This window comes from Grammomys surdaster, unplaced genomic scaffold, assembly GCF_004785775.1.
Source record: "Grammomys surdaster isolate TR1022 unplaced genomic scaffold, NIH_TR_1.0 126127, whole genome shotgun sequence".
NCBI classification, from domain to species: domain Eukaryota; kingdom Metazoa; phylum Chordata; class Mammalia; order Rodentia; family Muridae; genus Grammomys; species Grammomys surdaster.
The window spans coordinates 11142-83230 of NW_021620935.1; the positions used below are offsets into that span (position 1 = coordinate 11142).

A 72089-nucleotide genomic window follows, 5' to 3' on the forward strand; every position below is an offset into this window, starting at 1 on the left:
TTTAGCTTCGTTCTCCTCAATTCTTTGTTCCAGCTCTTAACGATCACCACCAGCTCCTCCACTTTCCAGGTTCTGGGTACGGGCCTCTCTAGCCTGGCCTGGCAGTCCAGTGCCTGCCACCTCCTTGCAGTGTAGACTCACTAATGAGGCCTTGGTGACCTCAGCCTTGGTTTCTCCTTTCTCCCAGGGTTGTCCTCACAGTCCCCTGCGTTCTGCCTTTGCATGAAACTTGCATTGCCAAACCTAGAGAATTTCCTTTCCTTTTTCAGTAGCACAGGGCTTTTGAAGCTGGACAATACCACCTTTTCCCACGAAGCTGGTCATCACTTCCCCTCTCTTGTCCCTTCTGTTCCTGGGTCCTTCCCTTTATCCTCAGGGCCATGCTAGTCTCTGTTGCACCTGAGATCTGACATCTCCTGCTCAGCCCCTGATCCTCACAGTCCCTTCGTTCTGTAGATTGACCCTGTGTCCCCTGTATTGCTGGGATAGATTTGATCTCCTGGTTTGTGTTTCCACAATCTCCCAGGATCACAGTTAGAGCTGCTGACTAAAAACCTGCAGCCTGTGTATTTCCTTTGGCTATGTCCACCCTAGGATTTCCCCCTGTCCTTCTTGCTGCTCAGCCAAAGGCCCTTCCTGAAGCCTGGGATCCCTGAGACTGTTTTTCTCTTAGCCCTCAGCTGTTTTTGGTCCCTGCGTCGGCTCAGCGTTTTCCAGTGTCCAAGGGGCCTTTTGCTCTGCCTCTCTGTCCTGAGTAGAGTACTTCAGTTGGCCACTGCTAGACCTGACCTCCACAGGGCACCTACTCTTTTCCAAGGCAGTCCCCTGTAGTGTTCCTACTTCCTCCCATGACTTCCTGGATTATCAGTCTTGTCCTCTTCTCCTGATCCCAGCTCCAGCAGTGTCCTTGCTCTCCTAAGCCCCCTTTGTTTTGTTGCCCTGGCTTCTCCAGCCAAAAGAATCTCAGGCCTATGCCTGCCATCAGAGCAGACAGCTGGATCAGCTCCAGCCTAGACCTCCTGGCTCTCTTTCCTTCCTGCACTCCAGCATGAGTTAAGCATAACTTCTCCTTCCCCTCTGCCATCGGCTCCCTATCATGCTACTGTTTCACCTCAGCCTGGTTCCTCAAACCCCTGGCCCTGTTCTTAGAGTCATTTCTAAGGCCAGCTAATATAGCTCAGGGCAGCGAACTGGCTCTGCATCATGTCTCAGTGAGCCGTCCCTCCATATTGCCACCTGCCTGGTTCCCCTTCAACTCCTCAGCCAGAGCTTCTTCTACTCTAACCTGCCCTGCTCCCCAGTGGCTACAAAGCTCATCCCCTACCACCTCGCCTGCCTTAGTTCTGTTGTAGGTACTCACCCCGGTTTCCTCCTTCCTATCTGCATTTCTGCTGAGAATTCTCTAAAGTTTCAGAATGCTCACCTACTCTGGCTCTCCTGGAGCTGCTCACTCTTACCTGCCTCAGCTGTCATGCAGTTGCTCATTCTAAAACCCTACACGCCCACTTGCCTCAGTTTTTCCACAGATGCTCAGCTTGGTCTCCTACGCCTCCAGAAGGCACACTGCCCTTGTAGCGGCTCAGCACGAGTCCCCACATTCCCATCTACCCCAGACACTCTACAGCTGCTCGGCCTGGGTCTTTTATACCCATCAGCTCCAGCTCCATGGTACTGTTCAGCTAGGACCCCCACACTCCCACCGGTCTCAGTTTCCCTGTGACAGCTAAGCCTAGAATCCTCCATTACTACCTACCGTTGCCCTCCTGTATGTGCTCAGCCTGGATGCCCACTCATGTGCAGACTGGAACCTGCTCCGTTGTGTCTGTTTAGGCAGGTTCTCCAGCCCCGTTTATCCCAGCTACCCTGGAGCTGCTCTGCCTCGACTTCCACATACCTAACAGTTGTGGCTCTCCTGTAGCTGCCCAGCCTGACTCCTTACAGGTTCACCTGCCTCTGCTCCTCTCTGGCGGCTCAGCCTTTTACCTTTTGCACCTATGAGCTCCAGCTTCCTGGTGTTTTTTCACCTAGGATGCCCACACTCCCACGGGCCTCAGTTTCCCTGTGACTTCTAAGCCTAGAATCCTCTAGTACTACCTTACCCAGCTCCCCCTGCGTCTCTTCTGCCTGAATCCCCACAATCAGACTAGATCCTGCTCCCTTGTGTCTGCTTATCCTGGTCTCCCCCAAACCTATCCCAGCTGCCCTGTAACTGCCCTGCCTTGGTTCCTGCACTCCCGAATGCCCCGTCGATCCCAGCTCTTCTCTAGCTGCTCAGCCTGGAACCTTGTACACACCAGTTTCAGATCCCTGATATCTGCTCAGGCAGGATTCCACACTCCCACTTGGTTTAGTTCTCCTGTGACTGCTATGTCTAGAATCCAGCATTCCTTCGTACCTCAGCACCCCTGTGTCTACTCAGCCTCGATCTCTACCTACCCAGTAGATCCTGCTCCTTGTGTGTTCTTAGCCTTGTTATCCCCCCAGCGCTCCACCTATCCCAGCTGGGCTGGAGCTGCTCAGCCTGGTTCCCCACACACTTAGCTGCCTCAGCTCCCATGTAGCTCCTCAGCCTGCACCTCCACCTCCACCAACCCCAGCTATCCCAGTTGCTCACCCTGGATACCTAACCCTCCCCTTGCCTCAGTTTCCCTGCAGATGCTCAGTCTGGACTTCCACTTTCATACTGGCTCCATCTCTCCTGCAGCTGCCCAGCCTGACTCCTTACAGGTTCACCTATCCCCGATCCTCTCCTAGTTGCTCAGCCTGGTCTCCCACACCCCCATTAACTCCTGATTACCTGCAGATGCTCAGCTGGTTCCCTTATGTAGCCACCAGCTCCAGCTCTGTAGTGTTTGCTCAGCTGTGTCCCCCAGGCTCTCACCTGACTCAGTTTCCCTGAGAATGCTTCAAATCCCCCACTACTGCTTATCCCAGCTTCCCTAGGAGTACTGAGCATGCACCCCACCCCATGCCCCTTAGCTCCTGCTACTCTGTGTTTCATGACCTGGTGTCTATACTCTTACCTGCCTCAGCTTCCCTGTAGCCATTTAGTCTGGTCTCTGCCCTTCCACTTGCCTCAGCTCTCCTGTATCTGCTCCCCCAGGATGCCCTCATTCTACCGTGGCCCTGTTCCTCTGTAACCACTTAAGTCCAGCTGTGCTGGCTTCCTTGGCTCTCCTGTTCCCGGATCCCCACATTTCCACCTACCCTGGTTCCCCCTGAGCTGCCCAGTCTATTTCCCCTCACTCTTACCTGCCTCAGCTGCCATGCAGTTGCTCATTCTAAAACCCTACACTCCCACTTGCCTAAGTTTTTCCACAGATGCTCAGCTTGGTCTCCTACGCCTCCAGAAGGCACACTGCTCTTGTAGCGGCTCAGCACGAGTCCCCACATTCCCATCTACCCCAGACACTCTATAGCTGCTCAGTCTGGGTCTTTTATACCCATCAGCTCCAGCTCCATGGTACTGTTCAGCTAGGACCCCCACACTCCCACCGGTCTCAGTTTCTCTGTGACAGCTAAGTCTATAATCCTCCATTACTACCTACCGTTGCCCTCCTGTATGTGCTCAGCCTGGATGCCCACTCATGTGCAGACTGGAACCTGCTCTGTTGTGTCTGTTTAAGCAGGTTCTCCAGCCCCGTTTATCCCAGCTACCCTGGAGCTGCTCTGCCTCGACTTCCACATACCTAACAGCTGTGGCTCTCCTGTAGCTGCCCAGCCTGACTCCTTACAGGTTCACCTACCTCTGCTTCTCTCTGGTGGCTCAGCCTTTTACCTTTTGCACCTATGAGCTCCAGCTTCCTGGTGTTTTTTCACCTAGGATGACCACACTCCCACGGGCCTCAGTTTCCCTGTGACTTCTAAGCCTAGAGTCCTGTAGTACTATCTTACCCAGCTCCCCCTGCGTCTCTTCTGCCTGAATCCCCACAATCAGACTAGATCCTGCTCCCTTGTGTCTGCTTATCCTGGTCTCCCCCAAACCTACCCCAGCTGCCCTGTAACTGCCCTGCCTTGAGTCCTGCACTCCCGAATGCCCCGTCGATCCCAGCTCTTCTCTAGCCGCTCAGCCTGGAACCTTGTACACACTTACCAGTTTCAGATCCCCGATATCTGCTCAGGCAGGATTCCACACTCCCACTTGGTTTAGTTTCCCTGTGACTGCTATGTCTAGAATCCAGCATTCCTTCGTACCTCAGCACCCCTGTGTCTACTCAGCCTCGATCTCTACCTACCCAGTAGATCCTGCTCCTTGTGTATTCTTAGCCTTGTTATCCCCCCAGCGCTCCACCTATCCCAGCTGGGCTGGAGCTGCTCAGCCTGGTTCCCCACACACTTAGCTGCCTCAGCTCCCATGTAGCTCCTCAGCCTGCACCTCCAACCTCCACCAACCCCAGCTACCCCAGTTGCTCAGCCTGGATGCCTAAACCTCCCCTTGCCTCAGTTTCCCTGCAGATGCTCAGTCTGGACTTCCACTTTCATACTGGCTCCAGCTCTCATGTAGCTGCCCAGCCTGACTCCTTACAGGTTCACCTATCCCCGATCCTTTCCTAGTTGCTCAGCCTGGTCTCCCACACTCCCATTAGCTCCTGATTACCTGAAGATGCTCAGCTGGGTACCTTATGTAGCCACCAGCTCCAGCTCCGTAGTGTTTGCTCAGCTGTGTCCCCCAGGCTCTCACCTGACTCAGTTTCCCCGAGAATGCTTCGAATCCCCCACTACTGCTTATCCCAGCTTCCCTAGGAGTACTGCGCATTCACCCCACCCCATGCCCCTTAGCTCCTGCTATTCTGTGGCCCCCAGGCTCTCACTTGACTCAGTTTCCCTGTGAATGCTTCGAATCCCCTACTATTGCTTATCCCAGCTTCCCTAGGAGTACTGAGCGTGCACTCCACCCCGTGCCCCTTAGCTCCTGCTACTCTGTGTTTCATGACCTGGTGTCTATACTCTTACCTGCCTCAGCTTCCCTGTAGCCATTTAGTCTGGTCCCTGCCCTTCCACTTGCCTCAGCTCTCCTGTATCTGCTCCCCCAGGATGCCCTCATTCTACCGTGGCCCTGTTCCTCTGTAACTACTTCCAGCTGTGCTGGGTTCCCTGGAGCTGCACTGCCTGGATCCCCACAGTTGTACCTACTCTGGCTACGAATTTGCTGCTTGGCCTGGATTCCCCTTACTTGCACCTGTCTTGGCTTCCCTGGATCTGATCTGCCTGGATCCCCACACTTTCACCTGTATTTGCTCCTCTAAAGCTGTGGTGCCTGGATCCTCACAGTTCCACTTGTCCTAGCTCCCCAATAGCTGCTATGCCTGGATCTCCACTCTTCCATCTGTCCTGGCTCCCCTGGAGCTGCTGTGCCTGGATCCACAGATTTGCACCTATCCTGGTTCCCTATTTGCTGCTGTGCCTGTATCAGCATAGTTCCACCTGTCCTGGTTTTCCTATAGCTCCTCCGCCCAGATCTCCATACGTCCACCAGTCCTGGCACCCCTGGAGCTGCTGTGCCTAGATGCACACCTCCACCTTGTCCTGGCTCCCCTGGAGCTTCTGTGCCTGGATCCTCCACTTCCAGCTGTCCTGGTTCCCCTGGAGCTGCTGTGCCTGAATCCTCCACTTCCAGCTGTCCTGGCTACTCTATAGCTGTTCTGCCTGGATCTCCACTCTTCTACCTGTTTTGGCTACCCTGGATCTGATCTGGCTGGATCCCTATACTTCCACCTGTGTTGGCTCCCCTGAAGCTATGGTGCCTGGATTCTCACAGTTCCACTTGTCATAGCTCCCCAATAACTGCTGTGCCTGGATCTCCACACTTCCACCTGTCCTGGCACCCCTGGAGCTGCTGACCTTAGTACCCACACTCTTACATCCCTTAGCTATTTTGTAGCTGCTCAGTCTTGTGTACTGAGCTCTTGAGTTCCCCTGACTCTCTGGAACCCCCTCATACCCTCATTCTCTTCAGAGCAGCCTGGGCTTCCCTCTACTTTTCCTTCCCTCCTTCAGTTCAGGTTTGCTTCTATCCCTTAGTTACTCTCATCCCAGTCCCGGGATCCCCACACTTCGACCTGTATTGGCTCTCCTAAAGCTATGGTGCCTGGATCCTCACAGTTGTCCTAGCTCCCCAATGGCTGCTATGCCTGGATCTCCACTCTTCCATCTGTTTTGTCTTCCATATAGCTGCTCCTCCTGGATCCCCACAGTTGCACCTACCCTGGCTCCCAATTTGCTGCTCTGCCTGGATCCCCACAGTTCCACCTGTCCTGGTTTTCCTATAGCTTCTCCGCCCAGATCTCTATACATCCACCAGTCCTGGCTCCCCTGGAGCTGCTGTGCCTTGATCTGCCCACTTCAAGCTGTCCTGATTTACCTATAGCCATCCTGGCTGAATCCCCATACTTCTACCTATCCTGGCTCTTCTATAGGTGTCACTCATGGATCCTCCACTTCCAGCTGTCCTGGCTTACCTATAGCTGTTCTGCCTGGATCTCTTCTCTTCTACCTCTTCTGGCACCCCTGGAGCTGCTATGCCTGGATCTCCACTCTTCCACCTGTCCTGGCACCCCTGGAGCTAGCGACCTTGGTACCCACACTCTTACATCCCTTAGCTATTTTGTAGCCGCTCAGTCTTGTGTACTGAGCTCTTGAGTTCCCCTGACTCTCTGGAACCCCTCATACCCTCATTTCACTTGTCCTAGCTCTGAAATAGCTGCAGTGGGATTGATCCTGAACCCCAGAGTTCCTACTTTCTCTTTCCCTGTAGGCTTGAAGACATTTGCAGGCATGCTCCTGGATGCTCCTTCCATCCCTACTCCCCTGGTCACTTACCTATGGGTTCAGATGCCTTGGTTCTACCAACCTGTAGTCCAGGCCAGACTCATTACTCAGGCTTCTTGATATGTTCCATGATCTCCTTGGGGCTCAGCCTTGTTGTCTGTGGGGGTTATGAAGCTCTAGATACCTTTGTTTATCTCTGAGGTGCTCCCCCCCAGAGTCTACCTAGTTGACACCAGGCTTCCGGCAAGCACCTTTACTGTTCAACACAGAGGCTTCCTCTGCCTGGGCAGTTGGGTCAACTCCTTCCCAATCTCCTAGGATAGGATGACTCAAAGATCTGGAAGGGCCACAGATGTCTGCCGTCTATGCGGTCTTCTCTTTGTGCAGCTCCCTTCCCTGCTGACCCCACTCACATGTGAAAGCTACGAAAGCAGCTGTCCCTCTTCCTGTTTTGGTCCTGCCCTTCTCTTGTCTTTCCCAGAATCACAGCCTTTGTCCCAGAGAGGTGAATGCCACCCTATTTCCACCCTGTGTTTGACTAAGAACAGGATTGACAGTGGGTGCCATAAGGCATTTCCTGAGGTTCCCCTTTATTCTGGGGTTTTCTGTGTCTGGGGGTGAGGGGGAGTCCGAATCTGACTGAGAATACTTCATGTGGGTGTGTGGAGGTGGATGAGGCGGTGCCCTTCAGACTCAGGGGACAAGGTAGGAAGCCTGGCTGTGCTCCTATTTCTCTGAACACCTGGGCCTTCTGGGGTCCCTGTCCTGGCTGAGGCTGAGCAGTTATGCCCACTCCTTCCTGACTACCTCATTGGAGTGGTTTCTTAGTAACTGGGCCTCTCGTTCAGGTCTGATCTAAGTCCAGCTTTGGTGGCTTTATCTTCCTGTCCCTGTCTTTAGCTAGTGCTATCTCAAGAAAACCCAGCTTAGCCTGAGGCACAGGGAAGAGCCTCCTGAGGTTACTGAGGGCTGTGACAGAGTATGGAGTCCAAACTGAATGGGTTATGGAAGAGCTCGAGGCTCTGTCTGAGTTTCCACACAGAGGAAGTCCTGTCTACAGACAGAAGCATTGCTGAGACTCAGGAGAAAGCCTTGGATAAATTATGAGGGGACCTGGTCTAGAAAGTCCCTAATGGGGCACTGCCGTGGAAACATGATGGTTTACAGTTGTGGAATCAGGGATTTCAGTTCTGATCCCTGGGGCTTTTGAGGATATGGAAGAAGAGGATCAAACCTTCTGTAGCAGTGCAATACACAGGGCAGTGGATCCACACAGTAGAGGAAGGAATTCATTTAAGGTCTTTGTATGAGGAGTTCAGGTACAGGTAGTGGGAGAGGGACACCAGCAGTACCCTAGGACCAGAGGGAAAGGAATAGAGTCAGAAGAGCCAGGGGACTGGCCAGCTTCTGCAACACTGAGGGCCCACCTATCCTGAATGTCTGGGACTGCTGGGAAAAGCAAGATGTTTCTCTGGGCTTAGTGACACTGACAATATGCATGAGAAGAGAAGGGATAATGTGTCGTGAAGGGTAAGAGAAATAGGTGGGAGCCACCTCTGTCTCAGTGCCAACTAGAAAAGATACAGCTTTCAGAGCAAAGGTAGGGACTAGGTCTGTGTGACTGTTGAGAGCTCAGAAGATCTGAGAACAAGAGCTGCTAGTCACATAAGGGACCAATAAGCCAGAGTGAGACAATGTACCTACAGAAGAGCGAAAACCAAGGGTAGGTAGATCTGAGGAAGTGGTTGGAGGCTGATCTGATCTGGCTGTGGTTGGCCATTGAATATTGACATAGATCTTCTCTGTAACCATGAAGCTCAGGAGGAAAAGGCATCAGAGTGCTATGTAGAGAGCCTCCCTGGGCAGTTGGTCCAGCAGCATTCTGGATGTGGAGTAGGGATGGAGATGGGTTGAGAGTGCCACAGTTCTATCATAGCCTGATAATCCATAGATTAAATGTATTATGATTAGGTAGCTGGACCTAATCAGTCAGGTTTGCATGTAATGTTCATGGACCCAGTTCTGGACCCTGCTTCATATTTGTAGAAGGCTAGGACTCTGGGAGGTTGAGGACTATGTCTACAAGTTCCTGTATCTGGCAGCATGATCACAACATTCTCTCTCTTGCAGAAAGTGTCAGGGCACCATACATCTTATATGTGGCAAATGTATGGGGACACACCTGGCTCTACATTGACTCTTGGTTGCCTGATCAGTGACCATGCCCTGGAACTCTGGAGCCATGTCCAGTTACTGTTTCATTCATCCTAAATTCTGGGCTCTACACATTTAACAGGTCAGTCTATATTCCCCCCAGCACCTTGCCTGTGGGGGTCTCTTCAAACACAACTGACAGCAGTATCAACCTGTGTAAAGCAAGATAGAAGTTCAGTTTAATGTGAGTTGGTAGCCTGCTTAGTTAATCTTCTAGAGTTTGACACTGGGCAGTTTATTTTGGGTATATTTAAGTACGAAACAATTTGGAAAAAATCTTTTCTGGTGATAGTTAACTCAATCCCACATGTACACTAAAGCTTAAGCACGAATTCGTGGATGCATTTGAAAACTTTATAAAGTACAAGTGACATCTTCCATAAAGATGGACTCTATTGATTGACCACACGTGACGTCTTAAGGGACTCTGCTGAGGTCTCAGTCATGCACATAGTGCAAAGGTCATCAGGTTATTTACCACCTCCATTCACAGCCTTCTTGGAGGAAAACAAGCTATACAATCTCTCCCTTGTAAGAGACGATCTGCATGCTTAACATCCCTAGTTTCCTCAGTGCTTGACTGTGAGCACCTGAACCTCTCTGTTCTCTACACTGGCCCAGCCAGACTGTCACCAGCAATGGAGTCCCCCCAGCTAGCAGATCAAAGTGGACAAGAAAATTCGGGAGAGTATAGTGAGAAAAAACAAGAGTTCCTTGAAAGTGATGCCTGGGTCATCCAACCAGTCAGGGAAGAATCCTAAGCTAAGGGAAGTAAGGCCTCCCTTCTGTCTCTTCTGAATACCTCTGCTCATGCTCCTCCTGCTGAAGGAGTGATCCTCTGGGACAAGTGGTCATGTTTTGTGCCTTGGACACAAGAGGTATACTGTAGACCTTGACTTATAACCAAGGATAATATTCAGGAGGGGTCTAATCTGAGCCCATGCCAGGGCCAAACTCTTCCTTCCTCAGTGTGATGGATTGTTTTCACTAGTAACATGGAGCTTTGCTCTGCCAAGCTGGAATCTCTGGGCCCAGTACATAAACAAGTATCCTAAGTGTTCAGATGAGCTACTATGCCTTGTTCTCCAGCCCCAGGGGAATGATGAGGATTCCTTGCATCCCTACATTGGAGGATGTCTCAATTATCAACTCATGTCTCCTCACCAGCTGCTAAAAATCCTAGGAGCACTCCTGTAGGAGGAAGGGCATGGCTGCCTCTGCATAAATGTTGAGGGCCCCACAGCTGCAAAGGCATCTCCTGCAGGAGGATCTAATTGAGGACTGCCTGAGAGACCAAGGATCACTGACACAGACAATGCCAGCCAATTGGAAACTGCTCTTTAGAAGACATGCTTTCTTGGGACCAATGGGGCATAGGTGGAGGGTATTAAACGAGCTTGCAGAAGTATTCAGACTAGCTTGCTGCAATATTTCTCATCTTCACCAGGAGTGAGTGTTGTTGATTCCCCACTACCTCACCTCTAACCCCCAAGGGCAGGTAGAGTCAGGCAGTGAGTAGTCTAGGCACAGGCAACATACTACCTGTCTTCATCTTCCCCAAACAAAGTCCAAGGATGTGCTTATGATCTTACTGACACCCAAGAACACATTCATGGTGGGTTTTAGTCAGGGTGACCTAGGAGTCCAGTTTTTCTTATACAGAGATGACACACAAATGCCCATGATATAGCTAAAGCCTTGGGAAGAGCAGTGCACCAGTACTGATATTCCCATGGATGCTCAAGATGGATCCATGTGAACCAATCTTCTGAGAATAAGCCAGTATATGCAGCACGTGCATACACATTCTGCATGTACACATATACATCTAGCACCCTAGGTTTTTACAGTGGACACCTTGTAGAACATCAGGTCCACTCACAGAACCCTCCTCAATATCCACATGTTGGACATCTGAGACAAATACAACTGTCATCTTCTAAGCATTTCTATACCTTGCCCCCAACATATACAAATGGACCTAGAGGGGCTCAGTTTATGACTGGACCCTCAGATCTGTCCTTCCACTCCTTACAATCACTGATCCTTCATACCTGAGCAGTCTGTCTCACTTCCTATTGCAGACCTCTTTTGGAGTCCAGGTATCACCATCACCATTGATGGCAGTATCTGCTATCAGTCTTACTCTCTGGGCTTGGTTACCAGGGGACAGACAGAAGGTAAGGCAGGCTGTACAGCTGCTAACTTCAAGGGTCACAGACTCTATCTCAGTCTAGTCAGCTTTAGCACTGACAAGGCAGACATGCAAGGAGGGATCTTCATAGCCCAGACTCATCAGTTTCTGTAGATCTGGCTGAACCCTTGGACAGAGATGGAACAATTTTGGGAACTGAGGCTGCTGGCCCAGGGGGAGTAGAAAGTAGATCTGGAGAGGAGGCTGGACTTCCAGGAGTTCTAACATGCCCGGGAGTGTAGGTGAGTAAGTCACAACCCCCCACCCCAACAGGGAGTAATTTGGGACCCATTGGGACCCAGGATCTCCCTGAAGTCCAGTGGCACAGGAACATTCTGGTCTGTGCCTGGAGCAGCCCTAAGCCTTCAGCTCTGTACCCTGTAGGACCCTGAAGGACTGCCATGCCCTGGCTGAGACTTTCCGTGTGCCCCTGTCTGCCAAGTAACATTCTACTGTCATTCTAAGATCAAAACATCTTGATGTAGGCATGGTGCCCCAGGCAGGGATTTACACTTGACAGCCCATTGCCTCCCAGTTGAGTTCCTGTTTGTGTTTTTCCTTCCCTGGCTTGGTGTATATATTGAACCTGCTCAGTAAAAGCTTTGGCATTCTCTCATAATGAATGACCCGAGTCTGTGTCTTCCTTTAATCCCCCAGGCCTATGCCTGAGCTCAGTACCGTGGGAGTGCTGGCGCTGTTAGTACCCAACCCCTCAAAACCCAGAGGAGGCTAGACTCCCAGGAGCTCTAACACATAGGAATATGAGATAACAGCATCACAGGATCTCAGGAGCTTGTGGACACCAGGATTTCAGGAGCCCAGAAGCAGCCTGACTCCCAGGAGCTATCACAACGAGGGTCTAAGGATCACAGAATCACAGAGAGAGTTGGATTTTGCAGAGTTCCATCACAACCAAGATAACAGGACAGGCTCCATTCAGAGGTAGTGAGTGAAGGTAGCACTAGAAATAACCAGATGGTGAAAGGCAAGCGCAAGAACATAAGCAACAGAAACCAAGGTTACTTGGCATCATCAGAACCTAGTTCTCCCACCATAGCAAGTCCTGAATACCCAATGACACCAGAAAAGCAATATTTAGATTTAAAATCATTTCTAACAATGATGATAGAAGATTTTAAGAAGGATATAAATAACTCCTTTAAAGAAACACAGAACACATTTAAGGTAGAAGCCCTTAAAGAGGAAACAGAAAAATCCCTTAAAGAATTACAAGAGAATACAACCAAACAGGTAAAGGAATTGAACAAAATGATTCAAGACATAAAAATGGAAGTAAAAACAATAGACAAATCGTAAAGGGAGACTACCCAGGAGATAGAAAACCTAGGAAAGAGATCAGGAGTCATGGGTGCAAGCATCACCAACATAATGCAAGAGATAGAAGAGAGAATTTCAGGTGCAGAAGATACCATAGGAAACATTGACACAATGGTCAAAGAAAATACAAAATGCAAAAAACTCCTAACCCAAAACATCCAGGAAATCCTGGACACAATGAGAAGACCAAACCTAAGGGTAATAGGTATAGAAGAAAGCGAAGATTCCCAACTTAAAGGGCCAGTAAATATCTTTAACAAAATTATAGAAGAAAACTTCCCTAACCTAAAGAAAGAGATGCCTATGAACATACAAGAAGCCTACAGAACTCCAAATAGACTAGATCAGAAAACAGATACCTCCTGTCACATAATAATCAAGACACCAAATGCACAAAATAAAGAGAGAATATTAAAAGCAGTAAGGGAAAAAGGTCAAGCAACTTATAAAGGCAGACCTATCAGAATTACATCAGATTTCTCACCAGAGACTATAAAAGCCAGAAGATCCTGGACAGATGTCATACAGACCCTAAGAGAACACAAATGCCAGCCCAGGCTACTAGACCCAGCAAAACTCTCAATTACCATAGATGGAGAAACCAAGATATTCCATGACAAAAAGCAAATCTACACAATATCTTTCCACAAATTCAGCCCTACAAAGGATAATAGAAGGAAACCACCAACACAAGGAGGGAAATTATACCCTAGAAAAAGCAAGAAAGTAGTCTTCTTCCAACAAACCTAAAAGAAGATAGCCACACAAACATAACTTCACCTCCAAAAACAAAAATAACAGGAAGCAACAATCACTTCTCCTTATGTCTATTAACATCCATGGACTCAATTCCTCAATAAAAAGACATAGACTAATGGACTGTATACTTACACAAAACCCAACATTTTGCTGCATACAGGAAACCCACCTCAGTGACAATGACAGACACTACCTCAGAATAAAAGGCTGGTAAACAGTTTTCCAAGCAAAGGGTCCCAAGAAACAAGCTGGAGTATCCATTCTAATATCGAATAAAATTGACTTTCAACCAGAAGTTATCAAGAAAGGTAAGAATGGACACTTCATACTCATCAAAGGAAGAATCAACCAAGATGAAATCTCAATTCTTTACATCTATGCATTAAATGCAAGGGCACCCACGTTCATAAAAGAAACTTTACTAAAGCTTAAAGCACACATTGTACCTCATACAATAATAGTGGGAGACTTCAACGCCTCACTATCATCAATGGACAGATCATGGAAACAGAAACTAAACAGAGACATCGTAAAACTAAGAGAAGTTATAAACCAAATGGCTTTAGCAGATATTTATATAACATTTCATCCAAAACCAAAAGTATATAACTTCTTCTCAGCACCTCATGGTACTTTCTCCAAAATTGACCATATAGTTGGTCACAAAACAGGCCTCAACAGATACAAGAAAATTGAAATAATCCCAATGCATCCTATCAGATCACCATGGGCTGAGTCTGGTCTTCAATAATGTTAAAATCAATGGAAAGCCTACATATATATGGAAACTGAACAACGCTCTACTCAATGATAACTTGATCAGGGAAGAAATAAAGAAAGAAATTAAAGACTTTTTAGAATTTAATGAAAAAGAGGACACATCATACAAAAACTTGTGGGACACAATGAAAGCAGTGCTAAGAGGAAAATTCATAGCTATAAGGGCCTACAAAAAAAAAAAACTGGAGAGAGCACACACTAGCAGGTTGACAGTACACCTGAAAGTTCTAGAACAAAAAGAAGCAAGTGCACCCAAGAGGAATAGACAGCTGGAAATAATCAAGCGCAGGGCTGAAATCAACCAAGTAGAAACAAAGAGAACTATACAAACAATCAACAAAACCAGGAGCTGGTTCTTTGAGAAAAATCAATAAGATAGATAAACCCTTAGTCATACTAACCAGAGGGCACAGAGACAATATCCAAATTAATAATATCAGAACAGAAAAGAGAGACATAACAACAGAAATTGAGGAAATTAAAAAAATCACCAGATCCTACTACAAAAGCTTATACTCAATAAAACTGGAAAATCTGGATGAAATGGACAATTTTCTAGACAGATACCAGGTACCAAAGTTAAATCAGGATCAGATAAACCATCTAAATAGTCCTATAACCCCTAAAGAAATAGCACCAGTCATTAAAAGTCTCCCCATTAAAAAAAGCCCAGGACCAGATGGTTTTAGTGCAGAATTCTATCAGACCTTCCAAAAAGACCTAATATCAATTTTCTATAAGCTATTGCACAAAATAGAAACAGAAGGAACACTACCCTATTCATTTAATGAAGCCACAATGATGCTCATACCTAAACCACACAAAGACACAACAAAGAAAGAAAACTTTAGACCAATCCCTCTTATGAATATTGATGTAAAAATACTCAATAAAATTCTCGCAAACCAAACCCAAGAACACATCAAAACAATCATTCATCATGACCAAGTAGGCTTTATCCCAGGAATGTAGGAATGGTTGAATATTTGGAAATCCATCAATAAAATCCACTATATAAACAAACTCAGAGGGGAAAAAACACATGATCATCTCACTAGATATTGAGAAAGTATTTGACAAATTTCAACATCCCTTCATGGTAAAAGTCTTGGAAAGATCAGGAATTCAAAGCTCATACCTAATCATAGTAAAAGCAATATACAGCAAACCAGTAGCCAACATCAAACTAAATGGAGAGAAACTTGAAGCAATTCCACTAAAATCAGGAACTAGAAAAGGCTGCCCACTCCCTCCCTACCTATTCAATATAGTATTGGAAGTTCTAGCCAGAGCAATTAGACAACAAAAGGAGATCAAAGTGATACAAATAGGAAAGGAAGAAGTCAAAATTTTACTATTTGCAGATGATATGATAGTATACTTAAGTGACCCCCAAACTTCCACCAGAGAACTCCTAAACCTGATAAACAACTTCAACAAAGTGGTTGGATATAAAATCAACTCAAACAAATCTGTAGCCTTCATCTACATGAAAGATAAACAGACTGAAAAAGAAATTAGGGAAATGACACCCTTCACAATAGTCACAAATAATATAAAATACCTTGGTGTGAGTCTAACCAAGCAAGTGAAAGACCTGTATGACAAGAACTACAAGTCTCTGAAGAAAGAAATCAAAGATCTCAGAAGATGGAAAGATCTCCCATGCTCATGGATTGGCAGGAATAATATAATAAAAATGGTCATCTTGCCAAGAGCAATCTACAGATTCAATGCAACCTCTATCAAAATTTCAAATCAATTCTTCATAGAGATAGAAAGAACAATTCTCAAATTCATTTGGAATAACAAAAAACCCAGGATAGTGAGAGCTAGTCTCAAAAATAAAAGAACTGGGGAATCCCCATCCCTGACCTCAAGCTGTACTACAGAGCAATAGTGATAAAAAACTGCATGGTATTGTTACAGAGACAGGCAGGAAAATCAATGGAATAAAATTAAAGACCCTGAAATGAACCCACACACCTATGGTCACTTGATCTTTGACAAAGGAGCTAAAATCATCCAGTGGGAAAAAGCATTTTCAACAAATGGTGCTGGTTCAACTGGAGGTCAGCATGTAGAAGAATGCAAATGGATCCATTCTTATTTCCTTGTACAAAACTCAAGTCCAAGTGGATACAGGACCTCTATATAAAACAGGACACACTGAAACTAATAGAAGAGAAAGTGGGGGAAGAGCTTCGAACACATGGGCACAGGGGAAAAGTTCCTGAACAGGACATCAATGGCTTATGCTCAAAGATCAAGAATTGAAAAATGAGACCTCATAAAATTTGAAAGTTTATGTAAGGCAAGGGACAGTAGGAGGAAATGGTCACCAACAGATTGGGAAAAGATCTTTCCCAATCCTACATCTGATGGAGGGCAAATATCTAAAATTTACAAAGAACTCAAGAAATTAGACAGTCAAATAACCCTATTAAAAATGGGGTAGAGATAGCTCAACAAAGAATTCTCAACTGAGGAATATCGAATGGCCATGAAGCACCTAAAAAAATGTTCAACATTTTTAGTCATCAGGGAAATGCAAATCAAAACAACCTTGAGATTCTACCTTACACCAACCAGAATGGCTAAGATTAAATACTCAGATGATGAAGGTGCTGACAAGGAGAAAGAGGTACACTCTTCCATTGTTGGTGGGATTGCAAGCTGGTACAATCACTCTGGAAATCAGTCTGATGGTTCCTCAGAAAATTGGACATAGCATTACCTGTTGATCCAGGGATACCACTCCTGGGCATATACCCAGAAGATGCTCCAACATATAACAAGGACACATGTTCCACTATGTTCACAGAAGCCTTATTTATAATAGTCAGAAGCTGGAAAGAACCCAGATGTCCTTCAACTGAGGAATGGATACAGAAAATGTGGTACATTTACAGAATGGAGAATTACTCAGCTATTAAAATCAATGAATTCATGAAATTCTTAAGCAAATGGATGGTACTAGAAAATATCATCCTGAGTGAGGTAAGCCAATCACAAAAGAACAAACATGGTATGCACTCATAGATAAGTGGATATTAGCCCAAAATCTCACAATAAACCAAGACATAACTCACATACCACATGAAGCCCAAGAAAAAGAAACACCAAAGTGTGGGTGTTTTTGTCGGTCTTAGAAGGAGTAACAAAATACTCACAGGAGCAAATATGAAACAGTGTCTGAGGCAGAAACTGGAGGAGAGACCACACAAAGACTTCCCCACCTGGAGATCCCTCCCAGATGCAATCACCATATGCAAACACTGTTGTGGATATCTGGAAGTGCATGCTGACAGGAGCCTGATATACCTGTCTCCTTAGAGGCATTGCAAGAGCCTGACATATACAGAGGAAGATGCTCACAGCTAACCATCAAAGGGATTACAGGGTTCCCAGTAGAGGAGTTAGAGAGAAGACTGAAGGAGTGAAGGGGCTTGTGGCCCCATGGGGAGAGAGACAATATCAACCAACCAGTGCTCCCTGGGTCTAAACCGCTAGTCTTGGAATACAGATGGAGGGACCCATGACTCTAGCTGTGTTTGTAGAGGAGGATGGACTTGTTGGGGATCAGTAGGAGAGGAGGGCCTTGGTCCCTTGAAGGCTAGAGATGTGCCAGTGAGGGGGAACTTGAGTGCAGGAAGGTGGGAGTGGGTGGATGGGTGGGAGCACACCCTCATAGAAGTAGGAGGAAGGAGGGTGGGTTAAGGGGTTTCTGGGGGTGGAGAAAGGAGAAAGGGGATAACATCTGAAATGTAGATAAATAAAGTACCCAATAATAAAAACAAAGAAACCAACCAACCAACCAACCAACCAACCAACCAACCAACCACATAATGGAACTGGCTATGGCAGTCGAACATTTGAGACCTTTTAACAGCAATTTAACATTATCTATATTACAGGGATTCCTTATAGTTGTCAAGGACAAGAGATTGTGGAACTGACCGAGGAAACTTTAAAACAACATCTTCATAAAATAAAAAAGGGAAAGATATATCCCTGTACACCACAAATTTATTTAAGTCATGTTCTTTTTATTCTTTAATCTTAATTTTTTTAAATTGATGCCAAGGAACTTTCTGCTGAGTATCTATGGTGCTCTACATCTAGGCATACTTATTCATAGGTGAAAGGGAAGGATCCACTTACTGGCATAAGGCATGACCTCGATCAGGTATTAAATATGGGGAAGAGGGTGCTTGCTTCGGCAGCACATATACTAAAATTGGAACGATACAGAGAAGATTAGCATGGCCCCTGCGCAAGGATGACACGCAAATTCGTGAAGCGTTCCATATTTTTAGCTGCTCCCATTAATTGTCAACCTGATTTGTCCACATAGACCGTGGCCAGACAGACAATGGGGATTGTGTATCTTCGATGATATCATAGAACACTGCAGTCCGGCTTCATTTAAGTATGCAGAATATTTCTTAAGGCCAATGCTCCAGTATGTGTGTGACAACAGCCCAGAAGTCAGGCAAGCTGTGGCGTATGGCCTCGGCGTCATGGCGCAGTATGGTGGAGACAACTACCGCCCTTTCTGTACAGAAGCACTCCCGCTGCTTGTAAGAGTCATTCAGTCTGCAGATTCTAAGACCAAAGAAAATGTCAACGCCACAGAGAACTGCATCTCAGCAGTGGGAAAGATCATGAAGTTCAAGCCCGACTGTGTGAATGTCGAGGAGGTCCTGCCACACTGGCTCTCATGGCTCCCCCTACATGAAGATAAAGAAGAAGCTGTCCAGACCTTCAGTTACCTGTGCGACCTGATTGAAAGTAATCACCCAATTGTTCTTGGCCCAAACAATACCAATCTACCGAAAATATTCAGTATAATTGCAGAAGGAGAAATGCATGAGGCCATTAAACATGAAGACCCCTGTGCCAAACGCCTGGCCAATGTAGTTCGCCAAGTACAGACTTCTGGAGGACTGTGGACTGAGTGCATAGCACAGCTCAGCCCGGAGCAGCAGGCAGCCATACAGGAGCTCCTGAACTCTGCCTGAAGGGCCTTACTACCACCCGCCAGAAGACTAACTCCAAATAAACGTTTACCCTTTTGTTTAGGTTTCTTTGTTTTGTTTTTGAGCAAGGAGAGAGTAGTGTTGTGTGTAGGCCATTCTTCTGGAACCGTGCACAGGAACAGCAGCCCTGTGTGCAGAGTGGACTGCCGTGGATCCTCAGACCTTACAGGAGGTCCCTGTAAGCCCTATAGTAGCACTGCAGAGTATTTTTCTATTGCTGTGTCCGACCCGTGTGAAGGGAAAGGGGAAACGATAGGAAAGCAGCTTTCAGATCTGTTCATCCACATAGATATGTGTCACACAGACTGGGGGAACATTCTGTAAATGGAGTGAGAGTCTGGTGGGTAGAAAGAAGCCTTTACCAGCCAACCAGCTGCAAACAACTGTTGACAAACCAGAAGCATGGGGTTGTCACTTGATGTCACTCTGGTTCTTTCCCAGACAGCTTATGCAGTGACAGTGTGGAGGCTGTCCCACTCCCGGCCCTTGAATGTGAAGTGTCGTTGGCATGTCTGGCAGTAGTCTCATTCACTCCTCAATAAACAGCATTGAAATACAAAGAGGCCTGTGTAGAACTTAAAAAAAAAAATATGGGGAAGAGGGCATGTTTGTGGTTTTTTTTTTTTTTTCTGCAGGATGCTGAACGAGCATGGCGACTGCCAGAACGATGGGTGAGACATGCTGATGACAGGACAAACAATGATGCTGACCTGTGAGCTTGCTGAGTGCCCTGACAATGGTGACTGGGAAACTGTATTGGACATAAGTTCCTGACCCACCATTGCTTACCTATACCCCTGATGAGACAAGCTGCCTTGCCTCAAGTTCTTAGACCTTGTGGAACAGAAAATCAAAAAGAGAAGTTATAATGTCTCTTGTATTGTTATTAAATGTGACCAGTTATTCAGACTCAATTATGGATTGGTCTAGAAATCAATCCAATATTGGAAATAACAGTCTTCATTTGGAAGTCTGGATCTGGACATTTTCAGAGACATATGGAAATTAGCTGCAGTTTTCTATGATGTTATGTTAGCAAGGGATAAAGTTGGGGCAGGATCTGGATTTCAAACAGTTGTTAGCACATGTGTTAAGGCTCTTTTCATTGTCAAGTTAAAAATACTTTTGTTTCTTCTACAGTATTTAATGTAAGTTGCATTGATTGTACACCTTCTAATTGTGTTTGTGTTTTGAAATATGGCATGTCAGCTATGCAGGTCTATCAGTCAGCTTTTGTTTTAGTGCCCTGAGTATCATAGAACTTTGGTATTCTAAAAGTAGCTTGCAAGTTTTGGAAGAAATGAGGCAGGTTTTAAGCAGAAACAAGAGGGTAGTGGGCTTGATTATTGCTGGTATAAAAGCTTTAATTACATTAATTTCTAGCACCACTGCTTCTGCAATTGCTGTGACACAAGAGGTTAACTACGCTTGTTAATCATTTAGCAAAACATGTTACTAATGTGTTGAATATACAAGAGGATGTAGATAGGCATTTGGAAGAACAGATTGATGCTCTGTATCCTATTCAAATTACTGGAAGGAGGTTCAGAATTTAAGGGTAAGGAGCCATCTTGAGTGTCATGCCAAATACCATTGGATTCATGTTAGTTCTAAAATTTACAGTTTTAGGCATAATTAGGAAGAAGTTTAATGACACTTGTAGTGTATTTAGCATAATTCTATTACCTCTCTGGACATTTTAACGATACATAGGGAGCTTATAAATTTCAAGAATGCTTCTCTGATGAGCATTGATGAAGTAGATACTGCAGATAAAATTACCCATGGCCTGAGGTCAGTATTTCTATTTTGGCCAAGCTTCAAAAATGGCATATATAGCTTGATCATGCTAGCCCTTTTTGTCCTGGGAATATTTTTATTCCTGCCTATTGTGATAAAGCTTTTCTTTAACATCATCAACATGTTGGCAGCCAAAGTACATGGCTTGAACCTGAAAATGGACCCCTAGACAGAGTTATTAAATTAACAGTCTGGCAAGCCAAGGACAGGTAATATTCTTTACAGAGCCTTACCAACCTAAGACACAAATGCATTGCTTTTGATAATGCATATTCCATAATGGGTAAGGAAGGCATTCTTGTCAGAATGACCTAAGGCAGGCTCGATCTTGTTAGTGAAATAAAAAAAGAAGAGAGGCAGAGAGCTTTTGGGGCTGCTTGGCAAGAATCTGACATAAGCTGAAAACAAGGAAATGGGTTGCTTGGCAGGAATATGACATTGGCCAAGTACAAGAAAGCAGGCTTCAGGCAGGAATTTGACATTAGGCTAGAACAAAGAAGTGATTTCATATAGAAATCTAAATCTTTGGCTAGAACAAAGAAGTAATTGTAGACAGGAATCTAAATTTTAGGCTAGAACAACAAAGTAGGCTTCAGACATGAAAATGACCTTGGGCTAGGACAGAGAAGGAGGCTCAGATACTTTGGTCATCCTAATAAGCACTTAGAAACAGTGATCATGGGAATGTTCACAGAATTTTGTTTATTACCTTGCTTTTTCTTTGACTATTTGTGTTTATTGTCTTGCTTATTCCTTGACGATTTGCATCTATTGTATTGCTAGACCCTTAACCTATAACTGACCTTAATACATGCATGTAATTAAAATGGTATAAAATCATAAAGTAGGAGTGGAGATGGGATAGGGGGTTCTAGGGAGGGGAAATGGGTAAAGGTGCTGACATCTGTGTTGTAAATAAATAAAGTATCCAATAAAAAAATTAAAAAACTGCAGTGATATATTTTAGGACTTTTTAACTGTAACTCGGCCACAATCACTAAGATTTGTTTTTTTGTGATAACAATTAAAGCAGTATGTTAGTTAAAAAAAGAAAATGAAAGCAGATCTGGCCCTAAAGAGAGGTCTGCTAGTCCAGTCCAGAGATTCGTAAATCTCTTGCCTCCTCAAAGACCCAGTCTGCCACACAGATTATCTTAGTCCTACCTCCTTTGTGCAATCACTGACTTCCCTTCTTGCAGAGCTCTGTAAGTTTTGTCCAGTTCTTCCTTCCAGCCCCATGGTTCCAGAAATATGGCTCAGACTCAACATATATTTACAAATACCTTGGCCACATAGCTAGGCTTTTCTCTTATTAGATCATAGCTTAAAGTATCCCATTCATTCTAATCTACATTCTGCAATGTGGCCCACTGCCTGTGCTCGGGTACTATGTGCCCATCTCGTCACATTTCCCAGATAACACTTCCTTGCCTGGTTCTATCCTTGAATTCCTTTAGCCTACATGATGCCCCACCTTCTATTCTACCCATTCCTATAGGCCACATGTCTTGTTATTGACAGGTGGATGCATCCATATGATACACAAGACATTCTGTCTACAGAGCTGGAACTGTATAAGACCTGTGCTGACACCCAGGATGGGGAGCTGGACGAGCTCTGGACAACCATCACCATCTTCATCAGCCTCTTCTTGCTCAGTATGTGCTACAGTGCTACATCACACTCTTCAAGTTTGGTAATACCATCACCTCAGTGTTCTTCTACTGTCCTGCAATGTTCTTACTGTCCCCAAGTCTTCACACTGTCCCCACAGGGCCTTCAAGCTGTTGTCATTGTCTCTATAATGTTACTAGTCTGTTTCCACAATGTTTCCAAGTTTTCCCACACTGTCCTTATGAGTTCCTAATAGTGTCCTAGGCTATCCATAAGAGTGTCCTGAAGTGGAAACTTAAGAGTTCTTTGGAAAGTCAGTTGTGTTGGATGGTGTTTTGTTGGGGCAAACATGTGAAGGAGTATTTTTCTGAAGTAGACACAGGTGAAAGAAGGCAGACTCATGAAGGAATATTTAGCTGAAGTATACACAGGAGACAGAATATTCTGCTAAAGCAAGCACATGAAAGGACATGTGATGAACGATTCTTTGTTAACCACTGAATGTATTTGTCCGCCTTACTTTGTGTAGTTGAGCTGCATTTGTTTAGACTCCATAGAGTCTATAAGTCTATAAGTCTATAAGATCCATAAGTGGATCCTTCACTTTCACCTATGAATAAGTATGCCTAGTTGTAGAGCCCATAGACACTCAGCAGGAAGTTTCTTGGCATCCAATTTTTTTAAAATTTAAAATAAAAAATAAAAAGTTCATGATTTAAATAAATTTGTGATGTACAGGATACATCTCCCCCTTTTTTATTTTATGAAGGTATTGTTTTACAGTTTCCTGGGCCTGTTCCACAGTCTCTTTCCCTTGACAGTTATAAGGAATCCCTGTAATATGGGTAATTTTCAATTGCTGCTAAAAAGTCTCAAATGTTCAACTGCCATAGACAGTTCCATTATCTGTTTTTTTGTTTGTTTGTTTTTCTTTTTTCTTTTTTATTATTATTGGGTACTTTATTTATCTACATTTCAGATGTTATCCCCTTTCTCCTTTCTCCACCCCCAGAAACCCCTTAACCCATCCTCCCTCCTCCTACTTCTATGAGGGTGTGCTCCCACCCATCTACCCACTCCCACCTCCCCTCAATCAAATTCCCCCTCGCTGGCACACCTAGCCTTCAAGGGATCAAGGCTCTCCTCTCCTATTGATCCCCAACAAGTCCATCCTCTAAAAACACAGCTAGAGACATGGGTCCCTCCATGTGTGTCCCCAGACTAGCTGTTTAGACCCAGGGACCCCTAGTTGTTTGGTTTTGTCACTCTCCCCATTGGGCCGCAAGCCCCTTGAACTCCTTCCGTCTTCTCTCTCACTCTTCCATTAGCAACCCTGTGATAGTATTTAATGTAAGTAGAACAAAGAAGTAATTTCAGGCAGGAATCTAAATTTTAGGCTAGGACAACAAAGTAGGCTTTAAGGTATGAAAATGACCTTGGGCTAGGACAGGAAAGGACGCTCAGATACTTTGGTCATCCTGATAAGCACTTAGAAACAGTGATCACTGGAGTGTTCACTTAATTGGGTTTAATGCCTTGCTTTTTCTTTGACTATTTGTGTTTATTGTTTTGCTTGTTCCTTGACTATTTGTATCTATTGTATTACTAGACCCTCAACCTAGAACTGACCTTAACACATGCATGTAATCAAAATGGTATAAGAGCATAAAGGAGGAGTGGGGGATGGGATAGGAGGTTCTAGGGAGGGGAAATGGGGAAAGGGGATGTCATCTGTATTATAAATAAATAAAATATCCAATAAAAATTAAAAAAAAAAACAGGAAAAAAAGAGTTGCCTTGGTCATGGTGTTTGTTCATGGCAATGGAATCCCTAAGACAGAAGTTGGTAGCAGGAGTAGGGCATTGCTGTGATGTGAATGACCATGGTTTTGTTTGGAAGAATGTGGATTTGGGGACTTTGGATTTGGAAAGCAATGGAATGATTTAAATGGGACTTATTGGACCATCCTAGTAGGAATACGGAAGACGTTGGTGTCAAGGGTGATTTAAACTGTAGGGGGCTGGTTCAAAAGTTCTCAAAGGAGAAAACGTTAGTTTGTGGCTGAGAGACTACCCTTGTAATATTTTGGTGAAGAATGTGTCTGCTTTCTGCCCCTGTCTGAAGAATCTAGCTGAGGCTAAGATAATGAGATTAACAAAGGAAGTCTCAAAAATGCCCAACAAAGACTTTGTTTTCTGGTTAAGTTTCATGGAGAGTGTTTTGAACAAGTGTAGTAAGTTTAGAAGGAAAAATATAAAACATATGGTTGAAGTAATTAAAGGACACCAGGAAGTGAAATGGAGCTGAATCCCAAGTTCAAGGAGATAAAGAGATTAAGGGTGTGGTGATCTCAGGACAAGATCCCACCAAGCGAAGCATGCTGTTTATATTTGTAGTTGAATAAGGAATAGTTTGGATTTTCAATCTGGAATGACCTACAATCCAGAAATGGAGGGCATACTTTTGTCCCTTGTATCCAGATTTTGATCTAGATTTTGAGACCGGAAGACACAGGCTTTTGATCTGGATCTTGAAGGACAGTGGCCATAAAAAGCTTAGGCCCACACATGGTGGTACACACTTTTCATCCAAGGAGACAAAGCTAAGCAGATCTCTGAGCTTAAGACAAGCCTGGGACAGAGCAAGTTCTAGGTGAAGAAAAGCTTAAGTCCAGGCATGGTGGTACACACCTTTAATCCCAGTACTCAGGAAACAGAGCCACGCAGATCTCTGAGTTCAAGATCAATATACAGAGCAAGTTCTAGGACAGCCAAGCTTAGGCAGTGTAGGAGTTGGAAAACAGAAAACTGGTAATAAGAAGGAGACTAATGGGACAATTGATACTGGTTATTTGGAGCTAGGACAGTGATGATTAAGAAGGGACCAGCATCACTGAGGTGAAATCTTCTGGGAGGTGTTTTCTGAAGCACAAAGAAGCTGTGTTCCAGAGATTGTCAAGGTTGTACCTCATGGTGTACCTGGACCTTGTAATGTGTAAGAATCACCCAGGTGGTACTGGTTTTAAAGGTATGATGGGATTATGGAGAACAGCTGGGGCTTGGCACTGTGAGAGGCCAGGGAAGGCCACTGGTGAAGGCCTCAGTTGCAGTTGATAGCCCAGGACTGAAGGGGTCATGCAAAGAAGTTGGGATTTGGCACCATGGTGAGAGCCTATGAGAGGCTATTGGTGAAGCCTAGCTGTAGGAAAAAACCCATCATACTGGAGATGCCAGTACCATGGGATGATCACCAAGCACAGCAGCAGCAGTGGAGTGGTCAACCAGAGCTTAGAGTGCTACAGAGGGCAGAGCTTAAGAAGTGAGACAAGGCCTTTGGAGGAGCCCAGATCATGTCTGGATCCCGGACATTGGAATAAAAAGCTGTGAGGTTTAAGTTGACTTGGAGACCCCAAGATGCCAGAGCCATGGGATATCTGCTGAGGAAAGCTGCTAACAGGGAGTGGAACTATCCCAGGAGAAAGAAGTTTGTGGCAGTCAACAAAGATGAAAAAGGAGTTGAAGATCTGATGGAGATGTTGAGTTTAGAGTTTGTCCAGATGATTTCCTGTCTTGCTTTGAGGATTACAGTTATGTGATTGGATGAATCTCAGAAGAGACTTTGAACTTTGGATTTTTAACATTCTTGAGACTCCTATAGATTATGAAAACTTTGGAATTTGGACAAAATGTAGTTTTTTATTAAGCTATGGCTAGGTATGGCCTCCATAGATTCATATGTTTGAATAAGCCTATGGGGGCCAGGGAATGGAATGTGGTGGTTTGGATATGCTTGGCACTGGGAGTGACACTATTAGGGGGTGTGACCCTTTTGGAGTAGGTGCAGCTTTATTGGAGTAGGTGTGTCACTGTGGGTGTAGGCTTTAAGACTTTTATCCTAGCTGTCTGGAAGCCAGTCTTCTGTTTGCCTTCAGAACAAGATGATGAACTCTCAGCTCCTCCTGCACCATGCCTGCCTAGGTGCTGTTATGATCCCACCTTCATGACAATGGACTCAACCTTTGAACCTGTAAGCCAGCCCCAATTAAATGTTGTTCTTATAAGGGTTGCCTTGGTCATGGTGTCTGCGCACAGCAGTAAAACCCTAAATAAGACAAAAGCATGAGTTGCCAAAACTAAAACAAAGACTGAATCCATATAGTTAAAGTCCATATAGTTCTAGGAAAGTTTGTAAATGTACTAACCTTGTTTTTTGGCTCCTGTAGTTCTGCTTCTGGCTAAGTGTTCTTGTTAACTGAAGTATGTCAACCAGAACATAGTTTTTGTACTTACAATCTCACCCTGAGAAAGGCTCAGATCTACACTGGGTTTCTGAACACTCAGCTGGCTAATAAAGACTTTCTATTGCCTTAAATCCATGACCAAACAGTCTTCTCTTTGGCTATCCCACAAAATGTCATCAAAGCATCGGTCTTGAATGTGTCTTGGTTGATACAGTACATGCCTAGCAGTAGAAAGCTCCAGGTTTGATCCCTGTTATCATATAAACCAGGTGTGGTGAATGCCAGCCTGTAATTCCGGTACTGCATATGTGAAGGCAGATGGGTCAAAAGTTCAGAGTGATCTTTGACTATAAAAAGTCAGAGACCAGCCCGGGATACACAAGAATTTACCCTAAAAAACAAATAAGCTAGCATTCTGCTTGAAGCCAGTGTGTCCATTATGGCTGAAACCACACCAAGATTAGGCTTTTTCAGGGTGTCAGAGATGAGTGCCCAAGGTTTTTCCGAGAAGCAGAACAAGTGTGAGATGATAGATAAAGGATAGATATTAACATTAGATGATACATGTAGAAGATATCCAAGATGGAGATGACAGATGGGCAGACAGCAGAGGGACCACAGATTTTAGGCATAAATGACTGATGGATGATACATAGAAATCTTATAGCTTCTGCTCCAGTTGCAGGAGGATGGTTATTGTGATAGTTTATATATTCTTGGCCCAGGGAGTGGCACTATTAGAACATGTGGCCTTGTTGGAGTAGGTATGTCACTGTGGGTGTGGGCTTAAAGACCCTCATCCTAGCTGCCTGGAAGCCAGTATTCTGCTAGCAGCCTTCAGATGAAGATGTAGAACTCTCAGCTCCTCCTGTATCATACCTGCCTGGATGCTGCCATGCTCCTGACCTAATGATGATGGACTGAATCTCTGAACCTGTAATCCAGCCCCAATTAAATGTTGTCCTTATAAGGGTTGCCTTGTCCATGGTGTCTGTTCATAGAAGTAAAACCCTAAGACAGCTACACAGACAGATGTAGATCCAGATCCAGATAGAATGGGGGAGGGACTGAAGGCTTTTAAGGGACTGGCTACACAGCTGGATGGTGTACTGGCTGGTTTCTATGTGTCAACTTGACACAAGCTGGAATCATCAGAGAGAAAGGAGACTTACTTGAGGAAATGCCTCCATGCAATAAGATGTAAGGCATTTTCAATCAGTGATCAATAGGGGAGGACCAAGCCTGAGATGGGAGGTAGTCCCTGGGATGATAGTCCTGGGTTCTACAAGAAAGCAGGCTGAGTAAGCCATGTGAAGCAAGCAAGTAACCAAGACCCCTCCATTGCCTCTGCATCATCTCCTGCCCCCAGAATCCTGCCCTGTTTGAGTTCCTGTCCTGAATTCCTTCAATTAGCAATGTGGAAATGTAAGCCAAATACTCCCCAACTTGCTTTTTTGGTCATGGTGTTTTATCAAAAATAGAAACCTAATTAAGATAGGTGGGAAATGTGGGTGGTGAGTTTGATATACCTGGGACAAGGCATCAGGATGGAAATTAAGGTAGGGCTGATGTTGTGACCCTGTGCCAAGATTCTTCCTCCTCTGATGTAATGGTTCATTTGCTTGTAACCTTGATTGGATTAAGTGGTGGCATTTTTAGGGGGTGTTTGTCTATGAAAGACTTCTCAGGTGACTATATTTGAGAGCTCTGAACTAATCAGTGGGTCAACCCCGTTGGAGGAGGTGATGGTAGAGAAAGGACCTAGTGGAGGAAATAAGTCACTTAAGATATAAATTTAGAACTACATCTGTCCTGGACAGTTTCTAAATTCTACTTGTATATTATGAGCCAAGATATAGCCTTGTCATGAGAAAGAATGTTGGGAGCCAGGATCCAGGCTTGCCCCTGGAACAGGGCTCAATATCCAGGAGCCAGGCCTACCCTGAAAGCAGGTGCCAGTGTTCATGGAAGTGGCTATTGATGGCTGAAGGGCAAGATCTACTTGCTACAGTAGATACTCCTTGCCTGTGTGTCCTGGCAGATATACGGCCATGTGGTCAGGGATAGTGTCATTGCTTAGCCCTGGTTAAAGCCTCATCTCAGCTTACTGGGTATAGAAAGTAACAAGAAACTGGTGTAAGCTCCAACCTCCACAGAACTTCTGATCTCTGCATCATCTTCACCATGATAGACTGACATCTCTCAAAAATGTCAGCCAAGGTAAGTCATTCTTTTTTTTTTTTTTGTTTCCTGACATGTATTTGATCACAGCAGTAAGTGTTTAAAGTCCCAAGCTCAGGACATTAATATATGTCTACATTTGGATTCTGAATTTGATACCGGATCAGTGTAGGGTATCAAACGCAGTAGGACTAGGTCCCTGGAGAGGGACTGTTTGTACACAGATGGGATAGTGTATTGCTTCTACAAGACAAGGGATGGCTGAAAGCCATTACTGTACAGCTAGGTGGGGCACAGAACTGATTCTTCCTGCAGCATGGAGAACTCTAACCTCGGATGCCATTGCTCAAATTCTTGGCTTCCAGAGCTGGCAGAGAATGGAGACCTGACGTTCAAGCCATGATCTGTCCTAGCAGCCTATGGAAACTGGTATTGGGAGTTGAATGGCTTAAAACTACACAGAAACCTTGCCCAGGTGCCCTGGAGAGCTGAGTTGTAAAGAGTCTCTTCCACCTCAGCTTTCTTAGCCATGGAGTGAACAGTTATTAGCCTGACTGTACTTTCCTCAGCCTGCCAGAGAGGTCCAAATGTCCCCAAGAGGCAGAAGGGAGGTGCATGCTTTTACTGTAGGGTCCCAGGGAAGTTGCCTGCCTTGCCAGTGTCTCGAAGCTTAACTGTTAGGAACTCAAACAGCTTAATCATGTATCTTGCTTACTTTAGAGTGAGGCTCAGTTAGTTGGTTATATTCTGGTCCTGAGACATATAGAAAAGCCTGGTTGGCTCCTGAAGGCCCAGGATAGAGACATTCCTCTGTCCCTTAGGTCCCACTGCTCTGTAATTGTTACTATGGTACTGTGTTCCAAGCATCTGGCTTTCACCCAGCTGCTCAGCATGTCTGGCCCTAAGCCCTGATCCCCTGCAGCTCACTGTGCCCTAAGCCCTGATTCCCTGCAGCTCACTGTGCAGCAGGCACTGGTTATGAATCAAATGGCACACTTTACTGCCTGTCATCGTGTGGCTCCCAAAGGAGAGATGCCACTTGCAGGAATCAGATGCTTCCCAGTCCCAGTTAGAATGCTTCTCTCACCAGAGCAGAAACTGCAGCTGCATTGCTAGCCAGGTCTACACTGCTGTTGCAGCTGCACTGGTCTTCTGTGTAGTCCAGCCCCTGAGTCTCCATCAGAATCCTCTGCCAGGAACTTTGTAGATCTAAACAGTTCCTAACAGTTGAACTTATGTCTTAGGATGTTCCAGCTGCAAAACTCCACCTTGGGAATGCAGTGAGAACAGATCGCCCTGATATTACTGAGCTTTCTTTCCCCAGTCTCATGATCTGCCTGAGAAAGGCTGTCTGCCACCCTGTACCAGTGCAAGTGGAGGCCACTTTCCCAAGACTGTCTTCTCTACTGCAGGTTGTCAGGTTATAATCCACTCTCAAGCTATGACATTGGTTCCTGCCGGAATGGTGTTACCTATCTTCTGCTTCCTGTTCCTCTCACATGGGTGTTACCTGACTGCCCCTCCCTCATGGCCACTATGGCCTGCAAATCCAGAATGATTTCCCATTCACAGATCATCCCTGTCTGGTTATGGGATAGTTGGAGGAGACTTGAGACTGAGAGCAGAGTGCTGGGTGAGTGGTGCTTTGAGGATGTTAACATGGTGTGTGTATGTGTGCATGTGCATGTATACACATCTGTGTGAATATGAGTGTGTATATGTGTGTGTGTGTGACTTTTGTACAAGGAGAGTGGGGGCTGGTCCATACAGAAAGAACACAGTGAGTTGTACAGTGTTGAAGGATGTTTTATTATTATTATTATAAAAAAAGATGAAGAGGGACCTTAATGATATGACCGGGCTCCAGAAAATTTAAAGAAAAAGCTGGAAAAGCTAAGCTTCATGTCAGTGAACATCTGTTGGAGTTCCCTAAGAGCCAGGCACCCCCACTTTCCTTCCTGAGTTTCTCCTTTGTTGGGGACTCTGGCCTGGCATTTGCCTTGATATGAAATGGAGAAACAGTCACGGTGCCTCTCCAGTGCCAGCGGTCAGTCAGCCTCAGTGGCTGGCCTGGGCTGTCTCCATGGATGTCTACTATAACTGGTGTTCTCTGCTCTCAGTGGTCCAGTCTAGATGCCAGGCTGCAGGAAAGACCCATTCCTGCCTGGCTTTTTAAGCATCCTCTCTTTCTCCTCATGTTGCTCCTGGACCACCTTTGGGACTGACTGGTGTCTGTTCATCATGCCCTTCTCTTACAGGTTTTTCTGGGTTGCTCAGCCACTGGTCAGTGGCTCCTGCACCTGCTAGATCCTGACAGAGGCTGTGAAGCCCAGGCCCTCTGAGTGTCTCTCTAAGTCATCCAGTGAGGCAACAGTGCCCTGGTCCTCAAGCTGTGGGGTCAGCAGTGTCTCTGATGGGATCTTGCATCTGAGATTCCATCATGTTGCGTAGATGGCAGGAAGAAGGGTCTTCACAAGGAGCCCCATCTTATATTCCAAGAACTGAGAGTTTGCTTAAGTGTCAGGAAAAAAAAACATGCCAGGACACTGATCGGGTGAAGGCTATTAGGGTCACCTTTGGCAGTCATCCCACAGAGGTCCCTTTGGGGCCTTCTCAGCCTCAGAGGCATATGGAAACTTCTCTCAGAGAAACACACTTTTTCAGAGGACTGTGTAGACAGGGCTGGCTCTATGGCTTATTTGCATCTAAGTGGATGCAGGCCATCCTGGAGGAGTGCCTGGCTGAGGGCTAGACACCTTGTAGAAGAAACAGCAGTTTTGACCCTATCCATTGTTCTGGCTGTGATAGTGGTGCTTGGGTCCTGTTGTCTATGGTCTGGGGCAAAGCCTGCTCTCCACATGCTCCTCTAAATGTGGAAGGGACATTAGCAGCAGAGTCAGAGCCATAAGATCAAAGGATGCTGAGATGAGAAGGCAGCGTCATCTGTGTGTCTGGCTGCTCAGCAAAGTGGACTTGGTCCTAGAGGGCTAGCAAGCTCTGGCATCTTCTGAAGAGACAAGCTAGGCGCCTTGCCCAATCATGTTTCTGTAGTCAGGGACCACCGTGTGTTTCACCTGTACCACCGAGGAGAAGATCCACTTCACCTGTGAGATGCAAAAGTGAGATGTTATGTGCCTGACCTTAGTCTTCTCCATCTTGTACACTAAGGAAGGGGCAGCTCCAAGTCTAGGGATTGCGCACATCTAGCGTGAGGGTAAACCAGTGACATCACGGGGCATGGTGTGAGTAGAGTTTTGAGATGGTACACAGCTATAGCAAGGGGCATCATATGGACAGCATAGGGACCTGATGAGGACCAGGTGTGAATAGAATGGGGACCAACAATAGGAACGGTGTGCAGATTGTATTAGAGAAAGCGTATGGATAGGGTGGGTGACAACCTGCGGGAGCATCAAGACAAATTAGGGACAGCATGGACAATGTGGGCACAGTATAGAATAGAGGGACAGGGAGAGGGTGGTGTGAGGACAGCGTATGACTATGTGGAAGATGACATATGATGACACGGGAGAGAGCTTGAGACAGTATGGAACAGGTAGGGACAGCATGGATAACTATGGAGACAACCTGAGTATAGTGTATATATTGTGGGGATGGTGGAGGAAATGGGGCTGACCTTGAAGAATGTGACAGAAGCACTGTAGCACACGCTGAGCAGGAAGAGACTGATGAAGACGGTGATGGTCGTCCAGAGCCCGTCCAGCTCCCCGTCCTGGGCCTCAGCACAGGTCTCATTCAGTTCCAGCCCTGGACAGAAAGGGCAGTCGTCCTGGGCCTCAGCACAGGTCTCATTCAGTTCCAGCCCTGGACAGAAAGGGCAGTCAATTCCAACAAGGTGGGGCTAGGACCATTCCCTGTGTGTCAGGAGGCTGCATGGAGGCCCAAGGGAAAGCTGCAGTCTGTCTTAGCCAGCAGACCCTCCCTGGGGCCATCTCTCCTTTCTGTTCTCTCTGGACCAGAAACCTCAGCTTCCCAAAGTGCTACAGTTTTGTCCCTGGCTTAGCCAAACACTGTGGACCTGATACTGGCCTGGCCTGTGCAGGAGCCCTTTTTGTCTACCCCATCCCTCAGTACTGGGGCTGGTTGGGCTTATTCAAGGCTCGAGACCCTGTAAGTAGTAGCTCTGCAGCCTGCCTGATCTACTGCCTGATCCCTGGTGATTGAGTGCAGAGGGCCAGAGTGAGGGTAGGGCCTGTGTTTGGTGATGCCTGGGCTTCCTAGAAGGTCCACATTGGGAAGTAGGAGACTGTTAACTCTATGAAATGAAAATAGGGGTTTAGGGATACAGGGTCAGAGTGGGTCTGGGGGTACTTATGTGTGTTAGGGGAAACCATTCAGGTGCCCATGAGAGCTCTTTCATCTACATTTGTCCAAATGTGGACATTTAGGTAGTGTTTAGGGATGTCCTGACATTCAGGTGGGCTTGGTTGGCATGCAGGTTCCCTAGGTGAGGTATCACTGGGTGTATGTTTGCTTGGAGGCACTATGTGGGTTGAATGATGCTCAGCTGGCTGGTTCTCATAGTCTTGGTCTCAGCATCTATGTGGGTATCTGAGTAGTCACTTCCTTGGGGGCAGCTAAGGTCATTGGTCTCAGTGTCTTGGAACTTAGGTGTGAGTGAATGTCATATGGGAAGTGGTGTTCTCAGGAGTGGTCATCCCTATCCTGATCTCTGGAGGTCTGTCAGAGATGAATGGGATTCATGTATGAATAATAAGAATCTTTCTGTCTATCAATGTCCAGCTGGCCCATGTAATGCATACAGAGACCTCCTCGGTCAAGGTAGGGGAGTCATGGTAGAGGGAAGGACAGGCAGATGAAGGCGGGGCTTGTGTTGGGGTGAGATGCACTTTCTGTGTTCCTTTCTTTGGATATTTTCTAGGGCTAGCTATTTCTATCTCCAGTCCCATCACAGAAAAGTTGCTGGTTGTGGGGAAGAGTATGGAGAGGGCCCCTTGGGCCAAACTTGTTATCCAGAGTGGGGTGATCTCTGGCAAGGTCAGGTATACTTGCATTCTCTGGGTCTGGCAGTATAAGACCTTGTTATTTCTTGGATGTTAACTTACACTTTGAACCCTGGCCAGAGCCCACAGCCTGTGGCTGAGGCACATCATGAACTATGTGCCATGTAAAGAACCAGGCTAATCTCACAGGGTCCCATCTCCAGGTGCTTTATTTATAGGGTCATGGGTTAAGGCTAGTATCAGTGTCTTGTAAGAGCTGAGGTCTGGCTAGGTGCTGTGCTCATTTACCACGGGAGAGGGACAGGGTCTTCTGTGTGTGGTGGTTATGAAGAGCCTCATGTACCACAGAGCAGGTAAAACTGTCTCCTTCCAACCAACTGTTCGTATCCACAGTGAGCTTGCTGTAGAGGAAGTAGGTCCCATCTGAGTCCAGGATGGGTGGGGTGTTCTTGTAGTTCTCCTCCAGCTCCCCATTCCTTTCCCATTCCACGTCAATGTCTTCAGAGAAGAAGTTGGTGACCAAGCAGGTCAGACTAACCTTCTTCTTGGACATTTGTTCACGATGTGGAGGCATGGCATATACTTGAGGTGTCTGGGCTCTTCCTATAAGGTTAGAAGCAGACACAGAGGTCATGGTTAAAGTGGAGGGCTCTCCACACAGGCATTTAATCTTATGCCCATCCCAGCCCCCATGCAGTCAGGCTACAGCTCCTACCTCTGGGTTTTGAGATGGTTCTCTGGATGGGGCCTGGGAGGGCTTTGTTCGTGACCTTGCATGTGTATTTCTTGCCGTTCATCCAGTCCTGATGCTGGATGGGGAGGGCACTGACCACCCGGAAGGTACTATTATACTGCTCCTCACGGGGCTGTGTCTGAGCTGTGTATACTTCTTTGTTGTCCACAAACCAATTGAACTTAACATCTGGCTCATCCTCGCTCACATCCACCACCACACACGTGACCTTGGGGACCCTGGAGATCATGAGTGCATCCTTGGGCTTTGGGGGGAAGATGAAGACGGATGGTCCACCATCTGGTGGGGAGAGATAGGATGGGTTAGCAGTTGTGCCATCCTCCAATGTGTGGCTGTTTGGGATAATCATGTCCTGGGACTAAAGGAGACTTAAATGACTTACGTAGGCATGAGGTATCTGTCGGGGGTTTGGGCGTGGGTATTCTGGGCTCTGCAGAGAAAAGACTGGGAATTAATGGGGTCTGGAAGAGAGAAGGCATCAATCCAGGGAGGCGAAAGATGGCCCTAGTTTTGGTTCAGGTCATGGTATTCCTGGATCTGATCACTGACAGGTTGAAACCCATGTCCACTTCTGTTTGTCCATGATGTGAAATACTGGTAGCCATTTCAGAGGTATACTTTCTGAGTATGAGGAACATGAAAAAAGGCTTCTAGGAGGTAGACACAAAGGAACCCCACTGCCCTGGTTGGTGTTGCCTCTCTGCCAAGATCTGTTCAGTTTGACTGTTCTATACAAGAGATTGACCCCCTAGCCTGACCTCCTGGTTAAATTTTATCTCCCCTGGTTATCCTCTCACCAAGTCTCGTGACCAACTCGGTTTTGCTGGCCGGGTGGACGACGTTGCAGGTGATGGTCTGACTGGGCCAGGTTCTGGAGGATACAGTCACTGAGCTGCTGAGGGAGTAGAGTCCAGACTGCAGGACAGCTGGGAAGGTACGTACACCGCTGGGCAGTGATCCAGAGTTCCATTTTACGGTTACCGGCTCAGGGAAATAGCCTTTGACAAGGCATCCTAATGTCACCGGAGATCCAGACATGTCACCGCAGCCAGACACCAAGGGATAGACAGATGGAGCTGTTTTGCTGACTGCAAGACAGGGAGATGTGTGAGATTATCAGACAGGACTGGATCCAGGCAATGGAGGAATTCTGTCCTTGGTCTTACAAGGATGTCAGGCTTCTGCAAAGAGCATGTAAGATATATCTATCACCTAGGCTGAGGACATCATATAACCACTGCCTCACCTTAGACCCTCTCCACCCCAGGATCACCAGCTAGGCTTGACCAGTAGAAGTTCTGAGCCCAGTTCTATCCTTAACGTATTTTCAAAAAGCTGGTGGATGAGCTCTCCATGTGGTTTCTATGTCCTGTTGTATAGTCTCTTGTACTTGTGTCTTGAAGTTGTAGACATCATTCATGTCTCCCCTAAGTGGAGCCTTGATTTCCTTCCCTAGCTCTGCCTGTCCTGCCATGTTGGCTCCTGCTGTCCTGTTGGTTCTTTGTTCCCTCTGTGTACATGTATGTGTGTGTGTGTGTGTGTGTTTGTTTGTGTGACCTGTTTTTATTTTTTTATTTTTTTGTTTTATTTACATTTCACATGTTGTCCCCTTACTCCATCCCCCACTCACCCAGGAATCCCCTATCCCCTCACCCCTCCTCCTTCTTTTCTGCAGATGTAACCCCTACCTATCCCCCCACTCCCACCTCCCCACCCTCAAATTCCCACCCCCTGGATCGTCCAGCCTTCATGAGGTCAAGGATCTCTTCTTCCACCTATGCCCGGCAGGGTCCTCCGCTCTTACGTATACAGCTGAAGCCATGGATACCCCCCTAAGTGCTCCCAGGCTGGTGGTTTAGACCCTGGGAGCTATGGTTGGTTGGTATTGTTGCTCTCCTCATGGTGCCACAAACCCTTTCAGCTCCAATGGTCTTCACTCTAACTCCTCCATTGGGAACCCCATGATCAGTTCAATGGCTAGCTGTGAGCATCTGCCTCTGAATATGGTGTGACCTGTTTTTAACTGGCCCTGTTTTTAATTGGGCCTGGCCCTAGCCTCAGGTTCCATAATTTTACAAACTCAGGCCCATGACCTTGGTCATTCAGGCTAAGCCATCTGAGTTGGCTTTGAGATAAAGAGGGTGGACAAATCCCACTCCTAGACTCTTGACTCTGATTGTGCACTGACACAATGGCCACAGGACACTTCCTCAGTCTGCCTGATACTTTGATTTCTAAATCTGTGTTCTGGGTTCCAGCTTGTCCTCGGCCCTCCTTGAATCTTCCTCCTTGACTCTTGAGGTTCATACTCAGCAAGCCTGTCATGAACTTTCCCAGCATGGGCTTTCCTGGCCTGGCCTGACTTCCCTGGCTGTCTCTGGGCTTCTTCTCCTCTGCAGGATATTTTTCTAATGGGAACCTGCTGATCTCAGCTCTTACTGCCTCTTCTCTTACCCTGAACCCCACGCTCACCCCTGTCTTCTCCTATGTCACTGGTACCAGTGTCTCCAGATCCCAACGAATCCCCCCTTTCTCTCTAGAAGCCTTGAGCCCTCGAGTTTAGGATATGCTGCCATTCATGAGAAAACTGGTTGTCAGGCTATGTTCTCTCCAACCCTCTCTTAGCTTCAGGGTCAACCTTTGAACCACAGCTGCTGGCTCCCACTTCTCAGACCCTGATATGCCTCCTTGCTCCCTCCCCTCTGTGCATCCAACTCTGTATACCTGGTTTGATCTTCCTACCGTATGTTCCCCTTCATCTCCAGGAACCAAGAGGGCTCCTGACTGAGAACTGCTGACTATATGCTCCTTTTGTGAGTGTCAGCCCCAGGAGTTTCCCTGCCCTGCTCAGCCAAGGCCCTTCTTATCCCTCATTACTGATTCTCTCTTGCTTGTGAGCTAGACAGGCCCTGAGCATCTTTCTTTTCTCTTTCTCCATCATTTCACCCCCTCATGTAGTCTTTACACACAGTCCCACGTCTGAACCCAGCTCTTACTATCTTCTTGCTAACAGGCATGTACAGATATGAGGTGTAGAGCAGCTACAGGACAGCTGCCGCAGCAGTTTTCCTGGAGCTGTCTCCAGTCCTCTCATCTCACCAGATTCCCAAGCCCCCAGCCGTCACTACTGCCTGAGCCATCTCAGCTCTTCAAAGGCCTCAGGCTGGCTCATGTGTACTCTTTTGCCAAAGCATTCCTAGTTGCCCTGGCTAGACCTACTCAGTTCCTGTGCTTGATCAGGTACCCTAGCACTACAGCCTGCCTCAGTACACTGCGGTCACTCACACTGGCTTCCGACACAACCATCTGTCTTGGTTCCCTTGTAATGACTCAGTCCACTTTCCCACACACCCATCTGCCCCAGCACCTTAGCCTGATTTGGTCCCCCTCCCCGTGCTCCCATCTTTTCCAGTCACTTTGTCAATACTCAGCCTGGTCCTTCCAACTTCTACCAATCCATTCCCATGGAGCTGCTCAATCTGTCCTACCGGCTTGTTTCCTCTGCTCAGGAATTACCTCATACCCTGATCTAGGAGCCACATTACATGGGGCCCTGTGAGCTGATAGCCCCAGCTCCGCCGTGGCTTTTCAGACAGGATATTCACATTTCCATCTACTCAAACTCCCCTGTAGCTGCTCAGCTTAACATCATACCCATCCACCAACCCCAGCTCCCCAGAGCTGCCCAGCCTGGTCCCCACAACTACACCTACCACAGCTCCCCAGAGCTGCCCAGCCTGGTCCCCACAACTACACCTACCACAGCTCCCCAGAGCTGCCCAGCCTGGTCCCCACAACTACACCTACCACAGCTCCCCAGAGCTACACAGCCTGGTCCCTACACTCCTACGTACATTAGCTCCCCTAGAGCTGTCCGTGCTGGTCCCTACAGCCCCACCCATCCTAGCTTCCCAGAGCTGCCCAGTCTGGTCCCTATACTCCTACAAACCCCAGCTCTCCCAGAGCTGCCCAGCCTGGTCCCAATACCCCCACCTACCCCAGCTCCCCAGAGCTCCCCAGCCTGGTCCCCACACCCCTAGCTATCTTAGCTCCCAAAAGCTGCCCAGCCTGATCCCCACACACCCCAGATATCCTAGCTCCCCAGAGCTGCCCAGCCTGGTCCCCCCACCCCCAGCTATCCTAGCTCCCCAGAGTTGCCCAGCCTGGTCCCCAGACCCCCACCTACCCTAGCTCCCCCAGAGCTTCCACTTGGTCCTTATACTCCTACCTACCCTAGCTCCTCTAGAGCTGTCCAGGCTGGTCCCTATAGCCACACCCATCCTAGCTTCCCAGAGCTGCCCAGCCTGATCCCCACACTTCCACCGACCCCAGCTCTTCTAGAGCTGCCCAGCCTGGTTCCCTCACCCCAAGATATCCTAGCTCCCCAGAGCTGCCCAGCATAGTCCCCACACTCCCGTGTACCCCACTCCCCAGAGCTGCCCAGTGTGGTCCCCACACCCCCACCTACCCCAGTTACCCAGAGCTGCCCAGCCTGGTCCCCACACTTCCACCAACCCCAGCTCTTCCAGAGCTGCCCTGCCTGGTTTAGACACCCCACCCATCCCAGCTCCCCTAGAGCTGCCCAGCCTGGTCTCCACACCCTCACCTACCCTAGCTCCCTAGAGCTGCCTAGCTTGGTCCCCACGTCCCCTCCCACCCTAGCTCCCCAGAGCTGCCTCAGCTGTGTTGTGGCTGCTCATTCTAGTTTCCTGAGCTCCTAAGTTTTCCATGACTCCTCCAGAACACCTCTGGGATCTCTGGAGGTGTTCAGTCTGGTTCTCCCTGTTAGCACTTGCTTCAGCTTCCCTGTATCGTCTCAGCCTGTTTTCCTAAGCTCCTAGGGCTATCCTGAAGCTGTGGAACTTCCACTTGGCTCCCTGTAGATCCTCAGCTTGGTCTTCCATATTCCCCTGTAGCTCACATCCTGGTACCCCACACCCTCACCTCTCCCTGTTCTCCTTTAGCCTCTCACCTTGGCTGTCCACACTCCCAGCTTCCCCAGCCCCACTACGGCTGCTCAGTCAGATTCCTTATACTCATTCTCCTCTAGTTCTCCCGTAGCTGGTCAGTCTATTTTCCCATATCCCCAGCTATGCCAGCTCTCACATAACGGTTTAGCCAGGTCCCCTATGCTCTCCTGTGTCTGCTCAACCTGGTACCCTCAAATCTTAGGAGCCTCAATTCCTCTCTGCTGTTTCATAATTCCCTGAGCTCCTGGGCCTGTGTTCATCCTCCCAAATGTCCAGCCTCCACACCTCACCTGTATCTGTCCTACCTGATCCTAGGAGTTTCTTAGACTTCTCCCTGCCAGTCTTGGCTTCTTTCACCTCAAGCTAGGCTCCTTGTCTCATCTCTTCAATACTGAGCTTGATTCCTAAACTGTAGAGAAAACACACACTTGGCTTCCCCAGCAGGCTTAGAGTCCCTCTTGGGCAAGCTTTGGATTCCTCCATGCCTACATTCCCCTATCAGCTCACCTTTGTTAGCCCTGCAGATTCCTGCTGCAGAGTTCTTCCTCCTCTGGGTTTCCTCTCTGCTGACTCAGCTAATTTGATCCTACCAGCTTCTAGACAGACCAAGTTCATCTTCTAGGCCTCCTGATGTAGCCCATCATCTTGAGATTGACTCTGGTGTTGGCGACGGCGGCAGCAGCAGCAGCAGCAGCAGCAGCAGCAACAGCAGCAACAGCAACAGTAACAGCAGCTGCTGCAGCAGTAATTGTGTGTGTTTAGATCCACTGGCCCATGCTCCACCCTGTGATATCCTTGGAATGTCTGGCCAACATTCTTCAGGCTGTCATCTTACCTGTGTAGCAGATGGACCCTCTCCACAGTCTGGTATCTCAACTTCTTCCCAGTCTTACATGGGTTGTTGGTGGTTCCATTCTGCTGATATCCACTGCTGAGCCAGGTCTCATGGCCTTCTCCCACTGCACTCTCCTTTCCTGGCTGATGCAACTCATGTGTGGGAAATATGAAAGTCACAGCCTCTTTTCTCGCTTTGGCCCATGACTGCCAGGAGCTTAGCTCTGGGATCTTTCCTCTCAGGAGTTGCAGCCTAATTGTCACAAAGGTCTGAATACCACCCCACACCCATCTCTGCACAGGCTAAGAACAGGATTGAAACTGGGTGACAGAAGGTACTATCTAAAGTTCCCCTTTCTTTAGGGGTTTCTGTGTCAGGGGATAAGGGGAGTCTAGATCAGGTTGAAGCTGCATCACGTGGATGGGTGGGGGTGGATGAGGTAGCACCCTTGAGACCCAGGGGAGAAATCAGGAAGCCTAGCCCTTACCTGCTTCTCTGTGTTCATTGCCTCCTTAGGTTCCTGGGCTGGCTGAGACTGTATCTGTACCAACTCCCTGGAGAGGGAGGCTTCTTATTCAGGTTAAAGCCCAAACATGGTGGCAATGTCTCCCTGTCCTCTCCCAATGGTTCTTCTTTAGGGGAATCCCAACCAATCTGTGGTTTAGAGAAGACAATGGGGAGGCTTATATCCCAGGGGTAGAACACAGAATATGAGCCAGTTGGTGAACAGAAGGGGTTAAAGACTTGAGCTCACATCCAGATATGGTGTAGCCATAGAAGGAACCAGTGCTGGTGGACAGGAGGGGCTTTTGGCTATACTTTGAGAGGACCTAGGCAGGGAAGGTCCCTGGGGCTGGAGATGGCAAAGGAAAAATATGGATGAGGATGAGAACCCCACTGAGACAGGATTAGGAAGGGGTAAAATTTGTACAGCAGTGTGGGGTTCACAGAGCAGTGGACTACATGGGGAGAAGGAAGGAATGACCACATAGGACCAGAGAGGCATGTGTCAGAGGGTGAGGTACAGGTTAGGAAGAAGAGGGAAGACTAGGTCTGTAAGGTTCTGGGGGTAAAGGGAGGTGGACACCAGGATCACAGGGGATATGAATATGGCCATCTTCTTCAAGAGTGTTGGTACACTCTAAATTTGAAGGCTGAGGGTTCCTGGAAAGAGAATTCCTTGGGTGTAGAGACACTGGAACCATGTAGAAGGAAGGGGTGAGTGTGGGGTTCAGGGTAAAAGAAGAGGCAGTAAGAGCTGAAATCAGCGGGTTCCCATTAGAAAAATACCCTGCAGAGGACAAGAAGCCCAGAGACAGCCAGGGAAGTCAGGCCAGGCCAGGGAAGCCCATGCTGGGAAAGTTCATGACAGGCTTGCTGAGTGTGAACCTCAGGAGTCAAGGAGGAAGATTCAAGGAGGACTGAGGTCAAGCTGGAGCCCAGAGCACAGATTTAGAAATCAAAGTATCAGGCAGACTGAGGAAGTGTCCTGTGGGCGTTGTGTCAGTGCAGAATCAGAGTCAAGAGTCTAGGAGTGGGATTTGTTCACCCTCTTTATCTCAAAGCCAACTCAGATGGCTTAGCCTGAATGACCAGGGTCATGGGCCTGAGTTTGTGAAGAGATTACGGGACCTGAGACCAGGGTCCACTAATCAAGCCAGATACTGTCTTAGTTACATTTTTTATTGTTGTGATAAGACATTATGACCAACTTATAAAAGAAAACATTTATTTGGGGTTGATAGTTCCAGAGGGTGAGAGTCCATGACCATTATGGCAGGGTGAATGACAGCAGGTAGGGAGGCAGGAAACTGAAGAAGTAGCTGAGAACTTATATCTTGATCCACAGGCCTGAGGTAGAGAGAGAGAGAGAGAGAACTTGGAATGGCATGGGCTTTTGAAACCTAAAAACTTGTTCCCAGTATCATAGCCCCTCCAACAAGACCACACCTCCTAATCTTTTCAAGGCAGTTCCATCAATTGTGGACAATGTATCCGAGCATATGAGTCTATACGAGCTGTTCTCATTCAAACCACCAGATTTGAATCTGGCCCTCATGTGTTGCTGGCCATATCATAGTGCGAAATGCATTTATCCCTATGTTAGAAATCCCTGTAGATTTGTAAAGTCTCAGCACAATTTAGAAGTCCAAAAATCTAAACTCTCTCCTGAGACTCAAGGGAATTTCTTTATTGTACCCCCTTCATAAAGTCCTAAAGATAATTACATACTGTCAGCCTACAATGATACTGAAAATATATTATCATCCCAAAAGGGAGGAATTGGGGCATATCAAGGAAATACTCAACCAAAGGAAGACTGAGACCCAGCAGAGCAAACTCCAAATCCTGTAGTTCCACGTCTAATGTCAAAGGGTTTAAATGGCTTTAACTTTCCAGGTTGCTGTCCACATACACTTCTCTCTTGGGATGGTTCCATTCTCTGTATGTACATTTCCCTGGCAGCCATCCCATGGCTCTGACATCTCTGGCATTATGGGGTCTTCAATACAATTCAGATTTCACTTTTATAACTTTATGCAATGACCTATCAGTGACTCCATGCAGGGATCCCCGTCACACACTTCACCTCATGAACTCTTTAGCACAGAGGAAGATTCTACAGCCCCTTTACTTACACATCCTTCATGACTCTAAAGCCATAACCACATAGTTGACAATGCCAAGTTTCTCTGCCCACTTGTAATGGAGCATGATTCCCTCCTGGAAATTATAACCAAAATAAAAAAAAAATTGCATGGTCAGGCTTCTCACAGCAATAACACACTCCTTGGTACCAATTTCTTTCTTCGTTACTTTTCTATTTCTATGATTAGACACTATGATCAAGGTAACTTACAAAAGGAGACATTTATTTGGGGCTTACAATTTCAGAGGGTTAGAGGACGTGGTTGCCATGATTGGGACCATGGTGGTAGGCAGGTAGGCATGAAGTTGGAGCAGTAGCTGAAAGCTTACATCTAGATCTGTAAACATGAGGCTGAGAGACTTAAATGGGATTGGCATGGGCTTTTGAAACCTCAAAACCTGCTCTCAGTGACATAGCCCCTCCAACAAGGCCACACCTCCTAATCCTTCCTAGAAAGTTCTACCGATTAGGAACCAAGGATTCAAACGTATGAGTTTACAGGGGCCATTCTCATTCCAATCACTACAGACAGTAACAAGCCAGGGAAGGAACAAGCAAGATACAGAATTGTAGGAGCCAAAATGACAGGGAAGGCAAAGCTGAGGAAGAGGATGGAGGGCCAACTGAGGGGACTTCACAAAGATGACCTAGTCAGGAAATCCTGTAGTGGAGTGAGGTTAAGACAATGCAGATGATGAATTCAAGTGAGCATCTGATGCTAACAAGCCCAGTTGCTGGGCTTTGACTGATCTTTGCAAAGGACCAGGATTCTGGGAAGGATTAGGAAGATGTCTTCCAAGGTCTTAGGCCCAGCTGTGTCTGAGAGGATACTCACATATTCCCTCATCTTGTAGCCAGAACCACAGACCCCCTTTTTTTCCCCTGGATTCTGGCTGTGGGGACATTTCTGGCTCCATGGTGATCTGGGGATGCCTGGTCAAAGGCTAGATTTTTGAAGTGATGAGCATGTCCTGGAGCCCTGGAGCCCTGTCCAGTGGTTTACCTGGACAACAAATGACTATGTCCTGGAACCCCTGTTCCCTGTTCAGTGGTGTATGCTTCGTCCTATGTGTTCTGCAGTCTGGGGTCTACTCGCTCAGTGGCTCAATGACTAATCTTGCCAGCACCTGGGCTAACAAGACTTTCAACGACAGTGTAGTCTACCTGGCCAGCAGGACCAAGTGGACAAGAAAACTGGTGAGAGAATGGCTTTGGAATTGAGGGGTCCATTGGATGTCAAGCTGGACTAACCTCCTGTCCAGAAAAATCAGGTTGGGCAGCCCTTACCAGGAAAGGTAACTTAGCTTAAGTTGATAGGAGTCCCTGTTTGTCTGCCTTCTGGAGTCCACCTATGCTCCTTTCATTCAGGGAGTGATCCTTCATGGTGGAGGCTCACATGCCATCTCCTGGTCACCCTACTTGTCAAAGATTATATTCAGAAGCAGCCTGACTTTGAACTCACACCAGAGTCAAGCTCTTCCCTTCTCTTGCTTGGTTCCTTATGTCTCTCAAACCTTATTATCACCCACTCATCCTTATAGAATATCTGGGGGGTTCTGAGGCCAGGCTCATCAAGTGTCCATGTGTCCAGTTAAATAACTTAGCCTTGCTTCCCAGCCTCAGGATAAAGAAGAGTACTCAGGCTGGAGGGTGGCTCAGGTCTTGAACCATCTCCATTTCTCCTCACCAGCTCCCGAATTCCTAGTGGGAGACCGTCTATCTTCAACTTTCATCCAAAGTCCAAGGATGCACTTCTGATCTCCCTGACCCACAAGATCACATTTATGGCCCTGAGCTAGGAGGTTCAATTCAACTGGTTCATGAATGATAATCAGGTGCACATGGCTCAGATGCAGGACTGCAAGGAGCGATATAACAATGCCTTCCAGGTGATCAGCATTTTCAGCCAAGACTGGTTGAAGGGCAAGGGATTCAAAAGGTGGGGTCTGGGGCGGGAGGTAGACGGTATTGGGACTATGATGGGCAGGGTACTGAGCTTGGCAAAACTCTTTACTTTGGTAGCAACTGCTGTTATGGCTCCTCTCCCCAACAGGGCATGCCCAGGTGCCTTGGGAATCCACCATGCCTCCATCTAAGTAGCAGATCAACAAGAACAAAGTCAGTCTTATCTGCATGGTCATGCTCTTCTATCCTGAAGACATTGATGTGGAGTGTTATATCAGTGGAAAACCTGAGAGGAACTACAAGAACATAGTTACGGACTCTGGTGGGTCCTTCTTCTGCAGAAATATTACTATGGACAAGATCATGATGCAGGAGGGAAATGTTTTGCTTGCTCTGTGGTACATGGGTCTCTGCACAATGACCACACATAGAGGACCCTCACCTGGTCTGTGGATAAATGAGTGCAGCACTCAGCAAGCTCTCTAATTCTTAGAGAAACTGATTCCTTTGTGTTCCTTTCTCCACATAAATAAACTGCCCAGCACTTCCCTGGGACCCAGTGAAAATGTTTTGGTCTTTTTAAAGGTTATACCAATGTGCCTAAGTCAATCACTGTGGAGTTTAGATAATGTCCAAGCCCATAGCATCAGACTCAGAGCCTTTGTATATATTTGGCAAGTCCTGAGGTCATCCGTCAACAGGGGAGGAGATTTAGTTTAAAGGCACCCTCTCTCATCTCTGCCTACAGTCAGCTGAAGAGTCATGCTGAACTGGGACACCCCTAAGTAATCTCCTAAGGAAAGGAACACAAAGAACTTATAAATCCTGACACTTTCCATCTGTCCCTGTTCTTCTTCCTGACCAAGGGTGTCTCTGTGACACTGCAGAGCCATATCTAGGCTATGTGTACAACAAGTTATTAAGGCCAACACACTCAATGCAGCCTGCTTTGTCTGGCCTTGCCTCTACAAGAAATAGGGATACCTATGTGTGTGGATACTGCCTATTTATGGGACACTAATTGTGCCCCAAAGGGACTGAGGCAAGTGCTCTGGCTACCACAGAGGAAGGATGACCAGATATACACCTGATCCACTAGACCAGTGTACTTAGTATCATTCAGCCTATATGCCATCTGTACATAGATGCATACACACATGTACTTGCCTAACATACTAGGTCTTCACAGATGCATCTTGCATAACACCTACTCCCTGTTGGATGTCAGAATATCCCTAACCACTACTTCAATGTTCATATTTGGGTCATCAAAGTTAAACATAGCACTCACCTTCTGAAGGCACCTGCACCCATTTCCCTACATACACAGTCTTTGAGGACCAATATGCCTCTAAAAGACTGTCCTTCTAATCTATACAGCTGACACTTCCTATAGTTTGTGGCCTGGCCTGCTTCCTGATGTGAACCTTCAGTGACATCAAGGCAACTCTAGGCACAAGCTGTGGCCCTCTGGGCTAGGTGACCAAAGGACATGCAGAGGGTCAGGCAGACTGCAGAGCCACTGCCTACAGGTATAGGCCTTTACTTAGTTCAGATCGATCCAGAATGGAGAGGTAGAGAAGGCAGGGAGGACTGTGGATAATCTAGGTCACACCATTAGGTTCAATGTGTCTATTGAACCCAGGGACTAAGCCAGAACAGTTAGGGGAGAGGGCTGTTGCCTAGAGAGGGTAGAAAGCTGGGCCCAGGATGGGTCTGCTAGACTAGATCAGCTGGTCCTTTCTTCTGCATCCCCTGATGTCCCACCTTGCCACAAAAGAAATTACCCCTTAGTGTCCCCTTGTTTGAAAAAATACTGACTACTTCTCTCTGTCCAGGGCTAGAACTGGACAAGACCTGTGCTGAGGCCCACAATAGGGAGCTGGACAGGCTCTGGACAACCATCACCATCTTTATTAGCCTCTTTCTGCTCATGGTGTAGTACAGTGCCTATCACACAAAAGGTAAGCACTGTTTTCTCACTGTCCCTGTGATGTTCTGTTATCCTTATGATGACTCTAAACTGTCACCATATTGTCCCCACAGTCTTCATATAAATTCCTTATGTTCCCTACACTGTCTCAATGGCTTCCCCAAACTGTGACCATGTTATTCCTTCTGTATCATACTATCCTCGCTCTGCCTCTGTGTATTTGCTGTCCTACCTGGTCTCTCATGCTGCCACCACACCATGACTCTGCTTGCCCATGCTGTCTCCATCTTGTCTCAGCCTTGCACACAAGGTATTGTTTATCTTCTCCACTCTGTCTTCACACTTTCCCTACTACATCCTCACTCCATTTTCACTGTTGCCAAAATAAATCCACGCTGTCCCCACACTGGTCCCCACCACAGCCTCACCCTCTGTGTCATGTCGTAAAGACTACCCCCATCTGCTCCACTTTCTCAACCCTGTTCATTGATGCTCTATTTATAATATCCAGGAAACAGCCTAGATGTCTGTCAACAGATGAGTGGTTAAGGAAAATGTGGTATGCCTACTCAATGGAATATTATCCGGCTGTTAAAAATGAAACCACGAAAATTTTAGGCAAATGAAGGGAACTAGAGAAAAAAAATCATCCTCATTGAGGTAACTGAGACTGAAAAGACAAATACTTGATTATACATGGATGTGTAGTCGCTTATACATGGACGTTAGCTGTTAAGTGTCCATCAGCAGTTTACAATTCATATAACTACAAAGGCAAGGGACTAGGAAAGTGGGAAGGTTCTTCCTAGGAAAGGGAAATAGAACATATAGTTATCGATGGGATGGGCTTGGAACAGGAGGATCAAATAGGAAAGAGAAGGAAAAAAAGGGAGTAAGGGAGAGAATATAGGCTAAAACTAAGGGCCATTTGAGGAGCTATATGTAATTCTAATTCAATCAAAACATCTTAAATATGAGCTCTCCAGCCAGGGAAGCAGATAGGCCAGCTTCAGATCTTTGCCTTATTATAGGAAAACCACCAGAGATGACTACACAGACACAGTTTATAGCTTATTGGAAGTCTTTACTCCAGACTGATGGGACTACACTCAGAATAGCACTGAGGATTTAGAACAAGAGGCTTCCCATCTGGATCCACTCTCATTCCTTCTCTCATCAGAAAAGAGCAGGCTTCTAAGAGACAACAACAAAACACAACAAATAAAATATGATAAGCTAAAACAAAAACCCTCACATCCGAAGCTGGGCAAGGCATCCCAACAGAAGGGAAAGAGCTCAGGAGAAGGCACAAGATTCAGAGACTCATTTACATACTCAGAAGTTCCATAAACTACTAAACTGAAAGCTATAATATATATGCAGTGGACCTAGGAAGAAAGAATCCCCAAATCAGGCAACAGTCAGAAACAGCCCCTGCTTCCACTGTCAGGAGTCTATGGGGTCCACATCTATGGTCTTGGCAACAGCCTGGGTTGTTTGGGGATTCCTTTGGCCAACGACTCAGCTAGGTGTAACCTAGTCCTGCTAATGGAAGCTTCATTTGATGAGATAACCAGGTTGGGACTCTCACTCCCCATTATCTGGCAATTTCATTTAGATTGCCTTCATTAACGTATATATCTTAGGAAGCTTCTAATATATTACATTTCCATGCTACCCCTCAAATGGCTATTAATTTTAGCTGTCTCTCCTTATATTCCTTCACTTGACCCTTCTCCACACCCCATACTTACTTGATCCTCCTGTTCAAGCCCCCTCTGTCCATCAATATCTGTTCTACTTCCCTTTTGTAGGGAGGTGTATCTATCCCCTCTGCACTCAGCCTTTTACTCTATACCTGATCTCTGTGGTTCTACAGATTGTAGATTGGTTATTGTGGACTTAACAGCTACTATTCACATGTAAACAAATACGTACAGTATGTTTGGGTCTGTATTATCCCATTCAGGATGACATTTTTCTAATTTTATCCATTTATCTGAAAATGTCACAATTACGTTTTTTTAATGGCTGAATACGGCTTCATTTTGTAAATGTAGCAGATTTTCTTTATCCATTCTTTTATTGAGGGACATATAGGTTTCCCTCCAATTTCTGGCTATTATAAATAGAAGACCAGTGATCACAGTTGAGCAAGAGTCTCTGTGGTAGACTGAGGTGTCCTTTGAGTATATGCCCATGAGTAGTATAGTTGGATTTTTTAAGGTAGATTGACTCTCCCCGTTCTGAGGAACTGCTATACTGATTTCCATAGTTGCTGTACAAGTTTGCATTGCCACCAGCAATGAATGCGTGTTCCCCTACTCCACAGCCTCATTTGTATGAGCTGTCATTTGGTTTGGTTTTTTTTTTTTTAATATTAGATATTCTGACAAGTGTAAAAATGAAACCTCAGAGTACTTTTTGACTTGCATTTTCTTGATTACTAAAAATGTTGAACATTTCTTTAAATGTTTCTCAGCCTCTTGAGTTCCTTCTTTGGAGCACACTGTTTAAATAAGTACCCCACTTTTAAATTGGATTACCTTTTTTCTTCATGTCCATTTTTTCAGTTCTTTATATATTTTTTTGGATATTAGTCATCTATCAGATGCGTAGCTGGTAAAACTCTTTCCCCATTCTGTAGGCGTTTGCTTTGTCTGAATGATGGTGCCCTTTGCCATACAGAAGCTTCTCAGTTTCATGAGGTTGTATTTATTGTTTATCTGACTGCTTGTGCTAGTGGTGTTCTGCTCAGAAAGTCTTTTCCTATGCCAGTTAATTCAATGCTGTTTCTCACTCTTTCTTCTATCAGATTTGGTGTTTCTGGTTTTATGTTCAGGACCTTGATTCATTTAGAGTTGAGTTTTGTGAGGAGAGATAAGTATAGTTCTATTTGGATTCTCTTACAGGCAGCCATCCAGTTTGACCAGCACCATTTGTTGAAGATGCTGTCTTTTTTTCCAGTGTGTATTTCTGGCCTATTTATAAAAAAAAATCAGGTGTCTATAAGTATGTGGATTTGTCTGGGTCTTCAGTTCAATCCATAGATCAATGTATCTATTCTTAAGGTGAATACTGTGTTGTTTCCATTACTCCAGCTCTGTAGCACAAGTTGAGGTTGGAAATTATTGCATCTCAAGTAGTTCTTTTATTTTTTATTTTCTTTTTTGTGTGTTTTTTAAGTTATCATTTTACTTATTCATTTTACATCCTGCTCACTGCCCCTTCCTACTTACTCCCTCCCACAATTCTTCCCCCCTTTTCCCTCTTCTCTTCTGAGTGGATGGGGGCCCCCGGGCATTCCCCTACCATGGTACATCATGTCCCTGTGTGACTAGGTACATTCTCTCCCACTGAGGCTAGACAAGGCAACCCAGCTAGAAGAACATATCTCATGTATAGGCCACAGCTTTTGGGATAGACTCTGCTACAGTTGATCAGGACTCACATGAAGACCAAACTACACTTCTGCTATATATGTGCAGGGAGCCCTAGGTCCAGCCCATGTATGTTCTTTTTTAATTGGATATTTTATTTATTTACATTTCAGATGTTATCTCCTTTCCTCATTTCTGCCCCAGAATCCCCCATCCTATCTGCCTTCCTTCTGCTTCTGAGGATGTGACCTCCACACCCACCCACTTCTGCTTGCCAGCCCTTGCATTCCCCCACACTGAGTCATTCAGCCTTCACAGAACCAAGGGCATCCTTTCCCACTGATGGCTGACAAGTCCATCCTCTGCTACATATATGACTGGAGCCATGGGTCTCTCCATTTGTGTTCCCAGGCCGGCTGTTTAGACCCTGGGAGCTCTGGTTGGTTGGTTGGTTGGTATTTTTGCTCTCCCCATGAGGCCACAAACCCCTTCAGCTCCTTCAGTTCTTTCTCTAACACCTCCATTGGAAGGAGTTCAATGGTTGGCTGCAAGCATCCGCCTCTGTCTATGTCAGACTCTGTCAGAGCCTCTCAGGAGACAGCTATATCAGGGTCCTGTCAGCGTGCATTTCCTGGCATTCACAACAGTGTCTGTGTTTGGTGACTGCACATGGGATGGATCCCTGGGTGGGGCAGTCTCCGGATGGCCCCTCCTTCTAAGAAGGATTGAAGCACCCCAACTTTGGTCTTCCTTCTTCTTGAGCTTCATGTGATCTGAGAGTTGTATCTTGGGTATTTTGAGTTTTTGGGCTAATATCCACTTATTAGTGAGTGCATACCATGTGTGTTCTTTTGTGATTGGGTTACCTCACTTAGGATGATATTTTCTAGTTCGATCCATTTGCCTAAGATTTCATGAATTCATTATTTTTAATAGTGGAGTAATACTTCATTGTGTAAAATTTTCACATTTTCTGTATCCATTCCTCTGTTGTAGGATATCTGTTTTTTTCCAGCTTCTGGATATTATAAATAAGGTTTCTATGAACATAGTAGAGCATATGTCTTTCTTATATGTTGGAGCATCTTTTGGGTATACGCCCAGGAGTGGTATAGCAGGGCCCTCAGGTAATGCTATACCCAATTTTCTGAGGAACCACCAGACTGATTAATACAGTGGTTCTGCCAGCTTACAATCCCACCAACAATGGAAGAGTGTTCCTCTTTCTCCACATCCTTGCCATCCAGCATCTGCTATCACCTGAGTTTTTGATCTTAGCCATTCTGACTGGTGTGAAGTGGAATCTCAGGGTTGCATTGATTTGCATTTCCCTGATGACTAAGGATGTTGAACATTTCTTTAGGTGCTTTTCAATCATCCGTGTTTCCTCAGAATTCTTTGTTTAGCTCTGTACCCCATTTTTAATAGGGTTATTTGATTGTCTGGAGTCTAATTTCTTGAGTTCTTTGTATATGTTGGATATTAGCCCTCTATTGGATGTAGGATTGGTAAAGATCATTTTCCAATCTGCTGGTTGCCATTTTGTCCTATTGACAGTGTCCTTTGCCTTTCAGAAGCTTTGCCATTTTATGAGGTCCCATTTGTCAATTCTTGATCTTAGAGCATAAGCCATTGGTGTTCTGTTCAGGAACTTTTCCCCTGTGCCCATGTGTTCGAGGCTTTTCTCCACTCTCTCTTCTATTAGTTTCAGTGTATCTGGTTTTATGTGGAGTTCCTTGATCCACTTGGACCTGAGCTTTGTACAAGGAGATAAGAATGGATCAATTTGCATTCTTCTACATGCTGACCTCCAGTTGAACCAGCACCATTTGTTGAAAATGCTTTTTCCCACTGGAAGATTTTAGCTCCTTTGTCAAAGATCAAGTGACCATAGGTGTGTGGGTTCATTTCTGGGTCTTCAATTCTATTCCATTGATCTTTCTGCCTGTTTCTGTACCAATACCATGCAGTTTTTTTTTTTTTTTAAAAAAAAACCACTATTGCTCTGTAGTACAGCTTGAGGTCAGGGATAGTGATTTCTCCAGAAGTTCTTTTATTGTTGAGAATAGTTTTCTCTATCCCAGGTTTTTTTGTTATTCCAAATGAATTTGCAATGTGCTCTTTCTAACTCTATGAAGAATTGAATTAGAATTTTGGGTGATTGCATTGAATTTGTAAATTGCTTTCAGCAAGACGGCCATTCTTACTATATTAATCCTGCCAACCCATGAGCATGGGAGGTCTTTCCATTTTCTGAGATCTTCTTTGATTTCTTTCTTCAGAGACTTGAAGTTCTTGTCATACAGATCTTTCACTTGCTTGGTTAGAGAAACAGCAAGGTATTTTATGTTATTTTTGACTATTGTGAAGGGTGTTAATTCCCTAATTTCTTTCTCAGCCTGTTTATTCTTTGAGTAGAGGAAGGCTACTGATTTGTTAATTTTATATCCAGCCACTTTGCTGAAGTTGTTTATCAGGTTTAGGAGTTTTCTGGTGGGAGTTTTGGGGTCACTTAAGTATACTATCGTATCATCTGCAAATAGTGATATTTTGACTTCTTTTCCAATTTGTATCCCTTTGACCTCCATTTGTTGTCTAATTGCTCTGGCTAGGACTTCCAGTACTATATTGAATAGGTAGGGGGAGAGTGGGCAACCTTGTCTAGTCCCTGATCTTAGTAGGATTGCTTCAAGTTTCTCTCCATTTAGTTTGATCTTGGCTACTGGTTTGCTGTATATTGCTTTTACTATGTTTAGGTATGGGCTTTGAATTCCTGATCTTTCCAAGACTTTTACCATGAAGGGATGTTGAATTTTGTCAAATGCTTTCTCAGCATCTACTGAGATGATCATGTGGTTTTTTTCTTTGTTTGTTTATATAGTGAATTACGTTGATGGATTTCCATACATTGAACTATCCTTGCATTCCTGGGGTAAAGCCTACTTGATCATAATGGATGATTGTTTTGATGTGTTCTTGGATTTGGTTTGTGAGACTTTTATTGAGTATTTTTTCATTGATATTCATAAGGGAGATTGGTCTGAAGTTCTCTTTCATTGTTTTGTCTTTGTGTGGTTTATGTATGAGCATAATTGTGGCTTCATAGAACAAATAGGTTAGTGTTCCTTCTGTTTCTATTTTGTGGAATAGTTTAAAGAGAATTGGTATTAGGTCTTCTTTGAAGGACTATAGAATTCTGCACTAAAACCATGTGGTCATGGGCTTTTTTAGTAGGGAGACCTTTAATGTTTTGTGTTTGTTCTGTAGATTTTGTGTTTTGATTATTATATGGCAAGAGAATTTTCTTTTCTGGTCTAGTCTGTTGGTGTTCTATAAGCTTCTTGTATGTTTAGAGGCATCTCTTTCTTTAGGTTGGGAATATTTTTTTTCTAAGTTTTTGTTGAGAATATTTTCTGGTCCTTGTAGCTGTGACCTTCACCTTCTTCTATTCGTATTATTCTTAGTTTAGGACTTTTTCATGGTATCCAAGATTTCCTAGATGTTTGTGTTGGCATCAGAAGTGAGCTTCTGAAGCCAGCAATGACATTACCCATAGGTTACAGAGACCTGTGCATCTGTTGCCATGGCAATCGCCATACATTCCCAGAGCCCACCTGGTCTGCCTCCCACCTTTACCTGTGAGTGGCTATGTTACAGCCTAAATAAAAGGCAAAACCTCTTCACCTTCACTCTCTCTTCTCTTTTCCCTTTTGTCTCTGTTGCACCTTTTCCTCTACAATAAACCTCTTTCACGTGGAACTGTACTGGACTGGTGTGGTCTGTCTGGACACGAGCTGTGTTTCTAACACAACAGTTTGTGTCAGGAATTTTTTAGATTTAACATTTTCTTTCACTTATGTATCAATTTCTTCTAATGTATCTTCTATGCTTGAGATTCTCTCTTCCATCTCCTGCATTCTGTGGTGATGCTTGCACCTGTTGTTCCTGTTCTCTTCCCTAGGTTTTCCATCTCCAGGATCTCCTCAGTTCATGTTTTCTCTATTGCTTTAGGTTTTGCAGTTTTATTTCCTTCACCTGTTTCATTGTATTTTCCTGTATATATTTACTTTAAGGGATTTATTTGTTTCCTCTTTGAAGTCCTCTACCTGCTTGTATTTCCTTTTTAAATGACTCTATCATGTTTATAAGATTAGATTTAAGGGCATTTTTCTTGTGTTTCAGTTGTGTTTGGATATCCAGGGCTTGCTGTAGTAGGGTAGCTATGCTCTGAAGGTGTCATATTGCCCTGGCTTTTGTTGATTATGTTCTTTTGAGAGTCCTTAACCATTAGGATGGCTTTGGTCGCCGGATGTTCTTGTTGTAGTAGGTGTTGGGAGGGGGTTAAACTTGATGGTTCTGGTGTGGCAGGCATCTGATGGGTATCCTTGGGCTACATGATTCTGGATCTGCAGGTATGTATGGTTTAGGAGCCACAGATCTGATGAATTTGGGCAGAGAAGCAGCAGGAGAATGAAGATCCATCTGGGCTATGAGACTGTTTTGGGCAGCCTGGCATGCCAAGACTCAGTGACCAGGGAAGATGGGTAGGGGAAGGGAACCTTACCTGTGAAGTTTGAGATTCACAGGTCTGCTAAAGGTAGGAGGAGAGTATAAATCTCCCCTGGGATAGCTGGTTCTTTTATTTTCGTCATTGTTTTAGCTATCCTGATTGTGTGTATGTGTGTGTGTGCGCGCGCAGACTTGTGTGTGCGTGTGTGTCTGTGTGTATGCATATGTTTTCATATGAATTTAAAAATTGTCCTTTTTATTTTAATTTCTGTGTGTGAAGAGTTGTCTTGAAATTTTGATCAGAATTGCATTGAATATGATAGCTTTTGGTAGCTATCTGGCCATTTGAGTTTGGCCATTTTACTATATTAATCCTACCAGTCAATTATAAGGATCTTTCTTTTTTTTCCTATTTCTTTTCTTGTTTTTCTTTTCTTTTTTTTTTCTCAAATCGTAATTAATTCACACAGGGGTTATAAACACAGAAAGGCAGGATGTGGGGAAGGGAATGACACTGGAGTGTGGGTGTTCAGGGTGAATACAGATATATTCAGAACAGGGTATCGGCTAGGTGAAGGTTCAGGGGACAAGTCACTATGACTCTGCTTATGACTCGCTTGACCTTATCTAAGTTGGTATTGTCTGCCAAGGCTACCCATTTACAAGGTCTATGACTACTCAGGCTTATAAATTTCCACAAAAGCTGCCTGTTGACATTAGCTTATAGCCATCTGTTTCAATGTTTTTCCACTGAGACCCAAGGCTTGGTGTTAGTATACCTGTATGACAGGCCTATTGCTGATTTTAGGCCTAAGGCTGATTTTAGGCCTTCAGTGTGTAAGCAGGGCTGCCCCTGACATCTACTCCCTTCTCTAAGTATAGAAGGGCTGTGGCAATTCTAATCTTGCAAAGGTGGGGATAGAGGCCTGACCTCCAGTAATTGAAGGGAACCTTGTAATGGCTCTGGTCCCCCTGTCGTTGTCCAGTGAGGCATGAGGGCCATACCCGCCCCAATGTCTTTTACCTGGAGAGGGGATACTTTTGACATCAACCCCTATGCAGTCAGGCTTGTCCCTCAGGGAACCAGGTAGATATTTTTATCTTTTATTTATATTCCCTTGCAGTGCTTAGCCTCGCAGCCTAAGCAAGAATTCAGATCGCCTGTCAGAGGGGGTTCTGGGTGGCCCCTCTCTGCTTGGTCTAGGGGCAGAAGTCCCCCCCTTTTAGGTTGGGTGGAGATGGGTTTTGGAAACACCCTGTATAAAGTAACAACCTCATCTTGAGTCTCGTGGTCCTCCATAGCTAACTTATGATAATGTATCTGAGTAGGTTTTGCTACCAAATTATTTATCTGTTGTATCACAGAGTTAGTCTGCCTATTTGAGGGCCAGGGACCAGCAGAAAAAAGCAAAAAGAACCCAAATAATGGTCCCAAGATCGAAGGAAATAGGGTTGACAACCTTGGAGAGGCTGCAAACCAATTCTTGTACCAGCATTCATCTGTCTCTTTCTCTCTCTGATTTTTCTTAGGGCCTTCACTACCTATTTCATGGTCTCTTTAACCCTCCTTGTCTTGTCTATGTAAAGGCAACCTTCTTCTTTGAGGGTTGTACACAGTCAAGAGCTGTATACAGCCTTTTCTATTGTACTAGAGTAAATCACGTCCATTAAGGATCTTTGCGATTTTAGGAGGTCTCTTCAGACAGTGAAACGAGGGATTTCTTCAGATTAGTGATGTCAATCTCTAGCTGTTTGATGTTCTTGTCAGTGGCCCTTCAAAGGTCTGAGTAGTATAAGTTCGGAGGCCAGCATCTGGATTAGAACTTCTAACAGCAGACATCACGGGTGATTCAGTTTTACCTGGAAAGGAAAAAGAAGGGGATTCTCAGGGAGATTTCTCTTCCCTGGATGTAAATTGTTATTCATCATATTTATGGTTGGGCCTGGCTTTGTGGGGGTATCTATTTTTTTTCATTAATCTTTTTGGTAGCCGGTTAGCTGTGCCTTCTGGGGTATCAGACAGGCATATCAGTCCTCGGCCCCATAAGGGAACTGGGTCTGGGCCATTCCCTTTAAGGGTAAGAGGGTCCTTCCCCATATCTGTGGCAAAGTTTTGTTGGTCTTAGTGGTGCCAGAGGCAGTCAGCAGCAGATTTGCCACGAGCTTTCAGGTTTAGAGAGATAAAAGTGAACAGGGCATGATGGAGAGTATTTCAGGGGGACTCGTTCTGAGGGGGTACCATTCCCCCTCTTTTGTTTTTAAAGCCAATTTTTCAGAGTTCTTTTAAAATCAGGGCAGAAGCGCCAACAGTCACTCCTTCCACACTCAATGTGTCATGAAGACCCTATTTAAGGATATATAAATCTATATTAATAATCCTTTGTCAAAGGACTGTTATAGCACCGCTGACAACTAGTCAGACTATATAATATATCGATTGGTAATAGCTTCTTCTACTTTTTGTGAGATTACCTCTCTTTTGTCAATTAATTGTTGAGGAAAATTAGGGTTTACCTCTCTCTTGAGAATATTGAACAGAGATTTAAATTCTTTTGTGGAGAGCTTAAAATAGGATCTTAGGCAATTAGCAACTCCTAGAAACTTTTGAAAATAATTTAAAATAAGTAAACTCTCTCCCTCTCTTTTTTTTTAAACCCTTTATCTGTGTGGTTTTTTTTTATTGGATATTATACGTATTTACCTTTCAATGTTATCTCCTCTCCCATTCTCCTCCCAAACCCCTTATCCCATACCCCAACTTCCTAATCTTTGTGGGGGTGTGCTCCTAACATCCTCCCAGTCCCATCTCCCTGCTCTCGAATTCCCACACAGTTGGGGATCCAAACATTCGGGGACCATGGCCCTCCACTTTCACTGAAGTCTAACAAGGTCACCCTCAATTCCCTATACAGGTGCATGAGTCCCTCCCTTTGTGCTCTCTGGCTGGCAGTTTAGACTTTGGGAGCTCTGGTTGAAACTTTTGATACTCCTTCTAGAAAGGACCAAAGCATCCACACTTTGGTCTTCCTTCTTCTATGTGAGTTTTATGTGATCTATACATAGTTTCTTAGAAATTGTGAGCTTTTGGGCTAATATCCACTTATCAGTGAGTGCATACCATGTATGTTCTTTTGAGATTGGGTCACCTCACTCAAGATGATATTTTCCAGCTCCATCCATTTGCCTAAGAATTTCATGAACTCATTGTTTTTAATAGCTGAGTAGTACTCCATTGTATAAATGTACCACATTTTCTGCATCCATTCTTCTGTTGAAGGGCATCTGGGTTCTTTCCAACTTCTGCCTATTATAAATAAGGCTGCTATGAATATGGTGGAGCATGTGTCCCTGTTGTATGTTGAAACGTCTTTTGGGTATATGCCCAGGAGTGGTATAGCTGGGTCCTCAGGTAACACTATGTTCAATTTTCTGAGATACCGCCAGACTGCCTTCCATAGTGGTTGTACCAGTTTACAATCCCACCAACAGTGGAGGAGTGTTCCTCTTTCTCCACATCCTCGCCAACATGTGCTGTCACCTGTGTTTTTGATCTTAGCCATTCTGACTGGTGTGAGGTGGAATCTCAGTGTTGTTTTCATTTGCATTTCCCTGATGACTAGGGATGCTGAGCACTTCTTTAGGTGCTTCTCAACCATTCGAGCTTCCTCAGTTGAGAATTCTTTGTTCAGCTCTGTGTTCCATTTTTTAATAGGGTTCTTTGATTGTCTAGAGTCTAATTTCTTCAGTTCTTTGTACACCTTGGATATTAGCCCTTTATCAGATGTAGGGTTGGTGAAGATCTTTTCCCAATCTGTTGGTTGCCACTTAGTCCTATTGACTGTGTCCTTTGCTTTACAGAAGCTTTGCAGCTTTATGAGGTCCCATTTGTCAATTCTTGGTCTTAGAGCACAGGCCATAGGTGTTCTGTTCAGGAAATTTTTTCCTGTGCCTATGTGTTCCAGGCTTTTCCCCAGTTTCTCTTCTATTAGTTTCAGTGTGGATGGTTTTAGGTGGAGGTCCTTAATCCACTTGTAATTGAGCTTTGTACAAGGAGATAAGTATGGATCAATTTGCATTTTTCTACATGCTAACCTCCAGTTGGACCAGCACCATTTGTTGAAAATGCTATCTTTTTTCCGCTCGATGGTTTTAGCCCCTTTGTCAAAGATCAAGTGACCATAGGTATGGAGGTTCATTTCTGGGTCTTCTATTCTATTCCATTGATCCTCCTGCATGTCTCTGTTCCAACCATGCAGTTTTTATCACTATTGCTTTGTAGTACAGCTTGAAGTCGGGGATGGTGATTCCACCAGAAGTTCTTTTATTGCTGAGAGTAGTTTTCGCTATCCTGGGTTTTTTGTTATTCCAAATGAATTTTAAGATTGCTCTTTCTATCTCTGTGAAGAATTGAGTGGGAATTTTGATGGGGATTGCATTAAATCTGTAGGTGGCTTTTGGCAAAATAGCCATTTTTACTATATTAATCCTTCCAATCCATGAGCATGAGAGATCTTTCCATCTTCTGAGATCTGCTTCGATTTCTTTTAAGGGGCATGAAGTTCTTGTCATACAGGTCTTTTACTTGCTTGATTAGATTCCCACCAGGTATTTTATATTATTTGCAACTATTGTGAAGGGTGTCATTTCCATAATTTCTTTCTCAGCCAGTTTATCTTTTGAGTAGAGGAAGGCTACTGATTTGCTTGAGTTAATTTTATATCCAGCCACTTTGCTAAAGTTGTTTATCAGGTTTAGGAGTTCTCTGGTGGAAGTTTGGGGGTCACTTAAGTATACTATCATATCATCTGCAAATAGTGAGATTTTGACTTCTTCCTTTCCAATATGTATCCCTTTGACCTCCTTGTGTTGCCTAATTGCTCTGGCTAGGACTTCCAATACTATATTAAATAAGTAGGGGGAGAGTGGGCAGCCTTGCCTAGTCCCTGATTTTAGTGGGATTGCTTCAAGTTTCTCTCCATTTAGTTTGATGCTGGCTACTGGTTTGCTGTATATTGCTTTTACTATGTTTAGGTATGGACCTAGAATTCCTGACCTTTCCAAGACTTTTATCATGAAGGGGTGTTGAATTTTGTCAAATGCTTTCTCAGCATCTAGTGAGATGATCATGTGTTTTTTTTCCTTTGAGTTTGTTTATATAATGGATTACATTGATGGATTTCCTAATATTGAACCATCCCTGCATTCCTGGGATAAAGCCTTCTTGATCATGATGGATAATTGTTTTGATGTGTTCTTGGATTCGGTTCGCTAGAATTTTATTGAGTAATTTTGCATCAATGTTCATAAGGGAGATTGGCCTGAAGTTCTCTTTCTTTGTTGGGTCTTTGTGTGGTTTAGGTATGAGCGTAATTGTGGCTTCATAGAATGAATTGGGTAGTGTACCTTCTGTTTCTATTTTGTGGAATAGTTTGAAAAGAATTGGAATTAGGTCTTCCTTGAAGGTCTGATAGAATTCTGCACTAAAACCATCTGGTCCCGGACTTTTCTTTGTAGGGAGACTTTTAATGACTGCTTCTATTTCTTTTGGGGTTATGGGACTGTTTAGATGGTTTATCTGGTCCTGGTTTAACTTCGGTACCTGGTATCTGTCTAGGAAATTGTCCATTTCATCCAGGTTTTCCAGTTTTGTTGAGTATAGGCCTTTGTAGTAGGATCTGATGATTTTTTAAATTTCCTCAGTTTCTGTTGTTATGTCACCCTTTTCAGTTCTGATTTTATTAATTTGGATACTGTCTCTCTGCCCTCTGATTAGTCTAGCTAAGGGTTTATCTATATTGTTGATTTTCTCAAAGAACCAGCTCCTGGTTTTATTGATTCTTTGGATAGTTCTTTTTGTTTCTATTTGGTTGATTTGATTTCAGCCCTGAGTTTGATTATTTCCTGCCGTCTACTCCTCTTGGGTGCATTAGCTTCTTTTTGTTCTAGGTCTTTCAGGTGCATTGTCAAGCTGCTAGTGTATGCTCCCTCTAGTTTCTTTTTGTAGGCATTTAGAGCTATGAATTTTCCTCTTAGCACTGCTTTCATTGTATCCCATAGATTTTGGTATGATGTGTCATTATTTTCAATAAATTCTAAAAAGTTTTTAATTTCTTTCTTTATTTCTTCCCTTACCTGATTATCAAGGAGTAGGGTGTTGTTCAGTTTCCATGTGAATGTGGGCTTTCCATTGTCTTTGTCATTTTTGAAGACCAGCCTTAGACCATGGTGATCTGATAGGATGCAGGGAATTACTTCAATTTTTTTTATGTCTGTTGAGGCCTGTCTTGTGCCCAATTATATGGTCTATTTTGGAGAAGGTACCATGAGGTGCTGAGAAAAAGGTATATTCTTTTGCTTTAGGGTGAAATGTTCTATAGATATCTGTTAAGTCCATTTGGTTCATAACTTTTGTTAGTTTCACTGTATCTCTATTTAGTTTCTGTTTCCATGATCTATCCATTGCTGAGAGTGGGATGTTGAAGTCTCCCACTACTATTGTGTGAGGTGCAATGTGTGTTTTGAGCTTTAGTAAGGTTTATTTTATGAAAGTCGATGCTCTTGTATTTGGCGCATAGATATTCAGAATTGAGAGTTCATGTTGGTTGACTTTTCCTTTGACAAGTATGAAATGCCCTTCCTTATCCTTTTTGATAGCTTTAAGTTGAAAGTTGATTTTATTCTAAATTAGAATGGCTACTCCCGCTTGTTTCTTAGGGCATTTGCTTGAAAAATTGTTTTCCAACCTTTTACTCTAAGGTAGTGTCTGTCTTTGTCACTGAGGTGGGTTTCTTGTAAGCAGCAAAAAGCTGGGTCCTGTTTGCATATCCAGTCTGTTAGCCTATGCCTTTTTATTGGGGAATTGAGTCCATTGATGTTAAGAGATATTAAGGAGAGGGTGTTGTTGCTTCCTGTCATTTTTGCTAATAGTGGAGACATCATTTGTGTGGTTATCTTCTTTTGGGTTTGATGGAAAAGGATTATTTTCTTGCTCTTTCTAGGGTATGATTGTCCTCCTTGTATTGGAACTTTCCTGCTATTATCCTTTGTAGAGCTGGATTTGTGAGAAGATACTGTGTAAATTCAGTTTTGTCATGGAATATCTTAGTTTCTCCATCTATGGTAATTGAGAGTTTTGCTGGGTAAAGTAGCTTGGGCTGGCATTTATGTTCTCTTAAGGTCTGTATGATATTTGTGCAGGATCTTCTGGCTTTTATAGTATCTGGTGAGAAGTCAGGTGTAATTCTGATAAGTTTGCCTTTATATGTTACTTGGCCTTTTTCCCTCACTGCTTTTAAAATTCTTTCTTTGTTTTGTGCATGTTGTGTCTTGATTATTATGTGACGGGCGGTATTTCTTTTTTGATCTAGTCTGTTTGGTGTTCTGTAGGCTTCTTGTGTGATTATGGGCATCTCATTCCTTAGGTTAGGGAAGTTTTCCTCAATAATTTTGTTGAAGATATTTACTGGCCCTTTAATTTGGGAATCTTCACTCTCATCTATACCTATTATCCCTAGGTTTGGTCTTCTCATTGCGTCCTGGATTTCCTGGATATTTTGTGCTAAGAACTTTTTGCATTTTGCATTTTCTTTGACAGTTATGTCAATATTTTCTAAGGTATCTTCTGCACCTGAGATTCTTTCTTCTATCTCCTGTATTCTGTTGGTGATGCTTGTGTCTATGACTCCTGATTTCTTTCTTAGGTTTTCTATATCCAGGGTAGTCTCTCTTTGTGATTTCTTTTTCTGTTTCTACTTCCATTTTTATGTCCTGGATGGTTTTGTTCAATTCCTTCATCTGTTTGTTTGTGTTTTCTTGTAATTGTTTAAAGGATTTTTGTGTTTCTTTAAGGACTTCATCCTGTTTTCCTGTGTTCTCCTCAAGTTTTTTGATAGTGTTATTTATTTCCTTCTTATAGTCCTCTAGCATCATCATTAGAAGTGATTTTAGATCTGGTTCTTGTTTTCCTGGTGATATGGGGAGTTCGGGACTCTCTAATGTGGGAGAACTAGGTTCTGATGATGGCAAGTAACTTGGGTTGCTGGTGCTTGTGTTCTTGTGCTTGCCTTTTGCCATCTGGATCACCTTTGTGCTATCTGTGCTGTCTCTGACTGGGGCCTGTCTTTCCTATTATCTAGGTTGTGTCAGAACTGTTTGGGATGGGTTTTGCTGCTGGGGTTAGAGCTGAGGCCCAAGATGTGCTCCATGCTCAGGTGGAAACCGGAAGGGGCCTGGGCTCCGGGTCAGGAGTGGATTCCTGGGTCCCAGTGGGTCCTGGTTGCTCCCTGATAGGGGCAAGTAGTGCCACCTCCTAGCCTAAGATACTGGTTGGGTTAGAGCTACTGAGAGCCCCGTTTCCTCTAGGTTCTGTGAGATTGAGTGCACAGCTGACTCCCGGGGTCTGCTCGGGCTCAGACCGGAAGGAACCCACGCCCCGGACCAGGAGTGAGTTCCTGGGTCCCAGTGGGTCCTGGTTGCTCCCTGTTTGGGGGCAAGTATTGCCACCTCCTAGCCTAAGATACTGCTTGGCAGAGAGGTCCTGAGAGCCCCGCTTCCTCTGGATTCTGTGAGATTGGGTGCAGAGCTGCCTCCCAGGATCTGCGAGTGCTCAGGCCCAGACCAGATGGAGTCTGTGCTCCGGGCCAGGAGCGAATTCCTGGGTCCCAGTGGGTCCCGGTTGCTCCCTGTTTGGGGCAAGTGCTGCTTTTTCCTTACGTGGGATGCTGCCTGAGTTAAAGGTCCTGGGAGTCCCTCTTTCTCTCGGTTTTCTGGGGTTGGGTACTGAGCTGCTGCCTGTTACCTGCTCTATGCTCAGGCCCAGACAGGAAGTTCTATAAGGATCTTTCTATCTACTGATATCAAGCCTTTTGCTTGGTTGGTTAGAGTTACCCCATGATATTTTATACTATCTGATCCTATTGTGAAAGGGTTTTGTTTTTCTAATTTCCTTCCAAGTCAATTTATCAATTGTATATGGGAGGGCTACCAATCTTTTTGAGATAATTTTGTATCTAGGTACTTTGATGCAGGATCCCAGGGCATATCTGCTAGGATTGGGGCTGCATAAAAAGCAATGAGTTTGGAAAGAAAGTTTGGAGGGGAAAGTCTGTATGATCCACTGGAGAAGGGGGCAGAGTGGGCAGAAGCTGTAGCAGGTAGTCTGCTACAGAGCTGGGTATGAGACAGTTGAGAGAAAGGTGAAGATCTGTAGTTGGCCTACTTAATTTCCTGACTGGAGTGCATACTTACTGCCTTAATCAATAGTTTGCAAACTCAGAGCATCCTTCACAATAAGGGTGGTCCTCATCCAATCTGTTGAAGGCCTTAAGAGAAAATAGAAGGAGAACCCTAAAGAGGAGCGCTACCTTCAGATGGACCATCACTGTGGTGCTACAGCTTCAGCTCTTCCTTGCTGCTGACCTGCATATTGTAGGCCATTCTATCCTTACTTTCCTTGATAGTCCTGCTTTTGAGTCGGAAGGGCCTGTGAATGAACGATGGAGAGACAGCAGTGCCAACTTCCTGATGTGAACAGGGTAGTTTTAAACATGGATGCCACACTGTGTCCCATGATAAGAGCAAGTAGTATGTGGATCTTACAGAGAAAACAAAATGAAGAGTGTAGCAGGAAGCATCTTAAGTGGGATGGGATGCCAGGGTTAGTTGACTCATGGTTTACTTTCCTCACGAAGACTGGAAACATTCCTTTTCTCAGGATGCTGCTGACTTTGGCAAATATGTGTGGTCATTCTCCACCCTAGCCTGACTCAATCAAGAAACACAAGTGGAGTATGGTCTTATGGCTAGAATGCTTTTTAAAAGTCCCAGACTTTCTTTGGCTGCTGAGCACCCTCTGTCCTTGTCTACACCTTATCTACCAGTTTGCATCTGTGGAACATCTGCACCTGTCTGCATCTGCATTCATATCCATATTCAAACACCTACCTGCCTACCCACTACTCATGTGGTCTATAGCTACACACATAGTCTTGCCTGCACCCTGCATCTCTGTCTACAACTACTTTAGTGAGAAGCTATGCTGTGATCTGTTTCCCAGGAAAGCCCTTTGACATAGGCTCTTTTCCTTAGTTTGGATACTGAACTTTCTCTTTCTTAAGCTTCCATGTACTTTAAAGATGTCTCATGCTGAGATCCTCAAGCCTGAAGCCCCTACCTGCTGGATCCCCCAAGCAAATCTAGAAGCCATGAGATCCACCTTTCAGCCCATACCTTTACCTGCAATCTTAGAAAATTTCAGTCATCACAGACCACCAGGTGAGACCCCTTGCTCTAATTCTCTGCCTGCCAGCCACTCTGGGCAAATCCAATAGCTGTGAGGTCTGCCTTCTCACCCCAATTCCCCACCTGGTGGACCCTCTGGGCAAGCCCAGTGGCAGTAAGTTCTGCTTTGTTCTCTCTGCATTTATTTCCAGGCCACAGCTCTGCCTGCATCCCTGGAGGTCAGCTGCTATCTATCAGACTTGCCAACACTAGGGACAACCAGATGGATAAAGGCTAGCATAGGAACACAATCAACAAAATCTAGGGCTATATGGCACCACAAGAACCCAGCTATCCTACTATAGCTTGTCTTGGACACCCTACTACACTAGAAGCACAAGAACATACCCTTAAATTTAATCATATGAGCATAATAGAGGTTTTTAAAAAGAAAACAGATAAATCTCTTAAAGAAATAGTGGAAAATACAATGAAATAGGTGAAGGAAATAAATAAAGCTCTGCAAGACCTGAAAATGGAAATAGTAGCAATAAAGAAAACACAAACTGAGGCAATCCTAGAGATGTAAAACCCAGGAAAGAGATCAGGAACTACAGAGCTAAGCATTGCCACGAGAATACAAGAGATAAAAGAGAGAATTGCAGGCATAGAAGCTATGATAGAAGAAATTGATACATCTTCAAAGAAAATGCTAAATCTAAAATGTATTTAACACAAAACAACTAGAAAATTTGCCACAATATGAAAGGACAAAACCTAAGAATATTAGGAATAGAAGAAGGAGAAGATTCCCAGATCAAAGGCCTAGAAACTATGTTTAACAAAAATCATAGAAGAAAATTTCCCTAACCTAAAGAAAGAGATGCATATAAATGTACAAGAAGCTTAGAGAATACCAAACAGATTGGACTAGAAAAGAAAATCCTCCCACCACATAATTATGAAAACACTCAACACACAGAACAAAGAAAAATATTAAAAGCTGCAAAGGAAAAAGGCCAAGTAACATATAAAAGCAAACCTGTCAGAATTACACCCGACTTCTCAACAGAGACTCTAAAAGCAAGAAGGGCCTGAGCAGAGGTCTTCCAGACCCTAAGAGACCACAGATATCAACCTTGACTACTATAGCCAGCAAAATTTTCAATTACCATAGATGAAGACACCAACAGAGAAACCAAGATAGGGCATGACCAAAGCAAATTTAAACAATATCTTTCCACTAAGCTAGCCCTACAGGGGCACTAGTAGGAAAAATCCAACACAAAGGGACTAACTATACCCAAGAAAACACAAGAAATAAATTTTAAACAATTAAAACTAATAGAAGAGAAACACACACACACACACACACACACACACACATACAAATACAACACACACACACATACATACTACTACCACCATCATCAATATAACAGGGACTAACAATCATTGCTGATTAATATCTCTCAATATCAATGTATTCAATTCCCCAATAAAAAAACACAGGCTAACAGAGTGGATGGTTAAACAGGATCCACCATTTGGATGCATACAAGAAACACACCTCAGCAACAAAGACAGACGTTACCTCAGAGTAAAGGGTTGGTAAAAGGATTTCCAGCAAATGAACTCAAGAAACAACAGGGAGTAGCTATTCTAATATGAAATGGACTTTCAACCAAAAGTAATCAAAAGAGATGGGTCCTTCATACTTCATACTAATCAAAGGAAAAAAACCACCAAGATAACCTCTCAATTCTGAACATCTATGCCTCAAATGCAAGGGCATCCACATTCATAAAAGCAACATTACTAAAGCTTACAGTACACATAGAACCCTACATATCAAAAGTGGCAGACTTCAACACTCCATTCTCACCAATGGACTGGTCATTCAGACAGAAACTACACAGAGAAATAATGAAACTAACAGACATTATCAATCAGATTGACCTAACAGATATCTACAGAACACTTCACTCAAACACAAACAAATACATCTTCTTCTCAGCACCTCATGGAACATTCTCCAAAACTGACCACATAGTTGGTCACAAAGCAAGCTTCAATAGATAGAAGAAAATTGAAATAACTCCTTGTATTTTATCAGACAACCATGGATTAAATCTAGACTTCAACAACAGAAAGCCTACAAACTCATGGAAACCAAACAACTTTCTACTTAATGATCACTGGGTCAGGGAAGAAATAAAGAGATAAAGCAAAGACTTTCAATAATTCAATGAAAATGATGGTACAGCATTTTCAAACTTAAGGGACACAATGAAAGTAGTGCTAAGAGGAAAGTTCATAGCACTAAGTGCCTTCATTTTTTAAAAATAATTTATTTATTTTTTTCAAGTCATAATTCATTCACACAGGGGTTATAAACACAGAAAGGCAGCACGTGGGGGAGGGGATGGCACTGGAGTGTGGGTGTTCAGGGGGAATACAGATATCTTTCAGAACCAGGTATCGGCTGGGTGAAGGTTCAGAGGACAGGTCACTATGACTCTGCCTATGATTCACTTGTCCTTATCTAAGTTGGTATTGTCTGCCAAGGCTACCTATTTACAAGGTCTATGAGTACTCAGGCTGGTAAATTTCCACGAAATCTGCCTCTTTACAATAGCTTATAGCCAACCTAAAAGAGGGAACTTCCGCCCCTAGACCAAGCAGAGAGGGGACACCCAGAACCCCCTCTGACTGGCGATCTGAATTCTTGCTTTGGGTGTGAGGCTAAGCACTGCAAGTGAATATAAATAAAAGTTAAAAATATATCTCTGGGTTCCCTGAGGGACAAGCCTGACTGTATAGGGGTTGATGTCAAAAGTATCCCCTCTCCAGGAAAAAGACATCGGGACAGGTATGGCCCTCATGCCTCACTGGACAATGACGGGGGACCGGAGCCATTACAAGATCCCCATCAATTACTGGAGGTCAGGCCTCTATCCCCACCTTTGCAAGATTAGAATCGCCACAGCCCTGCTATACTTAGAGAAGGGAGGAGATGTCAGGGGCATCCCTGATTACACACTGAAGGCCTAAAATCAGCCATAGGCCTAAAATCAGCAATAGGCCTGTCATACATGTATACTAACACCAAGTCTTGGGTCTCTGTGGAAAAACATTGACACTAAGTGCCTTCAAGTTCTCACAGTAGCAATTTAAAAGTACATCAGAAATCTCTAGAAAAATAAGCAAACACACCCAAGAGGGGTATAAAGCAGGAAATAAACTCAGGGCTGAAATAGATTAGAAACAAAGGAGCAAAAAAATTAATGAAATCGAGAGTTGGTTCTTGGAGAAAATTAACAAGATAGAAAAACCCTTAGCCAAACTAACTAAAAGGCAGAGAGACAGCAGCCAAATTAACAGAATCAGATATGAAAAGAGACGCATAACAACAGACACTGTAAAAATGCAAAGAATCATTAGGTCTTACTTTAATATACTGTACCTGACACAATTGGAAAAATCTAAATGCTATGGATTTCTAGACAGATACCACTTACCAGAGTTAAACTAAGATCAGCTAAATTATCTAAACAATACAATAACCCCTAAGGAAATAGAAGCAGCCATTAAAAGTTTCTCAACCAAAAAAGGCCATGGCCAGATGGTTTTAGTGCAGAATTTTACTGGATTTTCAAAGAAGTGGTAATACCAATATTCTTCAAACTATTCCACAAAGCAGAAACAGAAGGAACATTGCCAAACTTATTCTATGAGGCCATAGTAACCTTGCTACCTAACCCATACAAAGACTCAACAAAAAAGAGGATTTTAGAAATATTTCCCTATAAATATTAATGCAAAAATATTCAATAAAACACTTGCAAACTGAATCTAAAAACACATCAAAGACATCATCCACTGTGATTAATTCAGCTTCATCCCAGGAATGCAGAGGTGGTTCAATATATAAAAATCTATCCATCAACAAAGTGCAAGGAAGAAAAAACACATGATCATCTCCTTAAATGAGTAGAAAAGTCTTTGACAAAATCCAACACCTTTTCGCATAAAAAGTATTAGAGAGATCAGGGATTCAAGGCACATGCCTAAACACAATAAATGCAATATACAGGAAAACATTAGCCTACATCAAATTAAATAGAGAGAAACTTAAAGCAATGTCACTGAAATCAGGGACAAGACAAGGCTGTACACTCTCTTTTTATCTCTTCAGTATAGTACTTGATGTTCTAGCTAGAGCAATAAGACAGCAAAAATAGTTCATGGGGGATACAAAGTGGAAAGGAAAAAGTCAAAGTGTCATTATTTGCAAATGATATGATAGTATACATAAGTGACCACAAACTTCTACCAGAGGTCTCCTATGGCTGATAAATACATTCAGTGAAGTGGCTGGATACAAAATTAACTCAAAGAAATCAATAGCCCTCTTTTATACAAACAATAAACGGGCTGAGAAAGAAAGTAGCAAACAACATCCTTTACAATAGTCACAAATAATATAGAATATCTTGGCATAATTCTAACCAAGCAAGTGAAAGATGTGCATGACAAGAACTTTATGTCCCTGAAGAAAAATTGGAGAAGATATCTGAAGATGAAAAGATCTCTATGCTCATGGGCCAGTAGGATTAATATAGAAAAATGGCCATCTTGCCAAAAACAATCTACAGATTCAATGCAATATGCATAAAAATTCCAGCACAATTCTTTATAAACCTTGAGAAAAACAATTCTCAACTTCATATGGAAAAACAAAAAACCCAGGATAAAACAATCCTGTATATTAAGGGATCTTCTGGAGGTATCACCATCCCTGATTTCAAGCTACAGAGCAATAGTAATAAAACTGCATGATATTGGTATAGAAACAGAGAGATTGGTCAATCTCTCTGTTTGAATCAAAGACCTAGAAATAAACCCACACACCTATGGAAACTTGATTTTTGACAAAGAAGCCCAAACCATACAATAGAGAAAGGGAAACATCTTCAGCAAATGGTGCTAGTCTATCTGGATTTCTGGATGAATGCAAATAGTTCCATATTTATCAACCAGCACAAAACTCAATTTCAACTGGATCAAAAACCTCAAGGTAAAACCAGATACACTAAACTTAACAGAAGAGAAAGTTGAAAGGGAATAGCCTGGAGCATATTGGTACAGGAGACAACTTTCTGAATTGAACACCAATAGCTCAGGCACTAAGATCAGCAGTTAATAAATGAGATCTCATGAAACTGAAAAACTTCTGTAAGGCAAAGGACACTGTCAATAGGGTAAAATGGCAGCCTATGGAATGAGAAAAGATCTTCACCAATCCTACATCTGACAGAGAGCTAATCAAAATTATATAGAGTACTCAAGAAGTCAGACATCAACAAACCAAATAATCCAACTAAAAAAACAGGGCACAGGGCTAACCAGAATTCTCAACAGAGGAATCTCTAATAGCCAAGAAACACTTAAAGAATTGTTCAATGTTCTTAGTCATCAGAGAACTGCCAATCAAAAGGCTCTGAGATTCTACCTTACACCCATCAGAATGGCTAAGATCAAAACCTCAGACTACAGCACATGCTGATGATGAGGATGTGAAGCAAGGGGAACACTCCTCCACTGCTGGTGGGAGTGCAAACTTGTACAACCATGCTGGAAATCAACCTGGAAGTATCTCAGAAAATTGGGAAATAGTTCTACCTCAAGGCCCAGCTATACCACTCCTGGGCATATACCCAGATGATATTTCACCATACCACAAGGACACTTGCTCAACTATATTCATAGCAGCTTTATTCACAATAGCCAGAAAGTGAAAACAACACAGATGCCCCTCAACTGAAAAATGGATAAATAAAATGTGGTTCACGTTTAATTGCTACACAATGGGATAGTAATCAGCCATTAAAGACAAGGACATCGTGAATTTTGCAGGAAAAAGATATCATCCTGAATTAGGTAACCCAGCCCCAAAAGACATAGTATATACTCACAAGTGGATATGAGCCATAAACTACAGGTTAACCATGCTGTATTCCACAGACCCAAAGATGCCAAATAACAAAGAGGGCCCAAGGGAGGATGCTTGAATCCTATGGAGAAGGGGAAATGAAATAATTATCTGAAGTGAATGGAGGGAGGGAACTGTATGGGAGAGATGATGGGCCGGGGAGCAGGCAGGGGGCAGGTCATGTATAGGGAGAGTTTGGGAGAGAGAATGGAAAAAAGCTGCTTGTAGGGGAAGGGGGTCATCTCTAGGTTGTGCCAGAGATCCAGGAGTGGGGGAGGCTTTAGGGAATCCGTGGGGGTGAATCTAGCTGAGATTCCTAGCAGTGGGACTTGTGGAGTCTGAAGTGTTCGTCTTCTATAAACTGTCATGACTCCCAGTGGAGGGACAAAGACAGCACCCCACCCACAAAACCTTTGACCTCAAATATGTCTTGCCTACAAGATGTGGGAGGACAAAGATGAAACAGAAATTGAGGGCATGGCCAACCAATGACTGGCCCAACTTGAGATCCACCCAATGGCTAGAACCAGTGCCTGACATTGTTAATGATACTCTGTGCGTTTGCAGATAGGAGCCTAGCATACCTGTCCTCTAAGGGACTTCACCTAGTAGCTGACTTGAACAGATTCAGAGACTTTAAGTCAAACATTAGACTGAGCTTGGGGAGTCTTGTGGAAGAGTTGGGGGGAGGATTCAGGGATTGGGGATGGGTAGGAACTCCACAAGGAGACCAACAGAGTCAACTAACCTGGACCATTTGGGGCTTTCAGAGACGGAACTACCAACTAAAAAGTATACAAGGACTAGGACTAGACACCCTCCTCCCCACATATGTAGCAGGTGTACAACTTGTTTTTCATGCAGGCCACTGTCCCTGACTCTTTGACTTTCCTGTGGATGCCATTCCCATACTTGGGCAGTCTTGTCTGGTCTCAGTGGTATAGGATGCAGCTAGTCCTGCAATGACTTGATGGGCTGTGGTGGGTTGACACACAGGGGTCCTACCCATTCTCAGAGGAAATGG

The 72089-nt window shown here is 44.7% G+C and overlaps 1 long non-coding RNA gene, 1 other non-coding gene, 1 pseudogene and 1 gene segment (V, D, J or C); 3 read left to right on the forward strand and 1 right to left on the reverse strand.

The window, feature by feature from the left end:
- The first annotated feature begins 17675 nt into the window (after nt 1–17675).
- Nucleotides 17676–19137, forward strand: LOC114611829 (annotated as a pseudogene).
- Nucleotides 18264–18370, forward strand: LOC114611835. The gene has a single exon (XR_003709905.1). It is a non-coding gene; the product is annotated as a U6 spliceosomal RNA (small nuclear RNA).
- An 11579-nt stretch (nt 19138–30716) lies between the features above and the next one.
- LOC114611831 lies at nt 30717–40842 on the reverse strand. The segment is given in 8 exon segments: nt 30717–32035; nt 32569–32699; nt 34205–34519; nt 34632–34949; nt 35053–35100; nt 35468–35758; nt 40148–40376; nt 40476–40839. Coding segments are annotated over 6 exon segments (1137 nt in total).
- Nucleotides 40843–44263: 3421 nt separating this feature from the next.
- On the forward strand, nt 44264–45422 carry LOC114611833. Its single transcript, XR_003709904.1, has 3 exons — nt 44264–44322; nt 44816–45014; nt 45179–45422. It is a non-coding gene; the product is annotated as an uncharacterized LOC114611833 (long non-coding RNA).
- Nucleotides 45423–72089: the final 26667 nt, after the last annotated feature.